Here is a 51,903-nt window from a genome sequence, read left to right as displayed (position 1 = left end):
TTGTATTAACGTGTGATGATGGTCCACAGCCAAAGCTTAGTAAACAATGAAAACAGTTGAACAAACCAACACTATTTGTGACTTTTAACAGCTGTGAATGAATTTAAAGCTGCAGTAAGTGATATTTTCCTATTAAAATAAGAGTTAAAGAGCTCTGTGTTCCAGTGTTTGGTTAGTAAGCCATGTATATCCTCTTACTGTTCATGCAGTAAAAGAGAAAAGTCATTTTCTGGTATCCCTGTCTACTTTATCCAATCAGGACAGAGAACGTCATAAAGAGGCGGTCCAGTCTGCTCGTGAACACACAGAGAGCAGGATCCTCCTGTTTACTGGCCATGACAGCACAGGGAAAGCTTCTGGTGACAGGTTATACTGCCAAATATGTCAAGCGAAGAAAAGTAAGAGGCAGAGGAGTCGTGTGCGGTGACGTAGAGAGGAGGGAGGGGAACGCTAACTGCAAAACGGACAGGAAGTTAGCTAAAGTGACGACAATGCTTACCGCAGTTTTAATACATTTTCTGGTAAGAAAAAGAAAAAAGAAAAAAAGCACAGGACAGGCTCTACTTCCTACAGAAACTTAATAAAGCCAAATTCTGGTTGGTTTAACAGAGGAGAAATAGAAAATATCCTGACCGGAAACATCACAAACTGGCATGGTCCATCACGGCCCAGGACAAGAAGGCTCACTGGTACCATCTACAGAGCATCAGTGACATCGGTGAAGTGAGATTTCTGCACAGAGCCCAAAGATACTAAAAGACAATCCAGCCACAGTCTGTTCACCCTGCTGCCATCTGACAAAAGATACAGAAGTATCCGCTGCCGTACCACCAGACTACACAGCAGCTTCAGTCCTCAAGCTGAGAGACTCCTGAACTCATCATCGACACTCAATTTTCTAAAATGGATGTAGCAGGACACTTTTTTTTAAATCCTTGTGATTTAAAAAATGACAATATATTTACAGAAGTATCCACTGCTGTACCTCCAGACTGCTGAGCAGCTTCACTCCCTCGGCTGTGAGACTCCTCAATTCATCATCAACACTCAATTTTCCAAAACAGATGTAGCAGCACTCAAAGCACTCAAACATTGTTTCGTTTTTTAAAAAATCCTTGTGATTTCAAAAATGACATTACATTGACTTTGTAGCTTGTAATAGATGCAGACGTATCTGCTGCCAGACTACAGAGCAGCTTCACTCCCTCGGCTGTGAGTCTCCTCAATTCATCATCGACATCCACCATGAAAGTATTTGATCTTTTGTTGCATGAAGGGACTACAACTTGCATTTCATTTGTCAACCCTGGCGTTGTAAATGTACGATTAAATGAACCTGTGAAACCTTTTTTAATTGTATACAAACTATATATTTAATTTCAAAGTCCTCAGTTTAGTCTAAAAACACATGATAACAAAAGGCTTTTATAAAGTCTGTCTGGCACTATGTCTTTGTTTCCCCACAGACACATTTCCATGCTCCAGTTGATTTGATAGAGTAGGTTTGAAGGTTTCCACTTCCACTTAACCGCTGAATAAACGTGACATTATAGCTTTTGACATTGATTTGACAGAAATGAATGATCCATCACAACTGCAACAACTGAACATACATTTAAATTTAATCACATCTAAACACTAAAACTCACACTGGACTGTACGTTGTCAGCTTCATCTGAAAAGTTGTTTTAAAGTGCACTGTGGTGAACAAATAAAAAAAAATCTTAATTTTGCATTTCTAAATGAATCTAATGATCCGGATCGTCCTCTGAGTGCAGCAGCTGTGTGTGCCTCCAGAGGAAACGAGCATGGGATCTACATTAAAAAATGCCTTTGCATCTTTACGTGCCATGCGTGTGTACTCCACACCCTGACTCTCAGCAAAACAGAGGCAAGGGAGGACTGAGCGATGTTGGACGCGTTATTATTGCAACCGACGGGACGGTGAAACAAATTGGAAGACGCGAGAGCTGACGTATTGACTCCTAAGGTAAAAAAAACAAAACTCTTTATGTTTCTTTTTTGCATTGCGGTTGAAATAAGAGCGGATGGTTGATGGTGATGAGGACGCGGAGCGGCGGATGCTCCCAGCCTGGCTTTTTTTCCTGTGTCTGTCAGCCAGCAGAGGTGGCTCAGATTAGACATTTTGGGTAGTGGCTGCGCATTTCTTAATGTGGGTGTCAGCCCGACCTGCAGAAATGACGACGTAACGCTGAACTTTGCGGTGCCAGCCGGTGAGCCTGGCTGCAGGAGGCTGACGGCCACATGCAATCCAAGAGGGGGCTGGAAATTACATTTCCCCAATCTTTTGTTGTCAGGATGGAAGCAGAGTGCTCATTTTAGCAGAAGCAGGTGTTCATTATTGCATTGTTCCCAGCCAGGATGTCTCCACCTCAGTGTTCTCATAATGAAATGCTGCTCAGTAACATCCCTGCTGCTGCTGCTGCTGCTGATGATGATGATGCTGATGCTTCCCTGTAAAGCAGAGCTGTGACCAGGCCCATGGCTGCTGTCTGGCAGGGAACACCTTCAGCTGACTTGGGGCAGGACAGATAAAGACCCAGCAGCTGCACAGAGACGAGCCTCCTTCAGCTGAAATCAGTCAGATTTGAATTCTGTGAAAACCTGCAGAAAATAATGCAATGAGAAGTTGTTGTCTGCCTGTAGTGAATTCAAATGACCTCATGCTGCCTGGTGGTGTTTCATCACCGGGGCTGGGATATTTCATCACTTGATACCTCAAAGCATCCTTCAAAAGCCCTTCGAACATGTATTCATACGCATTTGTGCTTTAATGACTCCTATTCGGGCCCTTCTTATCTCTCGAACAAGATGGCTCTGAGGTGAGGAGACAATCCAACCTGTGATTTTCTCCTCCAGTGTCAGTGTGAGTTCACCCCCTCGGTTCCTCGGCTGTGTTGCTCCGTCCCCCCGGCAGCCTTAATCAGTCCAATGATTGCTGCTTTATACTTTCTCTGCCAGTTTTCTCTGTGATCTGCATTTGCATAGACTGCTGCTGTAACAGGAAATGTGGTGTCTCCATGGAAACTGAGGCTGTCAAATGAGGATGACAAAGTGATGTTAATATTTGAAAGGCCGCCTGTTAATCCTCTAAACTGTGAGCATCACGCCATTAAAAGCTCATTACAGCATGCATCTAATTTTAATGTTTTAAAATCCCCACAGTCTCTCGGAGAGAGATTTATATCTGTGAGGAGCACAGATATCACACTTTCCAGAAGAGAAGAAGAGGGTGCTTAAACTGTGAAGGATGAGGCAGATAGACCTGCTCTGAACTGGTAATTCAGTCTTTGTGCTCCTTAATATCAAAGAATGGCTCAGATGCACATCCACTGCACTTTAAACCAACATGATTGTGTTGTAAGTTCCCCCTCTTCTTTCTTTGAAACTTGCCTCAGAGATGATTAAAATGTGAAATTAGATAGCAGGAGGAGGGAAGGTAACAGCAGGGAGAAAGAAATCTGCGATACAACACGCAGACAAACTCAGTGAGTCTCAGCTGAGGGAAGTGATTGTGAAAGTCAACCTATATCTCATTTTTGCTGGAGTCCCTGAAAGCCCCTCAAGGTGCTCTGAAGGTCTCTGAGATCCCAGTGAGGGACACAGTGGCCTAGATTTCCCTCTTTCATATGATTTGCCTTTGTAAAACGTCTTACTATAACATGTCAACACACTGAGGCATCTTTAACATTTAAAATACAAGAAAGTATAGTGAAAGGGGTTTTAAATTAATACTGTGAGCGCAAAAGGACGAAATAATGTGGCAAAAGACTACAGACTGTATGACATACTACATCATCATCAATTTGCAATTTGTTTGATTTATATTAAATTACAATAAAGATGTGATGTGTGTTTACAGGGCAGTTCTACTGCGTATGAGGAAAAAGTAGTGTCTATACTACTAGCCTCCATATAATCTGATAAAGTGCCTCCAGTGATGTCACTCAGTGGCTAAGTTGCATTGTGGGTAATGAAGATGCCAGACTTTAAAAGCAGTTCACTGGTTCACTAGCATTGCACTCCTGTAACACTGTTAGACTCATTATGGTCAGTTTAAAAACAATTAAACAAAATCAATACAGCAGAACCAAAGATATCAACTTTTTTATTCCACATATTCTTCTTCCTTTTCAAAACTTGCTCCTACATTACCCACAATGCACTGTAGCCACTGAGTGACATCACTGGAGGTAATTTATTAGATTACATGACGCTGCCAATGGAGCCACAAAATACTTTTTCACATATGCAGTCATACTCCACAAGACCTGTAAACATATCAATGTGGGAAATTGGGAGTGACAATATAAATGTTTATAGCAACATACTAATTTACAAGTAGACAGAAGAAAAGAAAAACAAAACAGGAGATTCAAATACAATACAGGTATAAAAATACATAACTGTAAAGGTTCAGATGTGTCTGTGCAGGTGTATTAGGTGTACACAGTGCGTATATATAAATGACAATATACTGATATTTGAATTAAAAAGGAAAAAAATACAAGAAATAGTAAACCTTTATTTAAAAACATGTCAATAAACATCTTTCAGCAGCCAGATAAAAGGTGCATTCATCATTCTACATTATATAAAACATATGATTAGTCAAATATGTAGAGCCAATATTGAGTAATAGCTACAAAGAAAGAAATTTAACAATTACCAAATTAAAAATAAGTTAATTTTTATTTCTGTGTCAGTACAATATCTGGCCCGTCCCCACATAGGATTACAAGACACCATTGTAGTACAGAAGGTATGACATCTTCCAGTTTTACAAATATCAGCAAAACAATATATATTTAATAAATATATAAAATAAATTATAGTACAACATACTGCACCACCTATTTTCTAAATATATAAAGATCCCGCAACCAAGAAAAACAAACAAAGAAAAACAACTGCAGCACATGTATGTCTACATAAAGGACTTAAGGAAGAGCCATTACAAACAAACAACAACAACAACAACAAAAACAAACAAAAACAAAGAGATAAATATAAATATAGACCAAAAACACAACCAGGCAGAAGTTTCAGGAAAAAGATCCTGCAACCATAAAACTAATGAGCATTTCCATGTGACGTCATCGCCCAACTGGACCAATGAAATCGCTCCTGGGTGGTTTTGCCGCGAGGAGCGGAGTTGAGCTGAGGTGAGGGGTGTGTTTGTGTGTTTGTGTGTTTACTGGACAAGATGACCTGTGACCGGATAAACACAGATATGAATTAATACTTCATTAACTTACTAACTTATCGGTTAAGATACTCGGCTCCGGCTGCGTGTCGAGGTTTGTCCGGAGCACTTTGACTCCTCAGCGGGCAGAAACTCCGGGCTTTGTTGTGGGGCGGAGCATTAGCTTGTAGCCTTTAACTTTAGCTAGCTCTCTAGCACCTTGGCTAGCTTCAGGTGACCGGCTGCACACTCACATGCCTGCCTTCCTTGTGTTTCCTGCCGCTTGGCTAGCTAACAGCGGCTCGTCTCCTGCCCTCGGCCTGACCTCATGGATCCCCGCGGAAGTGAACTGGACTCCAGCCTGCCTCAGCCCGAGAACCCGTGTCTGATCGTGGAGGACTCCCAGCCGGACAGCGTCGCTCTGGAAGACGATCCCGAGAGCAGCTACCGAGCTCTGCTGGCCCGTCGCCTGTCCAGCCTGCAGCCCACCGCCCGCAGCCCGGTTCTGGTAGGCTGCACACCGATCTTACATCTGCTCTTACCAACATCCAGGGCTGCTTTACAGCTTCTGCTGCCGATGATGATGATGATGAAGGTTGAGACTGTTTAACGTGCTTTATGTAGGACACACAACAAAACAAGTCACTGTGCTAACTGCTGCTGGTCATCAGTGGTGGATGAAGCATCCAGATCCTTCCTGACAAAAACACCAGTACAAGTAAAACTCCTGCAGCCAAGTTAGTCATCAGGGAAAGTACAGAAGTATTAACAGCAGCATGTTCTTAACGAAAGTAAAAGTACATTGTGCAGACAAAATAGCCCTTATTGTTGTTATTATACTATTATATAATGAGGTTCTCCATACTGATGTGTTATTGTCTAAACAGCTTTCACTGGCTGTTAGACTGGAGATAATTTTAGCTCTTGTTTGTTTTTTCTTCTTCCTCTGAATGCATCATATGAGATAACATAATATAATTGTTATAAGCTAAATTAATTTTCTTTTTTATCTGGAAATGCATCAAATAACTATTGCTGTCAAAAACAAGTAAGATTTTCTTCTGAAATGTAGCATAAAGCAGAAATAGTATCTAATTAAATCAGAAGAATCATGGGCTCTGCACAGTGAACGACATCCTCTGTCCTCAGACCGTCGATTCAAGTGAGGAAAAACCTCCCATACTGAAGAAAAAACAGCTTAACAGGGCACAAGAGATGGAAGAAACCTCAGGAAGAGCCACAGAGGAGGGATCCCTCTCCCAGGTCAGACAGACATGCATTAGATGTCGTATGTACAGAACACAACAACATCTGATACGAGTAAATCATATAAAATATAAGTGAAGAATGTGGATCCAGGAGGAGCAGGCTAAAATACACTTTAACTTTACAGAAGCACAGATATAAGGAGGTAGAGAAACAGAAGAGATTGATGATCCATGGGGGTAAGGACAGTACATCTGACTACTTCATTTCTAGCCACAATTGTCAGCCACACACTTTTCCACAAATGTATTTTGGCTTTTTCCTCCCCATCTTGCACACAGTCTGTCCACAGATGGCCCCATCCATCCATCCATTATTCAGAGTCACTTGATGAGATTGGACGAGAGGCGAAGAGACAGCAGACATTTGGGACAAATTGCCAGACATCTTGATGTTTTTTATTCTGGATGACAGCAGAGCCTGACAGAAATATTGGTTGGCGAATATTATCAGCCAGAACTTGCCTTTCATATCAGAATCAGCATATATGTTGTCCACTATGTGCCAATATGAAAACCTTTCTTTCAGAGATGATAATGCAGAAAAAGATGATTGAGATCATTTTTTGCCTTTAATAGAGAAGTTTCCTGTTTCAGCGAACAGGCCGGAGACCGTCTCATATTCTGTACTCTCAGTATGAGCTCTTACCATTAAGCAGGAGAAACAGATCACAGATCAGTTAAGAATCCCTTTGTGCTTATCAGTTGGAGTTTTAACAGCCTAAAATCAGCAGAGGTTATAGAGACTGTACTGCAGCATGAAACAACAAACTGACTGATGCCTCAGGGTGTGTTGTTGTATTATCTGTGCTGTATTTCTTATATTCTTGTGTGATTTTTTTTTTTTTTTTAAATATCGTCTTTGTGCTGATGTTTTGTGCCCCCAAGTGTTGAACCGGTGTAGCTTCGTAGAGTCCAAGTCAAATTTATCACAAGATAAGGTTTGTTGTTTAAGTCCAAAAACTGTTTTGTATACTGCCGATACATGTCAGCCCCGTAATGAACTGGTGATTTGTCCAGGGTGGCCGCTCGTCCAATGTCAGCTGAGATCTGCTCCAGCCACCCGCGACCCTCTTATCATTTCCCTGTGGTATTACTGTTGGTAACATGGCTGCTGCTGGCATGCTGGCTACTGTCCAAATCAAAAAACAACCGCAAGAATTCCAATTTGACCTACAAACCCTCATCTCAGTGCTAAACGCCCTGTTGTATTAATACGGAGGTGGATTTTATTACTTACTGAACAGCAGTGACACAACACAGAAGCGCTCTCCATCGAGTGAATGCTGTCCGTTCACTCTGGTTTCACCTCGGTTTCTACCACTCTAGAGTTTCCACAGTTATTCCAGTTGTTCCGTCGTTACCTGGGGATGGTGACCGGGGAGAACGATGCCTCTCCCTGTTTTGGTTGCACAGTCGCAGATGCGCCTCCTTTGTGCCCTAATTCAACCTTTATTTTTCATTGTATTGTGGAAGCGAGGTTTGGGAAGCAGCACGTACGCAGACGGCATCATTTTTCTACAGCCTGTACACTTTGGATTCAGTATTTACTTCAGAATTATAAGTTAAAGCAAACAAGTTGTCTGTTGACAGTTTAATTAACTTTTAGGTTTGATGGTATTTTCTGTCACCGTGACAATTTTTTTATTGTAGTGACGGAGACAAAGCATCCACACACCCCTTTTAAATCGATGTGTACCGCTGTCATTCTTTATCAGCTGTAGCTGCTTTAATAAGCTTGTTTGGTACCTAAATCAGAATATTTCCTCTTTCGCCTCACCGGTACAATAAAGGTACTCTGAATTGCTGCTCCCTTCAAAACTAGAGTTATTCTTTTATGTCACTACGTCACTCTGTGAAAGTAGTTACAGTTTCGTTCTCCCTTTTTCAGGAGCTGATTTCCTCCCCACTTGGAAGCCGAAACTCTCAGACTGACAGCCAATCAGAGAGCTCCCAGAGTAACAACCAGGCCGACCCCGGCATTCTCATGGCTGCCGACCCCAGTTCAGCATTCCAGGAGGAGAGTCAGGTTCTGAACATCTGCCCTCCCCCGAACAAGAAGAAGTACGTGTGGACCTGACGGTTCTGCTGAGCGATGACGGACAACGATGACGTGTTTTTACTCTTGTGTTCTTGTTCTTTCAGGTGTGCGCCAGAGGACACGGACATGGAGTCTGGAGCTGACTCTACAACACACTGCATTCAGTCTGAGGGTAGGAGCTCTTCTCACGTCCAGCTCCAGTAGAGAACCTTTTAAGAAGGAAATATTCCCACGTCTATTACTAAGTGTAGTGACATCTGTGTGTCTGTGTTTCAGAGGGAAGCTCTCAGTTTGGTTTTGGTTTGGAGCTTTCTCAGAGTCAGGATCTGCGTGGTGAAGTGGTGAACAGTCGGGAAGAAGAAGACACCGTACCTCAGCCAGACAGCGAGAGACGCAGCAAATTAGGTATAAAGGCTTTTATTTATAGATGCTCTTTGTAGTTGATTCTTTTGCAGACCTCTAATCTGCTCTGAATCGATACAGAGAACATGACCTGAACATCTTGAATTTCCACTGTTAAAAGGCTGCAGTCAGGCCTCGTACCTGGGTAATATAATGAATTCAATTGAAATCTATTGGCGAGTGACAAATAAAAGGAAAATGCTGAATAAATGAGTGTAACATACAGGGAGCCTTCAGGTCACTGAACAGTTTGATGAGTGTAAAAATGATGTGAGTCATGTAATGTAGCCTTCAGAGTCACCAGATCTCACCTGAACACTTTCGGGAGACTTTTGACAGACATGTAAGACGATGCTCTTCACCATCATCATCAGATCTCCGAAAGAGGGAACATCTTTTAGGAAAATGTTTTTTTTTATCCCTCCATTAAAGCTGAGAGACATGAAGAAATTGTGACGAGGAGCTGAAGATGTTCTAGAAGTTAAAAACACCTTAATAAGTCACTTCATGTCGGTATTACCTTTTAAATTTGTCACTCGTCAGTGGCTCCAGTTCATCTTTTTAGCTCTCTGGTAACTATTTAACAGCTCAAGATGCATAGATTAACTTATAAAGAGGGTTTAAACACATTTCTACCTGCTCCAGGGGAACCACTCATAGCTTGTCTTGTACTGTGTTGCTGCTGATGAAATGCATACATGTACACTGTGTGTGGGTTTAATCTAATGATGGCATGACAGCTGGGTGTAACAGTTCATTATTCAGCACCTGATCAAAGCATTCATACCGACAGTAAATGGTTTAAAGAGTCAGTCTAACTTATACCTACTTTTCATCAGCAGCGGAGCAGAACATCAGCCCCAGGACTTCAGAGAGTCGGGACAACAAAGCAGTGAGGTACAGCTCCATGTGGTGTCATAAATTCAACGTTCAGTGGAGATCACACGCTGGTTTGATACGAGCACTGTTTGTTCTGTCACCCTCCAGATCGGAGGTGAGCTCCAGCAGCTCGCTGGAGTCTCCGGGTCAGTCGGGCAGGCAGCTGAGCGTTCAGGCTCTGCTGCACTCGCAAGGCCTCCAGGCCTCCTCCGAGCAGGACCAGCAGGACTGTGAGATCCCGTCCTCACAGGAGGACATGTTTGACACTGACAAGACGGGTAAGCACACACAGATGTGGGTACTTACAGGAACTCCATGCTGTTTTTTGTTTTTTTGCACTGCACACATAATCACACAGATTCTTGTCGACCTCCAGCTTAACAAAACCTTTACTCCTTCCACACTGGACAAAACGGTCGAACATCCTTCAGTCGCTGCTGAGTCTGACAGAGAGACTGATGTAAAGATATGAAAAAGTAACCACTGTTTCATTGTCAGTGGCTTCAATGTCACTAGATGAGCCATGTCAGCTTTAACAGAGATGAGAAAAAAGCAAGACGTGTCACTCCTTAGCCACTTCCATCATTAGCTCTGGAAAAAACCCACGTCTAAATCAGAATATTTAGATATTATATCTATTTATATAAAAGTGTAACATCTTCGAGATGCAGTTTGATGAGTTTTATGATCTGCTGCTTTCCTGTTTCCTGTTTTTCCAGCGTGTTTGTGATGGTGAATGTGACACAAAAAAAGAAAAGAAAAGCAAACTCATTTAAAAACCTTCACGCTGATTTTTGTTTGAAAGTTGTAGTAGTGTAGAAACCATCTCGTTTTGGTCCTTGAGCTCAGCAGTCCGTCGTAAAGAACACTGACAATCTTTTAATAATTCTAATTCTTAAACCAAACTCAAAACAAAATCTCCAAGTTTTAGATTTACATATGTGCTATCAACACTTTCTCCTGTACAGCCAGCTTACAGTGGTGTCTTTTTTTTCCTTTATCTCATTTTTCTATCTCTCAGGTGCTGCAGTCGACAGCACTGTGTCTGAGCCGGAGCAGCAGGGTCACCCCACATCGACACCGGCCAACACTCTGCGACTGCTGCACCTGTCTGGACAGGGAACACTGGTGCAGGAGAGTCTGTCACAGTGAGTCACAAGTCGGCACCTTTATAATGAGTTATCTTGTCCACACACAAGCTAGAAAACCTTGAAAATGAGCTGATATTCTGCTCTCTTTTCCTTTTTCTCCAGGAGCTCTGTTGACTACGTCGCCCCCACCCCTGACAACTTCACCCACACCCCTTTAATTGTTCCCAGCTCACCAACCGAAGCGGAGAATGAACACGGTAAATGACTTCGCCGACCTTAACGAGTGACTATAAATTGAGAGAGGAGGTCAGCTGTTTAATAGAGGTAAAATGAATTTCCTTGCTCAGGTGCTGATGAGCCGATGGATACTTCAGTGCCCCCTGAAGACCGAGCAGGGGAAAAGGAAGAACCGATGGACACGGAGGCCGCCTCTAAGCCACAACCATCTGCCTCTACTCCCGTTTCCCAGAATTCCCCTGGTTTTGTGTTGGAGCGAACTCTCTCGATACCGTCCCAGCCAGAATTCTCCCATGTATGTATCAGCCTATTCATTTACATAGTTGTTTTCTAATTAAGACTTTTTACTTCTACTGAGGGAAATATACCTTTTACTCCACTATGTTTATATGACTGCTGTGGTTACTTTCCAGATTCAGATGATTAATAGAAGATCTGAGTCACAAATGAATCGTGATATTAATATAGCCGAAGCTTCCCAGCATGTATGAATCTGATAAAAAAGATAGCCGAGTCATCCGGGAAAATGAAAGTTAACTGGCCACCCATCACTTACATCGTCTAATTGATTAAATAAACTTTTTTTCCAGTGTTGTTATTATTTTCAGCTCTGACGAAAACAGAAATGATTCAGTAGTCTATGAAGTTGCCCTTTAAAGTGACGTTTACACATACATGAATCAATAATAACAATCAGACAATGTGATATATATGATTCTGTGACGGGCCATTCTGCATAAAGATGAGTACTTTTACTTTTGGTACTTGAAGTATATTTTTATTCTCATACTTTTGTACTGAAGAATGCAGGGCTTTTACTTGTAACAGAGTATTTCCACACTGGTATTGCTACGTTCACTTATGTAAGAGATCTGAGTACTTCATCAACCACTGCTGATGAATCAGTTAATTATGAATGAACCTTCAAGAGGTCCATCTATAATGACATCATCTCTCATCCTGCAGCTCTGGTTCATGATATTCTGTTTCTGTGTTTTTTCTTTCTTCTCAGGACGTGTTCGTCCCCACGCAGAGCCAGGAGGCACCACAACAGTCAGAAAAGAAGACGGAGACACAGTCTCAGCGTCTCGAGTCGGCTCCTTTCACTTTGCCTTTGCAGCTCTCTGTGAACACTGAGAGCAACAGTCCAGCTCAGCAGACCTCCCAACAGCAGGAGGAGGACAGCCAGGCCACGCAGATAGAGGAACTGGAGGAGCCGCCCGGCGCCGACACCAGCGACTCTGTGACTTCACGCTGCGATCAGAGGAGCAAGAGCAACGGTGTCGCTTCAGAGTCTCAAACTGCCACCAGTTCCAAAGCTTCCACCTCTGCTGAAACACCAAAGCCTCGCAGCGAATGTGCCAAGGACGAGCAGTCCAAGACCAACCTGTCGCAGAAGTCTGACGTGCACAAAAAGACTTCTTTGAATGTACAAAATGTGAATGTAAAAGACAGAAAAGAGGCGAGCTCTGCTGACGTTGTATCCTGCTCTCAACCAAAGTTCGATTCCTCTGATCTGACTGTGAACAGCTGTGTGCAGGAGACTCCTTCAGACACGACGCCCTGCAGTTTGCCCTCTCAGTCCATGATCTCTCAGACATCTGCTGTGGATGTGGTGAAGAGTTCTGTAGACTCAAGAGCAAAGACTCAGTCTGTAGAGTCGTCCTCACAAAGGTGTGGAGCTGTTGGCAACAGTCAAAGAGCGAAAGACATGATGGATGAGCGTGAGCAGGGTGAAGCAGAAGAGGAGGAGGAGGAGGTGATGGAGGAGGAGGAGAGCACAGTGGGAGGCAGGAATTCAGGAATGGCTCTGGTTCTCTCCCAGAGCCAGCTGTTGTCTCCTGAGCCCATGGAGGAGAACAGTGAGGACAGAGGAGAGGACAGTGTCATCGTTGTCACAGACAGCGAGAGAGACTCCCAGATCCTTCAGAAGGACGTGACGCCGCAGTCAAAGACCAACAGTTCCCAGCCGATCAGAGACAAAGTGTCCGCCTCCACTAACGGCCACGAGTCCCAGGCTCAGGCGAAGAAGGTGCACGTGGATTCTGATAGGCTCTCTCAGACTGAGAAGGTGGGACCTGAACCAGAGGGGCTCAAAGATAAGAGCCTGAGTGACAGCTCGGGGGGTAAGCTGGACATCGAAAGCATGAGTGTGATATCCACTACTTCGTTAGAAGCAGTGGTTCCTGACCTGGGGGGTTTGGATTACGTCGTTAGATCGTTTGGTCTTTAAAATGTCAAAAACTTGAAATGAAAAATGTTTATAAGAGACCAAAGTGATATTTAAACAGCTTCTTTTGTCCAACCAGTAAGTAAGACTCTTCATTCACTGTCATAAAGGACAAAGAAAAGGCAGCAAATCCTCACATTTAAGAAGACAGAACCAGATGATGTTTGACATTTTTGCTTGAAAAATTATTTAACTGATGAATGATTCTGATTTCCTACTACAGAGATTTCCTTCCACTTCACACTTCCTAAAGAAGGCGAGCTGATTGGTCCTGTCGTCGGTGCCACGCCCCCTCTGATCAACCAGCTGAAGCAGACGCTGAGACACAGCACTCCCATTGGTGGGTTCTCGTGCCGGACGAACTGGAGCTCGTTTCTCTACTAAATGTCAGTGTGACATGATCTGATGCCAAGCTTCTTCTTTTCTCAGAGATCACTTCCTTCACTGATAAGTCAAATGTGACGAGTGACGTGTCTGCAGACGTGGCGATGGCGGCCAGCGCCATCACGTCGGGCGACAGCGGGGAGGACACGGTGGAGAAGGGAGACGGGAAGCTGAGTCTGAGGATGAAGCTGGTGACTCCGGTGGAAGAGGGCAGCTCGGAGCGCTTCAGCCTGCAGAGTAAGTGCTCTCACACTCTCATGCTCGACCCTGGAAGTGTGCATGTGCTTGAAGACGGTATCCATGGAGACTCTTCATGCGCTCATCACCCTCTCAGTAATACATTTCTTTCCACAGAGCCAGCTCTATCAGAGGAGGTTGGATCTGGGGTCAAGGTTACCACTGTTGCAAAGGCTGTAACCAGGTAACCTGACACTCTCTCTCTGAGCACTTCCTTCTTCTTATGTGTTGCTGGTTTCCTCTTCAGCTTCATACAATATTACACTGATTCTTTAAGTGTCTTGTGAGCTGATTCAGCATTCAGAGTTATGGATAATTAAAGTCCTCCTGATGAAAAACATTCCTGAACTAGTGCTGAGAACCCACCTGATACATCAGTGTGACGGATATGACGGCTGTTGTAGCTCATCACAGCTGTATCAGTTTTGGTGTGTGTGTTTTTGGCTGAGTAACAAGAAAGGCTGGAAAAATGTACAGTTTCTCTGTTCAGACTTGATCTTGTGAGACTCCAGCTTCTCCACCACAAGAGTGAATCTTTTAGTGCTCTTGATTAAAAGCTATTCTTCATCCTCAGCCCACAATCAAACACATGATGGGCTATTTTTTCTGCATACTACTACATACAACTTTAAACATAACTTTTAAAATGACTGCCTTTTTTGTCAATACTGTAAAAACTCTCCCTCCCTGAAGAACCGGAGCTGACAAAGTTTTGCTTATTGGGTAATAAACAATTTAAAAAATCTGGATTTACTCATTTTAAACCTGGTTTGACTAAACTCTGATAAAACCTAATCTCTATTTAAGCAGCCTAGCCTCAGCTTTAACTTTGTTGACTCTCTCAGCTGCATCTCAAGCTTTTCTTTCACTTCTTTGGCTCCTGACACACAAGTTAATGGCCGATCAATTATTTATTTAAATGCTTTGGAAACAGTTTCAGTGCTGGTTGAAGTGTAACGCTGGTGTTTCGTGTCCCAGCAGCCCGTCAGTGTTCAGCCGTGTCAGGCAGGTGCACAGACAGCAGGATGCAGAGGAGGACAGCACACCTGTCAGGTGAGCACACTCACTGTGACACTGCAGGAGTGCATCTACTTGTGAATTGCCCTGTTTAAGGTTGGGATGTGACGCTATAAAGACGTCTGTCCTTTCATATTAAGCTCTATCGTTTCTTTCATCGTGTTTGTAGGCGAACTGCAAGATAGCTGTTATTACACCTTGTTTAACCAAACCGCTCAGTATTATAAACATGCAAAAAACACACCAACCCTTTTGGAAAATATCTTTTTATTCAATAACAAATAACAATAGAAACAACAATACTGTACAACAATACAACTACGCCCTTCTTCCCCAACTGAAGCTTCGAATATTCACTGTTGATAACTTCGAAGCTCCCGAGTCTCCAAAAAATGGTATTCAGGACTGCTCTAAGTGGAATATGAGATAATGGTCATGTCGACCAGCCCTAATGTAAAACCACCATCACAACACAACCTGAAGAAAAACTGTGGTTGTGAAAACCAGAATGTTACTGACGAATCTCCACCGCCAAACTTTCACTCCAGCTCTCCTGCAGTTTCTCATTTGAATCGTGCCTGCATTAACATGGCATCGTAGTGGAGCAGACTTCTCAGGCAAATTTCAAACAAATGTTGTACCAAGGTACCAGGGGAAGAACCCGTCAGTGTTGCTCCATTGATTTGTAACACCGCCATGTGCAGGATTTGAAAAAGCCATTCAGAATTCACAAGGAGGGTTTGTTCTTCCCAGTAGTTTGTAGTTTACATGTTTTGCTGAGATCGCCACAGTCTGACCTGCTCGAGCTTCACACGTCCGTTTGACCCTGGAAAGTATGAATAGCTTTCCCCTGTTGTATTTTAGCAGACAGAAATAGGACTTTGGCTACTGCTGTGTGTGTAAGGAAGAGAGAGAGACCTACTTTTTGAGCCTGGCGGTTGGATGGATGGTTATTTTTTGCAGTGCACGTCCTCTCGGGACACGAGGAGCAGCGAGGTGGAGTTTTGTCCTCCTCCTGCGACACAGTGAGGTCATTTTACAAAACATGTCCTGCAGTGGAGTTTCATCCACTTGTGTCTTCACTTAATCATTGACCCTCACAATAAATAAAAATGTTAAAAATCTAAGGTGTGTCCTGATGGTGGAGCCAGATGAGAGGCCATAGGGTTATTTAATTAAAACATGGCTCCTGGTACTGAATTTAAGTTGAGGTGAGATATTTTTGTCTGCCGTCTGTCAGACGTCCCACAGCGTCACATTTATACATTTATACATTTCAACATCTTTGCAGAGGGGATCTTTTCGCCTCGCCACAGAGGAGCTCCCAGGCGTCCTCGCTGGGATGCAACAGCCTTCCGAACAGCCAATCAGAGCCGTCGCAACAGGAAGCGCTGGCTGCATCGCAGGAGAACCCCAAGGATCCTCCGGGCCCTGCAGAGCAGCCGCAGGATGGGCGAGGACCACCTGAAGCTCCAGAGCAGCCCAACGCAGTCAGGACAGATGCCAGGCAGAGGGTCTCCCAGCAGATCTTTGACAACAGCATCAGCTCCAGTCCGTCCAAGGTCAGTCAGCTGTTTCACACACGGCACAGAGGGTCAGTAAAGGTCGACGTGGAGATGAATGGTTTTGAGTTTTTGCTGATTTGTTCATACTGGAGGGATTCTGAACATTATTATTGTGGTTTGTAGTTTTTTGTCAGAATTCAAATTTAAAGTTCAAACAGAAAATTTAAAGAGAGATAACTGAAAAGTTACTACACTGCTGGGAATATCCACAAATAATCAAAAGGTCAAACGCCAAGTGGTAAAGCTTTTTGGTTTTGATGGGTTTTTTTGTCTTTTCCCTTTTTTCTTTTGCCATTTTCAGTTTCGTTTTTATGATTTAAGATTTAATTTTCAGCATTTCCATTCAAGCATTTTAAATTTAACTTTTTCATTGTTACTTGACATTTAAAATTTTCATTTTCAATTTCCTTTTTTTATTATTTTTTTAAAGTTTAGTTGAAGTTTATGGCCCCATTATTTCTAGTATTGTGGTAAAATAATCATTTTAATTTGGGGGACCAAAATTAATTTTTAATTTGGACTTTTTTATTTGGAATTATGACCTGAAATATCCCCCACAGCAGTGACCTCTCTATCTCTACAGCATTACATTGAATTTTATTGTTCCAACTAAATTATGAACGCAGGTAACAACAATAAAATTACACTTAAAACTTGAATTGAAGAAATTGTTAACACCATTGTTGTAAACACAAAACACCAGGTCTGTAACAGTTTGTCAGACCTGTAGGTGCTAACTACAAACAAAACTCATTACGTCATGACAGTGTTATGTGTTAAAAACTTGTATGTTGAAGTAAACGTGTGTAACGCTGTGATCCGACCCTCTCACTAAACATAGAGCAGAAACTGCTGTTATTTTGAGGTTAAAAAGTTACATAATGTTGCTTTAATGTTGAATTTTAAATGTTCACCATTAAAACAGCCTTAAAACTCTCAGACTAGTGGAAGTGCATCCTACTCAAACAACCTAACATCCGCTAACAACGGCGCTCAGGTGTTTGTTTTGGGCGTAAGTGCCGGCACAGGGTGTGGAGGTGACTGCAGACATGTGGAGGTGGTGTTGATCACTCTGTCCTGTGTGTCTCAGCTCCGTCAGCGGACAGTCTCCCAGCAGACCAGCTTCGATGCTCCGGGGCTGCGCTCCCCAGCTGGCAGGGTACGCAGATTGTACAGGCGTTTATAGAGACGGTATATTATGCTCGTGTCTGTGAATATTGTCCAGGTGACACGACTGCATTCTGTCTTAAAGGGTGAGCGAGAGTCTCCGTCCTATAGAAGAACCACAGGCCCCTCCCACCGCAGACACGTGCGCACCATCCAGGAAGTAAGGACCACCACCACACGGATCATCACAGACGTGTATTACGAGGACGGCAAAGAGGTGGACCGCAAAGTCGTGGAGGTAACAAACACATGATTCATTCCTCTGGTGTTTGAGTAGCACAGTTATTAAACGTATCAAAGGGGATCTTATTTTCTACAGTGTTACAGTTTTGGATGTTCATATTAAACGTGGCCAAAGCTTCAAATAATAAAGCTCAGCTCTCAGACTGCTCTAGTACTAAGTTTCCAATGGTTTCTTCTGCTGTCGCGATGACCTGATGACACGTTTGTCAGCTCACTGATTGGTCGTCTTCTTTACTTTCTGGAGAAAATGTTTTCTGGCTCTTTTCTGGTTTTCTCCGCTCGTCGTTCAGCTGCTCTGCCTCAACTCTCTGATTTTTATTATAGACAGATAGCTACACTTGTTGCTAGAAGTAACCTCTGTAGAAGCTTCTGTTAGCTAGTTAGCCCAGTTAGTTGTGCAGTTAGTGGTCCTGTCACGACTTTGGCTTGAATACCACCTCCCCCTGGCAGTCCAAAGCTCTTTTACTACGGGTGTAAACACTTCTCAAAGTCCGAGTCAGCTAGCTGTTACGGCTGCTAGCTGCAGCAGCTACATGAGCTAACTAGCTGCACGACTAACTGAGCCAACTAGTTAAGCAACAATTTTAAAAGCTACATATTTAACTTTAAACTTTTTTTTTTTACTTGTCTCACTCCTCTTTTGTCATGTTACCAGGAGAGCGAGGAGCCAGTGGTGGACTGCCAGGTGTTGGACAGCGACATCTCTCCGTGCCGCACAGGCAGCAGCTCCGTGACCTCCGGTGATCTGGCTGACATCAGCTCTCTGTCGTCCAAAGCCTCCAGCATGCAGCACAGCTCCGGAGGAACCAGCGGCAGCATGAGCCTCAGCAGGCCGGACTTCATCATGCCGCCCAGCCGAGGGGCCAGATCCCTCAGGTACTGCCTCCAACTCCACGCAGACCAATCACATTCTCGCTTTCTCCTCAGTCCTGTCAGTGAAGTCTCTCCGCTTTATCTGTCTGTACTAGCCGCATGCTGTTTCCTGTGTCACTCCTTCACCTTCTTTGACTTTCTAACACCATAATTTCTCAGTGATTCACTGATCCCTGCCTGCTTCAGGTTCAGGTTGCTCACAGGCACGAGTCTGGGGTCACCGGTCACCCCTCATCCAGTGGGGTGTCTTTGGTTTCGAGAGTGGCCTCAGATCAGTGCCTGTGCAACCTGACCGGCTCCGTTCGTCCCCTCTGTGTGTCTGCAGTCCCAGGAGGGGAGGCGGGCATCAACAGAGGGGTCACAGGGGTCACAGGGCAGGGTCAGTGTTCGCAATGGACAGAGGCTACGGCACCCCGGGGTCCCGGGCCTTCGTCCCACTGAGCCCCAGAGGAAGGGCCAGAAGGGGCCGGCCCCCGTCCCGCTCCCCCTTCTCCAGGTGAGTCCTCTCTGAGGCTTGCCCCGCAGTCACAGAAACCCCGGACCAGCATCAGTAACAACAGGCAGACTGCATGAACCAACACTGCCTACACTGTCTCTAATAACACTTCTAACCTTCTGCTACGTAATCTTCACTCAGAGCTGCAACTAACCATTAATGTCAGTAGTGATTTGTTTTTCTCAATTAATCCATGAATTGTTCTGTTTTAGTTTTGTCTGACCAACAGTCCAGATAATCAGTTTATACTCGTGTAAAAATTCTAACATTTGGGAAGAGAATATTTGTATCCTGATAAATAACCTGAGAAATGATCAGTAATCAAATGAAACCTTTACAGCAAGTACTTTTATCTAGGACGAGTTAGCATACAAAGATAACTTGGGTACTTTTTGTTACTTTGTTTACATCACCTGTCTGCAGGTCACCTGCTTTTCCATGATCAGTATTAGCACGCAGAGTTGAGCCGTGCCCTGGATGGACCCTCCCCAGAGTGGGTTAGGGGTTGTTTGATAAAAGTTTAAACTTGTCAGGAAATCAGGAAGAAAGATAAAATGAAAACTGTGGGACAGAATTGTTTAAATGATAGAAAAAGATGAAAATAAGCAGAATCTGCTCATTGTCAGAGTTTAAAGTAGCAGCTTTAATCTTTTACAGTCTTCAAAATGTCTCGATAAAAGTAAGTAAGTAAAGTCAAAATACATTTCAAACATGTTTTCTACCAGCCCTCCTGTGATGTTTTGTAAGGCTGACTGCCAACACTTAATTCAAATGGACCTGCTGAGTGGAGACAGATGCTGCAAACTGACCTGATTGAACATCTTAAACAATTAAGTAGTAAAAGCAGACGATCAAAACATTTTCCAGTGAAGACACATCTTCTGTCTTTATCTCGACGTTGATTAAAAAGTGAACTCTCAGAACAGGAACCTTTTAATTCCTCGTCTGATGTTGCCTCTCACAGACTCTCTGTTTGTCCCTCTAAGGAGAGGTGGAGGTGGTGGTGGCTCACTGCAGAGGCTCGGCGGGGGTCCGCCACATTACTCCTCGGAGGACGAGCCCTTCACCCGCATGCTCCCCCCACGCCTCCCCATCAGCCCCACAGACGCCGAGCTGCCCAGCCACTCCGACTTCCTCAGGTCATCGTCGGAGGAGACGAGCTCGGCCGGGAGCAGCTTCGTCGGCCTGCGGGTGGTGGCCAAGTGGTCGTCCAATGGCTACTTCTACTCGGGCCGCATCATCAAAGACGCCGGCGAGGGGAGATTCCGACTGCGGTTCGATGACGGCTACGAGTGTGAGGTGGCGGGGAAGGATATCCTGCTGTGTGATCCCATTCCCCTGGAGACGGAGGTCACGGCTCTGCTGGAGGACGAGTACTTCAGCATAGGTGAGGTTAAAACAATCTCTGCGCTCAGTGATGACCTCGGATACTTTTGTCTTCTCTAATATTTTACAATTTGACAGTTTTGGTCTTTTTTTGTCAGCAAAAATATTCAGGATGTTCATGTGAGGAGACAGCTGAGCTTCTGCTGCACTGAGTCTCTCTCTCATCGGGTGATCGGCCTAATGTTTTATATTTTACAAATACAGAGTCAGAAAAACAATGAATCTAGTGGCGCCTTTTCTCCAGACTCTCTGTAGAGTTTCAATGAAAGAAGCCTTCGCTTGACACTCTGATGATTCCCTCACCTTCATTTACATAATAACAAAGAAATCAGCAGGACAACTCGGCAGAATTAAACAGTTTACTTCAACACAGAAAAGGCTCGTACAGAATATTTGTCTGATGTCTCAAACCGAACAAATCGCTGATCTTCTGTCTCTTGTGTGCGTCTGTGCAGGTGTCGTCCGGGGCCATAAAACTGAGGGGCAGGACTTGTTCTACAATGTGGAAAAGGACGGCCAGAAACAGTGGTACAACCGGACCGCGGTCATCCTGTCTCTGGAGCAGGGGAACAAGCTGCGGGAGCAGCACAGCCTCGGGCCCTACGAGCCCTCAACTCCCCTGGCCAAGGCCTCTGACATCAGCCTGGGTAAGACCGCCACAGCTGGACACAGACAGATGTTTTAAATTTCTGTTTCATCGAAAGCATTTTCTGAAATGTTAATTAAATGTTAATGTCCTTCTTAGATAACCTGGTGGAGGGGAAGAGGAGGCGCAGAGGAGGCCCCGGGGGTGAGAACACTCCCAACCGCAGCTCCTCCAGCAGCCCGCGAACCCCCGGCACCTCCGGCAAGAGGAAACTGATGAGCTCCGAGGACGACAGGACGCCGGCCAAGAGAGGCCGCAGGGGCGCGGGCGCCAGAGCCGGTACAGAGCCACGCTCGCCGAAACCATGACTGCATCTGAACCGGGGGAGGGGGGGTCTGTTTTTATATCAGGGTTTTATGGTTTGCAGTATTTTAACTTAACGATTTTTATTTTTAAATCATGAATTGATGTCTTGATTTTGTTTTTCCTTCTTCTTTACCTGGAAAACTCAAAAATTAAGCCTTGAGATTAATTTTCTTACTTGATTTTTATTTTTTATTTTTTAGATTTTAAACATAATATATTAATGTTGTGTGAATGTACTTTAATATAACGTATTTAAGGTTTTAATTCATCATCAGTGGTTGTTAGTTTACACTTGTTAGAGACCGATTGGTATTCGATATGTTTGTCCGATGCTGATATTAGGGAGTAAAACAAACACTATCAATATATCGGCTGATATTCTGTTAGAAAACGACATTTTTTAAAAATGATTCGTCAAAGGTAGTTTTACGTTATTTTAAGCATCTTTTTCTCCATTACATCACGACTGATACTTTAGTGAAAACTATTCTCACACACATTTTTTACGTGACGGAGGCAGGATATTTTATAGTGTAACAAATGTTATCGTCTAAAATGACATCAGTGTACTTTATTATGTTTTATAAAGAAAAAATCCCAAAATATATCAGTCAGGCTCGACACTTTGCAGATGCAATGTACAAATGCACATTTTAATGTTTTTTAGAATCTGCTGTTGTAACATGTTTACATAACTTCCACCATACATGGTTTTAAATCTTTTTTTTTTTTTTTATGTCTTGATGCACTGATGAAGTGATAGTAGTCAGTAATATGTGATTTTTGTGCGAACATAACTAAGACATTTGGACCTGCATGTGGTCTGTGTCTGTCCGTCCTGCCTGCCGCCTGCTGCTGCTGCTGCTGCTGAGGCTGACTTGGTAATTAATAACATGCACCTGTATCACCATGGTGTTGGTCCACAGGTGGAGGGAAGATACAGTGTGTGCTTCTTTAGAGTCACGGGTGTGTTTGGTCTTGAATCTGTTTAATTCAGCCAGAATCGATATTTGATGCTAAAAATGTCGGTTGAGCCAAATGACAGATTTCCAGAAACGGTTTCTCTGCATCATCTCACAGACCAGTCAGAAGCTTTAATAGAAACAATTCAGTAATCTCAAAACCTCAGCAGGTAAAACTAAAACAGTCTGCTGTCATTTGGGTGAACGGACCTTTTTAGCCCATCTGTGATTTAATCTGACTCCTACAGTTTGTAACACATCGTTCTGTCCTCAGCTCAGCGGGTCGGTGTGTGTAACACCTCCGGCAGCGGCACAGACCTCCCCGGTCGGTCTTGTGACGTGGCAGAGACTCACGGGCCGCTGCCCCAGAACACGTCTCTCTTCATGGGCTTTGCCTTCATGCTGACCGCCTCGTCCGAGTGCGACCGGCTGACCAACAAGCTCAGCAGCGACGAGGAGGATGAGGGTGAGGGTGAGTCGTACAATGACAAAATGACAATAATCATTCAAACCAAACCATTTCCTTTAATCGTTATAGATAGATCATTATTTTACATATTTTCTTTCAACAGATTACGTGCAGACAGGTCCGTATAACAAAACATACACAGAGTCCCAGCTGCAGGCAGGTGGAGGCTTCATCCTGCCAGACTTCAATGAAGAACAGGTGAGAAAGCAACATGAATATGAAACTTTAAACTCCTGGTGGATAAAACAAGTTGGGATTAATGCCTAAAAATCTCATATACAATCGCTGCCGACAGTAATTTATAACCCTGAATTGTTCTGATCAGATGTTAATATTAAATTAATCGCCAACCTTTTAAAGAACAAAACAACAACAAAGTTTTGCCAGGATAATCTTTCTAAGTTCCTTAGTTTTTTCTTTCAGGTGTGACACTGAGTAGAAAAAAATCCTGAAACAGAGTTGGGGAAAAATTACGGAGAAGAACAAAGTATTCCCATGTGTGAAACAGTGAAAACAACATTATGGAGATTTTTTTTTTCCAGGTGTGACACCAACTAAAAAAATTTAAAAATTAGGATAATTTTTTCCCTCATGTGTGAAACAGTAAAAAACAATTTCAGGAACCTTTATCTTTTTTTCACAATGGAATTTTTTTTTAATGAAAGATTCACTTGGTTTCAACATGAGAAACCTTCTGGTTTGAAACTGAGTGGAAAAAACATTTCAGAGAATTTTTTTTAAATGAAAACAAAACGATATTTATTTTTTTCAGGTGTGAAACTGTCTTTCATGCATGAAGATATTGTTTTGTTTTCTCCTGAAATTTGTTTTCAACTCGTTTCACATTGGGAATTTAAAAATCCAGGAGAATTTTTTTCCTTTTTTTAATTTTTTTTTTTTTAGGTGTGAAACTGAGTCAAAAAAAAAAATACATGGAACATTTTTTTCTCAGAGTAGAAAAAAAATTCATGAAAGAAAAACAAAATTCCCAGGTGTGAAACAGAAAAAAATCCTTGAAGAATTTACATTTTTTTCAGGTGTGACACCGAGTAAAAACATTTTTTAAAAAATCACATTTTTCCCCCCCTTTTTATGAAAGATTCACTCGGTTTCACACATGGGGAAAAAGATTTCAGGTATCATAAAAATAATATTTTCATGTTTTTTCCTCTTTGGGGAAAAAAAATCACTCTGTTTCATACAGGGAAAACTCTGTTCTCTGTTCACGCATGGAGATGAAAATGTTTTTCAACCCTTTTCACACATTGTGAAAAATTTCAGGAGACAAAAAAAGTCCAGGAGAATTTTTTTCCGATGTTTGACACAAAACAATCCTAGGATCATTTTTTCCCCTCGTGTGTGAAACCGTTGAAAACAATTTCAGAAGAAAAAAAATATTTTTTCATAAAGTGAAACAGTGAATTTCTTTCCACTCTGTTTCACAATGGATTTTTTTTCCTTCTGGGAAAAAAAAAAATCATACAAAATTTACTTGGTTTCACACATGGGAAAAAATATTTCTGAAACTGAGTGGAAAAAACATTTCATGGAGCAATTTTTTCCCCCATGTTTGAAACTGAGAAGGAAACTAAATGTTTCACGTGTGAAACCGAGTGAAAATGTTTTTCCTCCTTGGGGAAAAAACATAAAAATCACTCTTTTCACACATGGAAAAAAACAGGATTTTTTTTCCCCCTCAAAAATTCAAAATTCTTTTTTTTTTTCCAGGTGTGAAACTGAGTCAAAAAAATGTTTTCCCATGTAAAAAAAAAAACATTCTGGAGATTTTAATCACATCTAGAGTGACACCGAGTAGAGAGGAAAAAAATTCCCAGGATAATTTGGTGGAAAACAATTTCAGGAACAATTTTTTTCACAATGGATTTTTTTTTCCCTCCTGGGATTTTTTTTTACACCTGAATTATTTTTTTTTCCAATGTGTGAAACTGAGTGGGAAAAACATTTCATTTTTCCCCATATGTGAAAAAGTAGAAATTAAAAATGATAGTTTCGTGTGTTTTCCTCCTTAAAAAAAAATCACTCTGTTTCATACATAGGATTTTCTTTTTCAGGTGTGAAACTGAGTAAAAATTAAGGGGGGAACTCTGTTCTCTGTCACTGTTTCACTCATAATGATATCTTTTTTTTTTTCTCCTGAAATTTATTTTCTACTCGTTTTCACACATTGGGAAAAAAATTCAGGAGAAAAAAATATATATCGTTATGAGTTGGAATTTTTTTGTTTTTGAATTCAGGAGAATTTTTTCACCTGTGACAGGAAAAAAACATCCCATCAAAAAAAAGTTTTCATGAGTGAAACAGTAAAAAACATTGTGTGTGAAATTGATTTTTAAAAAAGAAAGAAAATCCAAAGTATGAAACTGAGTGGGGGAAAAAATTTAGGCAGGAAAAAAAAACTGTGGAAACTGATTTTTTTCCACTCCATTTCACACTGGAATTTTTTTTTCACCTGGGAAAAATCAACATTTTTTTGACACCGTGTGTCTTTCTTCCCTGTTTGTTCCTCCTTCAGTGTAAGGCAGCTTACCAGAGTCTGCTCATCGCAGACCAGCACTGTCGCACAAGAAAGTATTTGCTGTGTTTGGCCAGCGGTGTGCCGTGTGTGTCGCACATCTGGGTGAGAGACTGCTGCAGAGACAACAAGCTGCTCAACTACAGGAACTACCTGCTGCCTGCTGGTGTGGGGCCGGATGAAGCCATCGTAGAATGGTAAGATCAAGCGCCACCTCATGGTGCTTTACATTTTTATAGTGTCATTGTCTGGAGTAATCAGGGTTTTATAAGCATTTAAGTCAAAGAGCTAAATATTTGTTCTTCTGAATATCATTAATATATTATCCTCTCCGATCAGGCATCCCCGCTGCAGCCCGTTCAAGGCTCTGCGGGTCCTGCTGGTGTTTGAGAAGCCGGTGGAGCTGTGGGCGCAGCTGATCACACTGGGTGGAGGCTCGTCTGTCCGACAGTTCCAGGCCGACAAGGACAGTTCAGGTACAGACTGCACCACACGACGTCCACATCATTTGCGCTGGGACTTTGTTAATGACAGTTTGTTCTTCCCTCCATCTGCAGACATTCCTGCTGGCAAGTATGACGTCGTGGTGACAGACCGTGCCTGTCCACCATTGGTAGAGACAAATGTGACGTCACAGGAAGTCCCGCTGGTGTCTCCCGAGTGGCTTATCCAGAGTGTCATCCGCGGAGAGTGCCTGGGTTTCCACAGCAAGCCTCAGTATCGCCATGACTACTCGTCATAATCCGACTCCACACGTGCAAAATGCCTTCGACCATGTTAAATGTTCATTACGGAGCCCGCGTAGGGTCATAGTGCAGATTTTTTTAGGGCTACTTTTTTGTTCCCTCCAAATATGTTTTGTTCCTGAGCAGTAATTTTTCACTTCAGTTCTTTCTGAGCAACGTTATTATGGATCAAACACATCGACCTCTTCAGCCTCTCCCCCGGTCTTCTGCTGCTCTTCACCATCAGAGGGATTTAAAAGATACTTTGAAACATACAGTTAGGAAATGTCAGAAAGCTAAATCTTGTCTCTTTTGTGGAGGGATTGAACAGTAAATTCATTGTGGACCACGACTCCCTCCCTTGTGTGCGGGCGCCCCTGTAGTTGGTAGAGCGTGCGACCCATGTACAGAGAGAGGCCTCGTCCTGTTCTCCAACTTTCCTGTCAATAAAGCCATGGAGAGGCCAAGAAAATAAAAATAAAAAATAAAGTGAGAGACAAGTGTGCTATTTCCTAACTGTGGGTTCAGTGGTTGTCTGGTGTTTATAGGTTGTGCTTGTGATTTTCTCGGGGTTGGTTTGTAAAAAACAAGCCAGCGGCTGCAGTGTCTCTGGGCTCGTTAGCTACAGCAGACAGGCTGGGTGGGGGGGCAGCGGCAGCGAACAGCCAGCCTGTACGTTCTACCTAACGAGCCCAGAGACACTCTGACAGTGAAGAGCGGCTCGGAGGATGAGAGACCCTGACAGGAGCAGCAGAAGACGAGGGAGAGGCTGAAGAGGTCGATGTGTTTCATCCATAATGACGCAGCTCAGAAAGAACTGAACGAAAAAACATTGCGACGGAACAAAAAAAATATTGAGGTAACGCAAAAGTTGTCCTAAAAAAATTCTCACCATGACCCTCAGAGGTCTCCGTAGTTCAGCATTAGTTCTGTTGCATGCCTCTGCTGTATATACCTTTATCCTGTCTGTTTTTATGGGATAATAAACTGTGACCCTCGTTTCATTTTAAATGATTTATTTTCTCTACAGAAGACGGTTCATACAAGGTTTTAATATTTACACTTTATACAGTAACAGTGAGATACAGAAACATTTCCCCACTCAGCTGTCGTCTCTCAGCATGCAGACGTGTCAGGTGTACCTGCAGAGGGCTGAGAAGAGCTTCCAGCCAAACACACTGGAGTGAATAAATGTGTTTGTTATATTCTCAGAATTTAAAAATGTCTTTAAAAATTCAACAGCAATTAAATGTTTCATGTGCAGAGTTTTTATTTTCTGGTGATCCATTTTCTACATCTGATCCAAGTTGTTTTCTCTACTGTGTTCATGAATACACTTTTATTCTTTTTTACTTTCATGAACTGGTGGACACAAAAGGTTTGGCCAGGATAATCAAAGCTCCCCTTTTTTTCCCATCTTTTTCCCATTTTTTTTTTCTCGTTGTGAAACAGAATGAAAAAGATTTTTTCTTTTCAGGAGTACAAAGTAAATATGTGAAACTGGGCAAGAAAAAAAAAAAAAAAAGTTTGGCTTTTGTGGTCGAAATGAGCCTTACAAAAAAGGCCAAAACTTTTTTTACCACACATTGGGAAAAGAAAAAGTTCTGCTGAGGAAAAAAAAAACAGTTTCTCTCCTGAAGTTTATTTTACTGTTTCACAAGAAAAAAATTATTCTGAAAAATGAAAAAAAAAAAAAAAAAGTTCACTTGAGTTCCCACAGGGCACAGAAGGAAAAATCACCTGTGTCATGTGTAAAATAAATTTCCTTCCTGACTTTAAAAAAAAAAAAAACTGTTTCACAAGAAAATAAAATCCTGGTGGAAACAAAAACAGCATTTTCAGGTCATCTTGGCAGAACCTTTCTTCACCAGTTCTCAGGTCATAAACAGGAGAGAAAAGAATTTAGATCAGACTTAGAAAATGGATCACCAGAAAAAAAATCCTCACTTAACCCTCAGAGTTATAAAGCAAATGTAAGTAAGTTTGGCCAACTGTAGGTCACTATTGAAACTGATAGTTGAAAACTAATGAAGTACATTATAGAAATGGGTCGACATTTTAGGAGGTGCGTTAATTTGCTTTCTTGATGAGACTCAGATGAGAAGATTGACACCACTTGTGTCTGTACGTATGATGTGAAGTCAGGTAGCATAAAAACGTGGAACAGCTAGCCCAACAGGCTATATCCAATGGCTTTAATGCTGAGCTAAGCTCCTGGTTATGGGCCTGAGGACGACCACAAGCCAGAACGGGTTTTGTCAAACAGAAGTGTTTTGTTTTTTTATAGAACCATAGAAAATTTGGTTCTTGAGTCACTAAAGTCAGGTCATTTCGTTTGAACAAACAATTTGCCGTCATCATTTTTCTTTGCTGTCCGCTCCTCAAACGAAATCCCGTCCACCAAAAACTGTCTGCATTGCTGGATAACACCGGAGCTGAGGTCAGAAAATGACTGAACAATGTGGGTGAACTGACTCTTTCAAGGTATTTGCTACAGACATGCGACACTTGCAGTATTTTAGTTAAGGCAAAAGCAGGACGAGACCGATGGGAGTTTCTTCTGTTCAGTGTGAGAGTTCAGCAGAGATGGACACAGATCTGAATCCTTGGCGCTCGTCTTAAACACTGAAAAGAAAGAAAAATTAAATATGTGGATTAATGCTGAGCCTGTTTGATAGGAGCCGTCTACAAAAAGGTGCCGGGTACTGTGAATAATCTGCACCTGGACATTTTATCCTACCAAACATAACAGTCACAGAGGATCTCTAGATTCATTGTTAAAATAAGAAGACAATGGTTCAGTCTGTCCTACCTGCCCAGGGTGCCTCCAGCCTGTGTGTAGTACTTGTTGTAGTCCAGTCGCAGTAGCAGCTGAGCCAGATCAGAGTTTATCTGATGGTTCCTGACGCTCGAGAGGATTTTAAACAGTAAGGAGGACTGGCGTCGAAAGCCCTGGAATTTAAACGTGGTGGTTTTATAAAACATGTATTTACATTTTACGTCATTATACAAATGAGGAGATAAATTAAAAGTGACTCACCTTGACCAGGATGTCCAGCTGAGCAGTTCCCCTCTCGTCCAGCGACACCACCGTCTGACTGACCAGTGAGCAGAAGTTGTGACACAGCTCGAGGATCTCGTTCAGACAGTGAAACACCTGAAGGACAGAAGTGAACAAGAGATTATTCTTAGCAGTTGATGAAGTTGCAACATAGTTTGGCTGAGTGAGTTATACCGGCTTGAGGAGGATGAAGGACTGGGCGAGCAGGTTACTGAGGAAGTGGTCGTGGGCCAGACGGATGCTCTCGAAGTCTCTGGTGGAGTTGATCTGCTGGAGCAGCTGAGAGAACTGAGACTCGAGCACGTCCACCTGAGACACAACAGGAAAACAGCTCAGTTGATGCAGTCTGTGTAGTTCTTAGTCAATTGAGTGGTTATACAACTTTCATTTAAAGATACAAAAAAATAAAAAGTTTTTCTTTTTAAACTCTTTGACTGAAATTTAAAGAATTGTTTCATTTTCATTTTCTATTTCACTAAATCACTAGAAAGCAGAAATGAACAGAGGCTTGTTTTTTAAGAGATGTGGTCTCTTATAAGACAAGAGTGTCAAATGTCGGATTGTCAGTGTGCCAGATAACGTTGCCAACGGTTTCACTGAAATATATTTGGTGATGTCACGTTCAATAAGACTTTTCACTGAATCATGGTGTGACGGATTATTGCTGTGATGTGAGACTCTCATCCTTTTTGGCCGCTCCAAGCACTGGTACCATAACAGTGTGAAGAAATGTTCATCCGAGTAATGGTGGCTTTTCCAGGGTGAGATTTCTGTTGATGAGAGGGCTTGTTCTGCTGTGACTCAATCATAAGAAAATAATCCCATAGACACACTCGCCTGAGCTAAAACAAGACGGTCTGGCCCGCCGGCAATCCCAGTTTCTCTCTCTCTCCTTTAAAACAGCAGCAGTATTAAATCTGTGACTCTCCTGATGATGATATTTGAAGCAAACTGGAGCACGATTGCTCTTAAAAACCTCCTGTACTCTCCATCTGTTTTTATAAACACTGGTTTGTCTTTGGGAAATGCGCACTCATACATATTGTCTACACATGTGGTGCCTCCTTCACTTTTATCACCTGTAAGTAATACTGCAGGTTGTCGATCAAGAAGGCCATGTGGTTGCGTAGTCTCCACTTAACAGCATCTGTCTGGCTGGACTTGAGGTGTTTCCTCTGCATCTGTAGAGCCCAGCAGTGCTGCAGCTGCGACTGCACCCGCCGAACGCTCAGGAGGTACCTGAACACAACGTTGTACCTGAGCACAGAGGAGAGGAGGCTCAACAGCTGCACTCGACAAACAACTGAATAAATGCTGTAAATGTGAAACCGAATGAGACCGCACTTCTCCAGGACAGCAGGAGTGAAGAGGATGTGCAGCGGCCACTGAACCTTGTAGGTGAGGCCGAGAGCCGCCCAGCCTGTGGGCGGGACCTCGCGAGGGGAGGTCTCCTGTGGAGGAGTGGCTCCGTCTCTGGGGCCCGTCGACTCTGAAAAAATACATACATACAATAATGATGATTACTAAATTGGACAAAATTACAGAGATCAAGAGAAGGAAGACAGCAGAAAGTTAGTCTGATTCAGGTCAGGTGAAGTTTTGTAGTCCACAATCTCCGAAACAGCTGAAGTAGATGGGGACTTGATTTAAAATGTTTAAAAAACAAAACAAAAAAACAAACAGGGAAAAATAAAAATGTCTCCATACAGCTCGTCCAGCTCCGGCACTCTCTTTTAAACTATTAAACTGCCTTTATTGTTACGGCACGGTCAGGTTAGACCTTAAAATCAAACTCTCTTTGGAATGCTGCCAAGTTTCTTTTCAATTTCAACCCAATCCATAGAAAAATAAAAAATATGTGAGGTTTAGAAAACACAAAGAAACACTAAAATACTGAAAAATAACTCAGAGCACCAAACTTCAATAATTCATTACTCAAAAAGTATTTAGAGTAAAGCTGTGGGATTTAATAGAACTTCCAACGAGAAAAAGAAAATCCACGACATGAACGGGGAAAAGTTCTGAATTTTGGGTGAGTTGGCACGAAATGACCCAGCTGCTCTGTTTGTGGTGTAACTGTTTATAATTACATCATAAAGCCACTGGGTGGCGCCAAACACTAAATAAAAACTCCTAAATAAAGACTTGTCCTTCAGTCTCCTGAATTGTTTTAATATAATGAACGTATACAGTGAGCTGTGTGTGTGTGTGTGTGTGTGTGTGTGTGTGTGTGTGTGTGTCAGCAGCACACCTTTGCTGTCTTTGCCCTGGTAGTCGACCGTGAGGTGCAGCAGAGGCAGGAGGTTGTCGTCGTCCAGGAGCACCTTATGAGCCGCCTGCTGAAAGGCCACGTTCACGTCTGAGGAACAGAAAACACCAACAGCTCCTTCTTATGACCGCTGTCACTGCGGCTGCAACTAACGGCTACTTTCACTGTCAATCAATCAATCTGCTGATTACTTTAACGAATTATTATTTAGTCTATAAAATGTTGGAAATTTGGAGCAATGCTCCAAAACCCAAAGACTCTTCATTTACTGCCAGAAATGAAGAAAAGCAGCAAAACCTCACATTAAAGAAGCTGGAACCAGTAAATGCTTTGACATCAATGAGGAAACATCAACCTTCAAATGTAAACCTTTAGCTACTCATTACCAACACTGTTCTACAGTAATAATAATAAAAAACATCACTTTGTCTCTGACTTCATGTGTTTGACTTGTCTTTTACTCATATACTTTAAATAAAAATGTATCATTCATTTCATCATATCATTTATTTTGCACATCGCATGCTGATTGTTTTGGGGATGTTATATAATAACAGTTTAACAGTAAATCATTTATTTTGATAAAAGTCAAATGTAGCATAAAAGTCTCTCCTGATTGTAATAGTTTTTCCAGTGAAAATTCAAATTGTGATGCCAAAATGATCATTTCCACTAATCATGAATCATACTGCAATCACACTACCTGACAAAATATTACAATATGATTTTTTTTTCTACTATGTCATGCAGTCCTAACTATGATAATTCGTTATTTCTTTCAGTAATATAAATAAAAAAAACAAAACACATTTTTTTCCCTTAAAAAAGAACCAAAACCAGTGAAACAGTGAATCAGAGGCTGATATGAAGCCACCACTGTTCTCCCAGTAGTTTGTGCCTATTGCTCTGTTTTCACCTGACCAACATATTAGCATGAATAACATCCCCATATGCAGCGTGATGCCATTGGGTCAATATGACTCGACTGTTGTAGTTGCTGGTTGTCATCGGTGGGAAAATGGGAGCAGCAACAGCTACAGAATCATTCAGTATCAACTAAACATCTAAGCCTGTGACAAACTTCACAGATCTGAGTCAGGTCTAAACATTAAATTTTACCGTGCTCAGTGACGGCTGTTGGAGGCGTCTTCAGCATGTGCTGCGCAAGGTCAATAAAGACCTGGTAGAGCTCGCCACGACCCAGCAGGTAGAAGTCCTTAATAATCTGGAGGCAAATACAAACATTAATACTGTTTATTCCTCACTTCATGATTTGTGATCCAGAGCCAGCAGTGATTCATATGTACCTTGAGCTGTTCCAGCAGGTCTGACTCCTCCACCATCAGCGTCCACAGATGCTGCAAGTTAGACAGATTGTGACGTTTTCATTTAGTCACACTGAGCGTGGAAGCTTAACTATCTATTGCACAGTAGTATCTGAGCTCACCTCTGCCACTGTGCTCCTGATGTGATCAATCAAATTTTCAAAATCCACCAGGCTGAAGAGAGGCTGCTGTTTGAGTCTGTGCAGCTCTGAAGCGAACAGGTCCTCTTGGTGCTTCAGGATGGAGCCTACAATCAACAAAACAACCATGTGTTGGATTCGCTTGGTGAGATAAAGACAAAAACTAGACTTTGCTTAGATAATAGCACTGTCGACTACCAGCTCTAGATGGGCTGTGGTTGTGGTTTTCAAACATCTGGACTGATTCTCCAACAAACAGGATCTTCTCAGCCACTCTGATGGGAATGTAAGAAGGCAGCATCTCTGTTCGCAGTGAGAACTGCTGGAGAGACGGAGCCAACATGTTCTCCTCCTCGATCAGCCTCTGCACCGCAACAAACACAGAGATCATGAAGACTCCTCAACACAAACTCAGCTCCTGTTGAGTGTCTGGGTTTCAGCTCTCACCAGGTCCTGCAGTTCTCTGAGCTGCTTCCCGCTCAGGCCTCCCAGCCCCAGGTCCTCCTCCTCTTCCTCCTGGTTGGCAGCAGCTCCTCCTGCACTGGGCCCCTGCTTCACGAAAAACTCCTCGCTTTGGTCCAGCAGCAACCCGTGCAACATCCAGGCTGCTAGCTGCTTGTACATCACACCGTGGCACACAGCGAGAATCCTGCAGGATGTGTAAAAAAAACAAAAAAACAAAGACACACAAAAAATGTTTTTGTATCTTGGTGTGACATATTAAACTATCATCAGAGATAATGCGGATTACAGAGGACTTCATGACATTCATTGTAGAGTAAAACAACGGTTCAAAGTGAAAAGCAGGAATTAATCCTTTACTATTAACATACTGTCCAGAATAAGAATTGTTTAGTGAAGCGTTTCATTGACTCCACTATGGAATCAGATGTCAGTAATGACTTGTTTAAATCCTCAGAATGGAAACTATGTATAAAAATACATACAACTTGTTTTCTACTTGTTATTCTGTTCTTCACAGGCACATTTTTTTTTACCTTGTACGTTTGAGCTTTGAGTTTGGACCATGTCCCATCTGCTAACACTCCATGTTAGCAGATGGGCAGGGTTTATGACTTATACTGCAGCCAGCCACCAGGGGGCGATCGAGATGTTCTGGCTTCACTTTTGGGGAGCTGACATGTCGTCCATCTTTACAGAACAGTCTACAGCCTACTCCAACAACGTAAACACAACTTCAAATCTTGGATTAAAGTCTTTTCCAAAGTGAGCTGACTTACTTTTCTAAGGCCATGCGTACAGGAGGAAGCCCCCCACAGCTGTGCTTGTACACCGTCTCCAGGATCTGACAGCCGTGGATCTAAAGTAGCACACACAAGACAAAGTGTACACAGCTGTCAGCTCTGTAAACCCAGGTGTTACCTTTTGCACAGATCTAGTTTTCTAGTCATTTTCTTCAGGACGCTCCCACAGAGCTACCTCTGCTGGTCTGTCACTGCTGCTTCCCACCAAAGATTTTTTTTGCTCTCAATTTTTGACCAATAACTTTGGTCTCTTGGTGTGTTTTTCTTTATTTTTTGCAGCTCTCTGGTGAAGCCTGTCGTAATCAGTCAGTTGAGCAATTTCCCCTTTCCCAATTATGTTCATCCAGCAGCACTCTGCTCCAAACTGAATTTACATTTCCTGGTGAACTATTTCATAAACACTCCTTACCTTCTGTGATTTTATAGTCTCTACCACCACCATCACTGAAGGAAACAGCAACTGAAACTTTACAAATGGAAAAGTACTGTGTTAGACAAACAGATGTGTACACTGTGAAAGACTTTCCAATGCGAGAGTGTCTTTAGTATATTTTCAAGGGTAAAATCTTAAATCATCTCTTCAGAAATTTACCTGATCAAGCTTGTAATTGACATGAGATATTGTCAGATGTGGATCTCCAAGAAACTGAAACATACACACAAGTTAAATGAGCATCCTGTCACATGCGTCAACATTTACTCTTGCTAGCTGCGTTATCGTTTTACCTCTTGTTCAAGGTCCAGCAGGGCCTGTCTGTACGGCTGCAGCATGGAGTCCAGCCCTGTGCAGAAAGCCCGCAAGTAAATTCCATGAAGTCCCGTCTGGTTGGGCTGGTTTGTGTGATGTTCCTGAAGAACAAATTCAAAAAAAAGTTAAAATGCATTAATTTTATGAAAAACAAAAAAACCCTGTAGTAGATAGAAAAGGCAAGGAACGACTGTATATCTTCGTTGTAGAACGACAATACTACAAATGCAGCCAAACATTAACAGATAAGTTTAACTAAAAAGTTACATTGAATGAATAGTCAGGATTCCTAAAAAGATGTTCACACACTAAATATCTAATAAGGAATTCACTCACTTGTGGATGCACATGGCCTGTGTGTTGTTCTATGAACTCTGTAAAGCGTATGTAATCTGAGCCCAGTTTAGAGAGCCGGTTGAGGACACTGGTCTCACTGGGGTGAAGGAAGGGAAGGTCCTGTGACACCTGTGGGTCAAACAAAGTGGTTATGTTCAAACATAAAAACAATAAATATAAGAATAAATGAACAGCATGTGCCTCTGATATACAAAGATTTCTGTGGCGTACAAAACACCACAATGCTTTCTTTCCTCTGCCTATAGACTAGTCAAGTTCAAACTAGGGGTCCACTGATGTGGCTTTTTCAGGCCAACACCGATTATTAAAAATGAAGGAGACCAATAACCGATATTTGGAGCCAATATTCATTGGCAGCATAAATGAAAATCTTAGTGTCAACTTTTCTTTAACCAGTGACTGAATATTACTAAGTACAACGTACTTAACTGCTGTACAGTGTTATATCGTTATGATGGTGTCAGGGAAATCAGGGAAGAGGCTGTAGAAAGTTCACCAATAGTTGCCTGCTTGTTTATTTGTATGATACAGTCACCTCACTTTCAGTGTTCAAGGTCACATGTAGTTTTTGGGGAAAACATTTAGTAAGAAGAGAATTTTTTTTTTTTTTTTTGCCTAAACAAACTAAATAAACAAACTCTTTATTTTCATGACTGCATAAACTAAATAAACAAACTGACCTTAAAGAAACACAATTTCATACTGTTTTACTTTGTTTATATGTGGCGGACCCTGCCACCTTTCTAGCTTCAAACAGTGTTCTGGGACCTTATTTTCCTCCGAGAACAGCTCAGTTATTCACTCATGGAAAAGATAAATATTTCTGAGTTTGCATTAAGTTAGCAGGTTATGGTTACTGTAATTCACTATAGGCTCTCTTTTCTCTTCTGCAGGTAACTATAATAAAACCTAACTCAAATGTGTCCTCATTTCTAAATTACCCTGGTGTTTCTGAATAATTTGAGGCAGATAAATAGACAACAGCGCAGTTTGTAGTCTGGGACTATATACAGTATCTACATATATATCACTTGTAATAGCTGAATTTTACGCTAGCAAATCTAGCTAGAACAAATGTATAACTATAACGTTACTGTCATTAAACACAATGACATAATTTCAATATGTTCGGCTTGTATAACAGAAGCAGCAGGGTTTGACAAGTAGAAAACATCCTAGCTAACGTGCAACTTAACGTTAGCGTCGCATAGTCGGAGAGCTGCAGTCTTTCAGTTTTACCTGCAGTCCTGTTCGTTTGTTCCATGTGAAGATCGTCCCCGGGTAGCCGCTCAGCGCGAGTAACAGCTCGTGAATCATTATAATTCAACTTCAAATCACTAAAATTGACAATCATGCAGCGGCGAGCCTCATTCATCAACCAAAACAAACTGCCGCCCGAGCTGTCGCGGGTTGGTGACGTTGCGACGCAAAGCATCACGGGAGGTAGGCTGCTTGCTACTTCGCTCGCTTTTGCTTCTCGTTTACTTGAATTTTAAATTGTCACAAATATAATACGCGGCTATTAGTCGTCTGTATGATACTGGAGACGACACCAAGGGCTTAAATCAACTATGTGGGTAAACAAATGAGGCGAAAGTTAGCTCGGTAACCGGTAGCGGGCACTGCGCTTCTGGGAAATGTAGTCCATTCCGTGCAAACGTAGCGCCGTCAATCTTGCGTCATCACTCGGTCATGTAGCTAGCTAGCAACACCTCGCAACGGAGAGAGCTTGGTATGTCGTAGTTACCAGTCAAAATGATTACTTCACACATTATTCGTGCAAGATATGGATATTAACGCTACTCGCATCTATTTTAATGTTGTTATCTCGATGGTAAAATTATCAGTGTGGTTTTAAGTGGCGCTACTGAGCGTCGGCTAGCCGCTTGGCTTAAGTTAACGTTAGTTGCTAAAGTCAGTTTGTCAGTGGCACTCCTGAGAACAGTAAACGGTTAGCTTAACTGGGCTACTATCAGGCAAGTTAGCAACAAAACACCAGATCTAAACATGCTAATTAGTAGGTATTCAGCTATAGCAAGTCATCTACAGAGTTGCTTGGTTTAATTAGACCAGTTAGCCTGATTCAAGCTAGCTGTACTAACTTGCCACTTAAAGGAGTGAACAAGTGTGGGTTTTCTGTGCTTCTCGTTTGACGTTGCATTGTTATTGCAGGGATGGCGGGGGAGAGGAGCGGAGAGGACACAGTTTCAGATTACCTGGGCCAGAATCCGCAGCTGGCCCAATGGGTCGAGACTTTAAGGGGCTACTGTGAGACCAACAAACAGTGGGTGGCTCGTAGAGAGTTCATCCTGAGGAACATGGAGACTTTCCCCACTGTGGAGCCGGGAGTCCCCAGCAGCAGTCTGGACAGGCTGCTGTCTCTGTCCATGGTGTGGGCCAATCACGTTTTCCTGGGCTGCAAGTAAGAAACACTGACAGAGCAGATTGCAAAACTACAGAAAGCAAATATCAATGCGTGCAGACGATGATTGAACTTGTCCCTGTTCTCTTCATCCCTCAGCTATCCTCAGGCTGTGATGGACAAGATCAAGGAGATGGCTGAGGGGATAGTTGTCATAGATGCCCCAACTCACAGAACCACAATGGATGGAGTCATGGCCAAAGGAAAGAGGAGCGCCACAACTGGTAACACACTGCACAGTTTGAATAACGTAGACTGTGTTTACTTTCAGCGCTTTTGTGACAGTCTATAATTTTAGCTTGAAAATGACACTAAAGTAAGTATTATGGTTAACAGTGGTATTGTATTGTATTGTGTTTAAAGTTGTTGGTAAAGAGTGATTTGGCTCTTACAATCAGGAAACAAAATATAACAGAGTAAAAGTGAAAGTTGTATTTTTATTACCCCATTAGATGTTAAGTTTATTAAGTCGTTTGTCTTGTGGGTTTGTTATATTTTGTAATGGAGCTCTTACATGGAGTCTTGCCTAGTTCCACCCCCTTTTTTGTTTTTTCTCACATTGCCCCTTGACCTCTCCGACTGTATATGAGAGAAGGTTGTCAGAGCGCAGGTAGCCCAGGTAGAGCAGTAACACAGTCTCATTTGTTAACCTATCAGGGTTTTTTTTTCGAGGTCCCTTGTTTTTTTGTTACTGGCCAATGGGGCTTTTGTACAGAAACTTATTTGCTACTGTATAAGGAACAAACAAAATACATCAGTGTTAATCTCCCTCACCTATGTTTGATCGGCAGTTGGTAGGGCATCTAACTGCATACATGATACAGTACCTGGACACTCAAGGCGAGGCCAGTTGGTCCTGAGATTGCCTTCACACCAACATATATTTACATGTGGGTTGACAAAATAATAAAAGCACATCCTCAACATGGTGCCATCCAGCACCACCACAAACATTCTGCTTACGTCCAGGTTAATGCGACAGAACAATATTTTAGATGTGGTCTCAGGCTTTTGAACCTCACTGTACTGAACGTCAGCCAGAAGAAATGTAAGGATTCCAGTGACATGGTCACCTTAAATAGCCTTTATAAATGATGTGATTAGCTGTGAATAAGTTCAGTAGTGGAAAGTACTCTGTGTATACAAACAAACAGTCTGTAGCTTGTTATGGACCACCACCATGTGTCAGGGCTATTTTCTATTGCAGCAGGGTCCCAGTGTAATTACCTACATGCAGCTTTTTTTCTTTACACACCCACACCTGAGGCTGGAGGCTGGAGTCTGTTTCCTCATTAAAGCTGTTTCTCTGTGCCGTCATCACTGTCCTTCCTGTTGTGTTGTTTTCAGAGGCCGATGCTGACAGCTGTGTGAAGAAAGCCAAATGCGGGCCTAATGAGCTCGACAGTCGACCTGCTGGGAGGACAGCTACGCGGGCCGCGGGTCAAAAATCAGGACCTCCTCCTCAGGCTCCAGCAGAGCACCAGCCCTTCTTCAACCGCCTCTACAAGGCAGTGGCTTGGAAGTTGGTGTCGGCTGGGGGCTTCGGCCCCAACTTGGACCATTTTGAAATACTCCGGAGCTGCGTGGAGTCGTGTAAACAGACCCTGTCCTGTGTGTTTGTGCCACTGAAGGACATTGCCGGTCTCCCCGCAGGTCGCACGCAGAAGGAAGGCCACGTGTGTGAGATTCGCTGTCAGACTGTTTACATGGGGACAGGATATGGGCGTGATGAGTCAGCTGCCAAAGCCATGGCTTCCAAAGAGGCCCTAAAAGCTTTTCAGGGGCGAAAAGTGACTGTAAAGATCTGCAGACGGAGGTACAAAGGGAGAGATGTGGAGGATTTGATGTTGTTGGATGAACAGCCTCGGAGTCAGGGCTTTCCTCCTGCACTCAGCTACCCTTTTCAGGACGAGCAGCTGGAAGACGGCTCCTCATAGAGCAGACACTTCGTAACGTTTGCCCTGCTGTGATGCTTGTTTGAAGCCTGGAGAAGTGACAATTAATGGAGCTACTGAAAAAAATCATGATGGTGTCGGGACCAGACTGTTATGCAGCTGAACATCATCGTAGACTGATCACTGAGTAAATTTAACCACCACAATCTACTTTGGCATAGGTCATAGAGGTGACACACGAATATCGAATAACGAATATCTGGGATACATCTCCAAAACAACAAAACAAGAGTCTTTTACTGTATCGACCGCATTTTCAACCGCTTTTAGTTTTACAGAGTTTTATAGACGGTGAACAGTGTATTGAAGTGCTTTGGATTGTGTGCCATCATTAAACGTCAAACAGCCTCAAACAACCAGGAGTCAAAACAGTTCAAGTCCAAATAAAGGAACGTCAGAATGCCACCCTTGATATTGTAGGAGAATGTATCGCACTATATTGCTGTGATTATTTGTCGTGTATGTATTTTTCCCCTTTGTTCTTTCCTGTCGTGTCGGGTTTTATTCTGCTGTGTGTTCACGAGTGTAACCTGTGCAGTCACACCAACAGCTTCTTCCTTTCTAACCTCACGTTGTTGCTCTTTTGTTTGTGTAGATTTTCATTTACAAGGGAAACAACAGTCACGTGGACAAACCAATAACTTGTCTTTTTTTGTTTGTTTCCTCTGCCAGGGTACAAAACAAATAGAGTCACTGTGACTTTTCTAAGCATGATGACATTGGCTTTAGTGTTCATACAGGTTGAAAATGATGTTTTGTGTAAATCCAGGCATTAATTTGATATTTGAGTTTTTTAAACCATAAGTGACTTTTAGATGTCATGTCAGATATCAACATCTGTTTGTATTAACGGTACCCATTAACCCTGGCACTGTTTCTGTAACAGGTTGCATTTGTATTTCGACACGCACTTAAGCTGAGCAGGACTGGACCTCACTGAAGTTATTTGGACACCCGTGAAATCCTGATCTCAGTGTTATGAAATGCAGACTAAAACACACAGCAGCTTTTGTTATTTTCTTCACACCGGAGCGCTCTCCATCGAGCGAATGCCCGTCTGTTAACTCTTGTTTTATCTTGGTTTCTATCTCTCTTCCTCTTCACCTCCCACGGTTATTCCAGTTGTTCCACCGTTATCTGGGGATAGTGACCAGGAAAACAATGCCTCTTTCAGTTTTCAGTATTTTTGTTGTAGAGAAATGGCAGACGCGCTTCCTTTCTGTTGTAATTCGACCTTTTTCCTGGTAAAATCCAGGCCAATTGCAACCAATCTTTACGCGAATGGTGTCATTTTCGTACAGCCATTAAACTGTGCAAGCCGTATTTAATTCAGAATGATTAAAGTTATAGCAAAGAAGTTGTCTATTGCTAGTTTAAGTAGTAAAATGTCCTGAGTTCACATAAACTGCTCCAAATACTGTTGGTATTATGGTGACCAGAGGGCTCCAGTCAGTCCAGTTCTGAGTTCAGCTGTGATTTAAACAAAATGTTTTCTGCACTTGAAGAAATGCTACAAAGAATCGACTGTACTTTACAGTTCTTGTGTTCTTCTGTAATTCTTGGCCAACCACAGTAGCCGTTATACTTTACACAGAAGTAGTAAAGGCGATGATTTTATTTTGTTTCATTATTTAATCTCACTGGTTTAGAAAACACTGACCCACTGGCTTTGTTGAAAATATTGGGGTGTCATAATTAATAAAGTTCCTTTGAACACAGTTGGATACAGCGTGTACAGTTCTGATGTGTTTGAGGTAAAGTGCTGCTGTGATTGATTTTGTTTTGGTTGAGGGTGAACAGGGTTGCATTGACGTGTGCGTGACCACACTGTTCTGTGTTACTGTACGTTTACAGTGGTTCTGTTTCTATATATTTTTAAATAAACATAATTTAACCGAGTAAAACAGTAATTTGGTTTCTACCTGCAGAAAAAAACAACATTCAGCATTTTCATCACTGTGGAGATTTTGTGTCAAGCAGCCTTTTTGAAAGCAGACGGTAACACTTTCTATTACAGCTTAATGATCTCATCTCAGTTGGGGAAACTGACACTAAAGGAAAAAAACTATTCTTGGAATCGATACGTTGGATTGTGTCACATTCTGCCTCTCATTAGTGGTAATTGGCTATTTGGGACACTGAACTGGATGACCCAGTTCCTCATTAGAGATGGTTAAAGAGACGCCAGAAGTGATGATCAAATAATTATAAACTCTCAGCGATTTGAATGACATTCAGGCTTGACCTCCCACCCACAGTTGAAACTGAGCTTTTGTTTATATCAGCAGGATGCCCTCGGCCTCATCAACACAGCTGACCGGACTGCGTTCACATGAGTGCACCGAGATATTTTTCACTTCATTAGACAATCTGAACTCGTGCGCTGATATGATCTGTGTGCTTAAAATAAACCGCTTCACATACGGTGGTGGCAGGTTGACACGTCACATTTATTCAAGAGCAGCTCGGGCTGATTTTGCATCGATTTCAACATCCTGCAACCGGAAATTTGGAAAGTGAACAAAGCACGCTCCAAAGAAAAAGTTGATACACAGTTCTGCAGTGGTGGAGGAAGTCCTCCAACTAAAGTAGCAATACTGCCAGTAAAAATACTTTGTCACTCTGTGCTGCAGTCAAAGTCTTACCAAAGTAAAGGTAAAAAAGTACTACAGTCATTATGCACAATGGGCCATTTCAGAGAATTGTGTTTTCATATACAGTATATACCATGTCTATGTATATCAGTGAATGTTTGCATTCATCACTTCATGTTTTGGTTAACTTTTAATAATATATCATAATGTATTAGTTTATTTATATTTTGTATTGTTAATCTAAATCTGCACAATAACAAGTAACAAATACATGTAGAGGGCATTGAGTATGATAGTACGATAACACTAAGCGATATTTATCTGCCTCCAGTAGAAGTATGAACAAAGTAGCATCAAATGGAAATATTTAAGTAAAGAATAAGTACCTCAAAATTGTACTTAAATACATTATTTGAGTACTTTTCCACCACTGCTGCTATGTTATTTGTGTTTTCATAATATACTGTTTTTTTTATAGTTGGTCTCAGGTGTCACCACTAGAGGGCAGCACTGCTTATATGTGATTTTGATCTTAAAGAATGGACTGCCTTTGTGTGTGTGTGTGTGTGTGTGTGTGTGTGTGTGTGTGTGTGTGTGTGAGAGAGAGAGAGAGAGAGAGAATATGCTAAGTAATATATCCTCTATGCTGATGACCTCGTCCTGCTTCCCTCAAAAGAAGGTTTACAGAGTCACTTATTACAACCAGTGAAATACAGTCAAACCTGTTGAAACCCGACCGTCAGCCAACAGATACCAGTTTCACAACCAGAATAAACTTTGTTGAAGAAACAAATGCTACATCCACAGAGGTGACAGAAGTACCGACAAAAAAAATACTGTCAAACCACGAACATCAGACTTGTGTTGTACATCTTTTCCACTGAGTCACAATTCATTTTCCCCTGTCAGGAGCAGTGATAATCACACTCACAGCCATCACGTCACACGAGGTTTACGTTTGTTTGCACTGACACACAACATGAGCAGAGTAAACACAGGGAGAGCTCTGTGTGCCTGTCCACACATTAATCTGCATGTGTTATAAATCAACTTCACCGCCTGGAGCTTTTGTCTGGAGCTCGTATATTGAGCGGTTTACACCCAACAATGTAATTCTGAGAGAGCAATCTCTATTTCAGACTGTATCATTTGTCTCCCGCTCCGTCTCTCCATCCATCACGCTCTCAATCACCCTCTGCCTCTGTCGCTCCGTCTGTTTTTCGCGGCGTTTCCGTCAACATCTCTATCACTCATTCTTTGCCTCTCTGTCAAATTATCACACACAAACAAATGTTCCTCCCGATGGCCGATTGCTGCAGGTTCGAACTGTCTGAATGTGTGAAAGAAAAAGCCCTCACAGACACATGCAATCTCTCTATCGGAATTGGAGGTAATTCCCAGAGGAATCAATAACAAATCCCTCGCTGTCTGGAGAAAGTATTACTGTTCAGGTGCAAGATAAACAGTCTCTTTGTCGGCACGACCACCGAAAATGTTCCCGTCTGTCCAGTGGTTTTACAACGTGTGACAGAAAGGTTTTCTCTATCTATATTTTTTATTTCAATCCCTCTTAGTTGAATTTAAAATATGTAAAAATGGCCAAGATAGGAGTTGCTACATTTCAACAGCAAAAAGGTTTAGTAAGGATTTCTTCTTCTCACTTTGCAGACGACACATGACCGACTACAGGAAGAGGTGACAGGAAGACGTTTGTGTATGGTGTTGCAATGTTTAGCATGCTAACCAGCTAGCCCAAGCCCGTCCGGGTTTAAAGCTCCTGTTTTAGCAGCATAAACACAAACACTTCTCCGAGCTCTCAGCCCGTACCACTAGCTGCACGGCTAACTGAGCTAACTAGCTAACATCAGCTACAGTTGGCAGCAGTTAGCAGTTACTCTGGTGATATGCCACCCCCTATTTGTTGTGAGTACAAATTCAACAAGTGGACAAATCTAACATATTGCACCTTTAAAAGTCTTGAAGAAGGATTTTTCCTGTGTGGACAGGTTGTTTATCTGACGCAGCATGTCGAAAAAGTTTCAGACAGCTTGTTAGAAGTTTATATGCTTCTATTAAATGTACAGTATGTAACTTCTGCTGCGAGGGGCTCAATATCAAAACAGAACAAGAGACCAACACTGCTGAGCGGAGGGCCGGTTGGATCCGGCTGGAGAGTTTGTATTAGAGCCAGACCCTCTGGAGGAATAAACACCTGGAGTCACATCAGATTCTGCTCTAATCCGGAGGCGTATACTGACGGGAGGAGAGCTCAGAGATTACCTTTAAACTTCTGGGATTAAAAAGTGGATTTATCTTCACTCCTGTTTATCAACCTGACTGCAGCAGTGACCCGTCTTTGTCGGGTGTTGGACTTGTGTGTTCAAGTTTGCAGCTAATGTACAGCAAAACTATCTGATTGTTTCAGTCGTGCTCAAATGATCCTGCAGTCAAACTCACTCACTGGTGACGACCACACCATTAACAAACAGCACTGCTGATGAAAATCTATCCGATGACTCACACAGTGTTGTTGTTTCAAAGTTTTATTCATGGTAAGTTTAGTCTTGTTCGCTGACTTTAATTATAGTGATGGGTGACCACATGAAACACACCATTACTTTGAGTAAACTTGTTTATTTCTCTGGTTTGAACATTGTTGGAAACATTTGAGATAATGTGAGTACACAACTCAACAAAATATATAACAAAGATCTCGTTCTCTTCAAACATTTTAATGCAGAAATCTTTCATGTTTGATGATAGTTGATTTTCTCCAATTTTGAATTATTTGAAATTTGTGCACACAACATTCGGATCTTGTTCAAATAAAAAAAATTATCTTCTAGATAAACAATTTTTTTTTTTTTACACACACACCAGATACAAAATGAAAAAAACAAAACAAACGTAAACATGAATTCTTGTTGAAGATATAAGAGGTGAAAAGTAAATATTTTTATTTGGTCATTTCATTACTTTACTTTACTTTCCTTTCTTATGTTTCCCTTTTACATGAACTGGGGACTTTGACTTTTTGGGGACCCAGAAATGAAAACTCAGTGATTGTCTACATCCTCCTGAAGATGGAAACTCAGGTAAAGTTTCTTGTCCACAAAACATTTCTGGAGCTTCACAGCAAAACGGTCTCACAGCGTTCTCATAAACAACTGAAAAACTACAGCTTGTCCGGCATAATGCAAGTTTCTGAAAGCCCTGAGATCTGAAATTGATTTTAAAAAGATGTTATTTACAACCTCTATGTGCGTTTGAGCTCATGCACCCACTTCAGACGTCAGTGTGCCAACACTTTTAATGAAGCAGCTGCAGGGAAGATTTGAGCTTAAATAAGGGTGTAAATAAAGTCTTTTCAAATCGATATGGGATGTCGGGGCTTCCGGAGACTTGGATTACTCCGGATAAGCTGTATGGAGCCATTTTATGGTTTGTTTACTTCGTGTTTACAGAATGCTGCATCACTGTTTTGCTGTTTTGTGAACTTCACCTGATTTTGTGCCTGGGTGAGGAGATAATGACTGTTGACCTGTTCCTTTAAAGTTTGTTAGCGACGTGTGCGACATGCAAAAAATAGCTGTCAATTGTTTTCATTTCACGCCTAATCTGAATTCATATGCGTGCATGTGACGTCATCAGCGGCTCTATTGACAGTGAATGGGAGGCTGTTGGCACGGCGACAGATGTGACAGTCACTCTCTGCCTCGTAACTACTTCCTCTGCAGCTGGATTAGGTTTCATCTTAAGCACCCTCCACCCCCAGCCTGGCAGGTGTGGCGTCACAGATGGCCGTCACGTCCACGTCACTCACTAAATATTGACTGAACATTATCTTTTTTTAAAAAAAAATCAAAAGATGAGTGTTATGTAAGAGACGCCAGGCTCACTGGACCAGCTTTAAAAGAACAAGAGGCCACTCCACTGCTTTACAAAACAAGATGATCCACAGTTTATTATCTATTATTATTTATCATCATGACTCACACACAAACATTCATCTGAAACAAAAATAGTTCAAGTTCAAAACACAGGTTTTGGATTTGCCCAGACGAAGAATCACTATAATACTCCCATTATTCTGCAGTGCTGTGTGTGTGTGTGTGTGTGTGTGTGTGTGTGTGTGTGTGTGTGTGTGTGTGTGTGTGTGTGTGTGAGTTTACTGTGCATTGTGGGTTATTTCTCAGCTCCTATTACATCACAACAATGTTTTTTTGTGGTTTCACAGACATAAAGTGGATCTTGAATATTTACAGGAACTTCATGGTTCTTTGTGGTGTTCTCATCTCCTGTCCGTCACCATAATATCCTGCAGACTTACAGTTTTCTGTGATATAATATGCTTTAATACTTATCATGCAGGGCCGTAGCTACCATCGAGGACACTGAGGTCATCCGGGAACACTTTATAATATCTGTCCTATCATTAAAATAAACACATTTATAGTTAATCAAACTTTAGATAATAGTTATTTCACTGTTAACAAGCAATTCAATGCTTTATAAACTATTTAATCACAACTGTTTGTTGGAAAGTTGCAACTGATGTTCATTAAGTGGTTAATAAATACTGTGTAGTTCACAATAAACATTATTTAGACGCCATTAGAGAGTTGAAACTGATGTTTTTAACATTTAAAGTTGATTTATGAATCATTTCATTGACTCTTAACAGTGAAATTACTGAACTAAATCTCATAAACTTTACATTTACCATTTATTAACGATGGTTATTATAAAGTGTTACCCTTCGTTTTAGCAAAGAAATAAGTTTAATGCATTTAAGTCATTGTTACTTATCTTCTTCTGCTGCTGCTGAAATTTGAGTCCAGTTTCCATCAATGTGCTGCAGTGATATTATTTTCTAAGTGGTTATTGGTTCCAGTCAAAATGCAAAGAAATGCATCGATTTATACTACAGGTGGAGGTGGAGGTGGAGGTGAGGGGGGCATGACCTCAGTGTTTCTAAACTCCTGGCTACGGCCCTGCTCATACTGAACTACTATAGCAATCATTAGGGTCGGGCAGTCACCGCGCCTGCTCCTCAGCTGCATCATAAAAAATATAACAGTAATTACTGTGCAAAGGAATCAAGTGACAGTTTTTTTTTTTTTCTTCTTTTTTTCTCCCCGCATCAGCAGCGCTACATTCAGATCCGATCCGGCGAGGCTCATAAGCACTTCAGCAGGAAAAAGTTGCAGAAAGCTCCCCGGGGACAGTCGCACATCTTCCCGATCCGAGCGCCTTTCCTCACGGCGCACTGCTCCCCGACATCACACTGAGGGAGAAGCGACGCAGAGAGGGGGTTAGATGGACTCATGTCTCCCTGCTGACACATGCACCAATCAATACGGTGTGTATCTGTATAACATATATATATACCGTTGGGACTTGGCCGAATTTCTTCTCCCATAAAGGCAGTCGTTTAGCCTGCAGCTTTTCAAGAACTTCTTGGAGAGCTCCGAGCTGCGAGGGAACAAAATACAAAAAGACGCTAAATGAACGTGATTTCGTTAATTCAGAAAAGTGTTATCTGAGGAGCCAATTCACGAAAACACTGAAGGAATGATTAAATAAAATAAACACGTTTGCAATGTTATATAATTTATCATATAGTTTTATATAAGTGTTACAGGTTTTGTTTAAAATGACACAAATCGAACATATTATCTCATCAGAGCAGAAGTTATATTGCAAAATTCTTAAATGCATGGATTTTTGAATGGAGTTTGGTTGATATTTATGATATCACATTTTTAGTATTTATTCAACACAACATAACTGAATCTCAGAGTAACATGCAAAATATGTTAAAAAAGAATAAATCAAAAATAATTTACATGATGTGATGAAATAATGCAAATCATTTCTCTCTGGAAGTTGCACCGTCTTTTTTTTTTTTTTTTTTTTTGCATGCATGCAACGCAGATGTAAATCTTACCAGCTGCTTCTCGCTGGTCAGGTTCGGACCTTTTGGGTAAAAGTCCCGCAGCGCTCTGGGGCTCAGCTCCTCTTCCGACTCGGCGTCCACCACTTCGGCTGCAGCGACGCTGGAGAGCAGCAGCAGCAGCGCGCAGAGGAGCGCCCCGCTGAGCAGCCTGGAGCTCTGCATGGTCCCGGTGCGCGGCATCATGTGTCCCCTGTCCCCGTCTCAAATAGCTCGCTCCCCCGCGCCAAACACCTTTTTATCTGACTCCTGCCATCTGCTCGCTCCACCTTATCCTTTGATTTTTTCTTTTTGTCATGCGTAACAGCCGCCCTGGGTGAGTCATCCCGTAAAAGTTGCTGGGCAAAATATGCCTCAAAAAGTCAACAATAACAACAGCAGCGCTGCCAGGGGGGTCGTTACTGGCGAAGTAATGGATTACTCCTTACTTAGACGCTGATTGGAGGGTTTAAACTGATGAGGTCATCTATATGCGGTGTGCTGAGCATTAAGACAATCAGCTGGATGCAGTTTGATGTCTGGATCTGTCACTGTTGTCATTATGAGATTATAATTTTACTCATTACAAGCTCTTTGACTGCTAATCTCTGCTGGATTACAGCCTCAGGGATTCACTTCCACTTTCACTAACAGCAGTGATGCCTGAGCACATTGCTTTACTTAGTATTTCATGTAGCAGCAGCAGTAACTTGCACCATATTACTTTTTTCCCATTATTACCTCAGAATGACACTTGCAGCCTCTCCTGCATTTAAACTGTGACGCAGTTCAGTCCTCTCTGCTGTGAATGATGGAGGAAACCAAACAGCGCCGGTGTTAAAAACCCTCCTTCTTCTTTTCTTCCTTCAGTGATTTTACAGGTTCGTCACCTTGAAAGTAGTTTTGACTTTCAGAATTCACCTTTTGTCTGGTGTGCAGGGCTGAGCTGTGATTACCAGCTGCAATCAAGCGATCACTGAGAGGGGAAGGCTGATTTATCAAACTACTGAAATAATAAGTGCAGCAGGTGACCTCTAGCAACAACAGTGGCACTCAGTAGAGCGCATACCTCCACCAGGGCACAACAGTCCCCTTTAACTCAGTCAAACCTAATCCAACACCAGAGTCAACTGCCCTCGTATTCTCCACTGTTGTGGAAGAATAGAGAAGAGAAGAACTGATAAAGTCGAGCTGGAATGAAAAGATCACGTCCACGGTCACGTTGTGCACCGATTTAACATCGTATTTTATGGAGACAATGTAACAGCTAACAGTGGCTAACAGCTAACAGGGGATCCAGTACCGAGGTGGTTCACAGAGTTCAGCTGTTCGACAGTTACTGCTTGCTCATTTAATCATGCAGCTAACGTTAGCGTTCCTCCTATCAGTCATCACCAAACCGTTTAATAATGTCACGTGGTGCACTGTGGACCAAAAAGACTTTTGCCCAAAAAGCTAAAAATGCGAAAGACACGTGAGCATCTCAACCCAAAATGCAAAATGACTCGTTTCACTGTCGTAGTTTGGACAATTCGCTCCGATAACATTTGGAAAGTCTAGAGGTGCAATTCAAGTTAGCGGGGAGCTAAACTGGAGGTTAGCCGGCTCGGTCGGGGGAAGTCTGTCGTCTTCCCTGGAAGTCAAGTTTTTTTTTGGCTTCAAGCACCACTGAGCAACTTTTATAGGCATGAACAGGGCTCCATCTTTAATGCTGTATTCAGGTCACATAATGTGTCCATGGATGAGACCCATCCTCCATCCAAGTTTGATGGAAATACCTTCAGTAGTTTTTGAGTAATCCAGCTGACAAACCAACAGACACATGTGAAAACAGGACTCTCCCAGGCCAAGGTTTTGATAAAGGTCAAAATTGCTTGTTTTTTCTCATAGAATTAATATATAATGCTTCAAAACACAAAGTGTTGTGCTGAATGATCAAGAATCTAATTGTTAGTCTCTGTGCAGTAAATCTCTGATAGCATCATAATTAATAATGATAAGAAAATGAGTGAAATAATTACTTTGAGCTTGGTATCAGTGATAAATGATGTCAGGAAATAGAAGCTGTTGGAAGTGAGAATAACTCTGCAAAGCAAAACAAAAATATGATCAGCTGCACTGAACATGTTCTCCGCCCCTCGGCCACAATATGATATAATTTTACCTCTTATGCAACCACTGATCCCACTGTGGTAATGCAAAGGATGAATGTATACACACACACACACACACACACACACACACACACACACACACACACAACATGGACTGCTGTTGTTGCATGTATTGTGTATTTAATCCTGTGCCGGAGTTATCCGGGTTCACTGCATTGATCGCTGGTTTCGGGTTCGTCAGCAGAGACGGAGACGCAGGAGCAGGAAGCTTTGATTGTGCTCCAGGCTGCATGACTCATGTCTCTCTCTCTCTCAGCTTTTTAATGAGTGAGACACCAATTTAACATTTCATTCACAACAAGCAGGCGATTCCATTCACCGCCACTAGTTCATTAGTTTTTTTTCACAATATGCCTGACAGTCATCTGCTGAAGGCTCACAGTTCACGGAGACACTCGCCTCCTCTGATTTGTGTCTGGTTTCGCTGTTGTGTTGAGGACGTCAGGGGATTCTGGCTCAGTCTGCTCTCAGATTGTGCACCAAGCATGAATAACAACGGTGTAGCAGAACAAATTATATTTAGAGCTCGCTGACTCAACACTCAAATAAATGTAAGGTGTAATAAACCGAACGCCTCGGTCACAGAAACCTCGTTTATAAGCTGGTGGGACAAACAATCGGAGCATGTCCATGAAAAAGAGTTTGGAAACCTGTGACCACTGATTTTTTTGGCCACCTGGGGGCAGCACAGCAAGCCTCAACTGACATATCATCACCTTATAAAGTTGGGGTGGCAAGTGTGTCAGCAAGAGGAGCGTTCGCATTCATTTATCCCTGTTTCTGTTCGCCTGATGAATGTAAGGCCACTATTCACTTTCATTTTTAGCTCTGTTTTGGTCTCCTGAGAAAAATATCAGCTATTCTTTGCTCAGTTTGCAGTGGTATGATCTGTGTTCAGGTTCTGGATGTTGGTGCTTAAATATTTTTCCATCATTCAGTTGAAAAATCAGCTCCGAATCACGAAGCCCGGATGTCACAGAGAGATTAAAACTTCCAGCTTTGTGATCGACGGCAAGTCGCTAAAACAAATATTAATTTCATAACCTCTGATAGTTGAATTCAAATGTGTTAAGTTTGCCCACTTTTCTGTTTGTGTCAGTTGGCTGAAAGTTTGAAAGTGAGACTGAAGTAAAAGATGTAAAAAAGAAAAAAGTGGCAACAGTATCTTATCATGGGCGTCCACAACACACTCTCACCCTCAAGTTTGCAAATACAGCAGCTCCGTCACATCAAACTTTATGACTCTACCTTCCTCTCTAGCGTTAGCAATGATAAATATGCAACGTCCTGTTAGACTT

The 51,903-nt window shown here is 42.2% G+C and overlaps 4 protein-coding genes across 21 annotated transcripts; 2 read left to right on the top strand and 2 right to left on the bottom strand.

Annotated features, from left to right (window-relative positions):
- The first annotated feature begins 1,819 nt into the window (after nucleotides 1–1,819).
- tp53bp1 (tumor protein p53 binding protein, 1) lies at nucleotides 1,820–27,364 on the top strand. 16 transcript variants are annotated; one of them, XM_084375815.1, is made up of 29 exons: nucleotides 1,820–1,990; nucleotides 5,498–5,714; nucleotides 6,356–6,469; nucleotides 8,363–8,535; nucleotides 8,617–8,684; nucleotides 8,789–8,917; nucleotides 9,757–9,811; nucleotides 9,902–10,071; nucleotides 10,815–10,941; nucleotides 11,047–11,141; nucleotides 11,232–11,416; nucleotides 12,134–13,247; nucleotides 13,575–13,691; nucleotides 13,781–13,972; nucleotides 14,090–14,156; nucleotides 14,951–15,025; nucleotides 16,281–16,551; nucleotides 17,645–17,713; nucleotides 17,807–17,959; nucleotides 18,620–18,840; nucleotides 19,163–19,333; nucleotides 20,320–20,720; nucleotides 21,175–21,366; nucleotides 21,465–21,644; nucleotides 22,908–23,105; nucleotides 23,206–23,300; nucleotides 25,636–25,832; nucleotides 25,975–26,111; nucleotides 26,193–27,364. In XM_084375815.1, the coding sequence occupies exons 2-29, from the start codon at nucleotides 5,535–5,537 to the stop codon at nucleotides 26,375–26,377; spliced, it is 5,331 nt and encodes a 1,776-aa protein (XP_084231941.1). In that variant the 5' UTR covers nucleotides 1,820–1,990; nucleotides 5,498–5,534; the 3' UTR covers nucleotides 26,378–27,364. The 16 variants fall into 16 exon arrangements, with proteins under 16 accessions (XP_084231941.1, XP_084231943.1, XP_084231940.1 ...); XM_084375817.1 differs by having other exon boundaries at nucleotides 9,754–9,811; nucleotides 14,954–15,025; nucleotides 22,908–23,099; XM_084375814.1 differs by having other exon boundaries at nucleotides 9,754–9,811; nucleotides 14,954–15,025.
- Nucleotides 27,365–28,667: 1,303 nt separating this feature from the next.
- Nucleotides 28,668–36,951, bottom strand: tubgcp4 (tubulin gamma complex component 4). Its single transcript, XM_084379964.1, has 18 exons — nucleotides 36,765–36,951; nucleotides 35,505–35,633; nucleotides 35,147–35,269; nucleotides 35,013–35,066; nucleotides 34,830–34,886; nucleotides 34,397–34,476; nucleotides 33,603–33,804; nucleotides 33,354–33,519; nucleotides 33,138–33,262; nucleotides 32,998–33,048; nucleotides 32,810–32,915; nucleotides 31,673–31,780; nucleotides 30,766–30,910; nucleotides 30,501–30,678; nucleotides 29,596–29,730; nucleotides 29,401–29,517; nucleotides 29,173–29,312; nucleotides 28,668–28,985 (listed from the first exon to the last, which is right to left on the bottom strand). The coding sequence occupies exons 1-18, from the start codon at nucleotides 36,840–36,842 to the stop codon at nucleotides 28,979–28,981; spliced, it is 2,001 nt and encodes a 666-aa protein (XP_084236090.1). The 5' UTR covers nucleotides 36,843–36,951; the 3' UTR covers nucleotides 28,668–28,978.
- Nucleotides 36,952–37,019: 68 nt separating this feature from the next.
- Nucleotides 37,020–41,626, top strand: cdkn2aip (CDKN2A interacting protein). Of its 3 annotated transcripts, none has more exons than XM_084347991.1 (4): nucleotides 37,020–37,098; nucleotides 37,698–37,947; nucleotides 38,047–38,171; nucleotides 39,295–41,626. In XM_084347991.1, exons 2-4 carry the CDS (start codon nucleotides 37,700–37,702, stop codon nucleotides 39,882–39,884), a joined length of 963 nt encoding a protein of 320 aa, XP_084204117.1. In that variant the 5' UTR covers nucleotides 37,020–37,098; nucleotides 37,698–37,699; the 3' UTR covers nucleotides 39,885–41,626. The 3 variants fall into 3 exon arrangements, with proteins under 3 accessions (XP_084204117.1, XP_084204115.1, XP_084204116.1); XM_084347989.1 differs by lacking the exon at nucleotides 37,020–37,098 and adding an exon at nucleotides 37,126–37,257; XM_084347990.1 differs by lacking the exon at nucleotides 37,020–37,098 and adding an exon at nucleotides 37,279–37,501.
- Nucleotides 41,627–45,212: 3,586 nt separating this feature from the next.
- On the bottom strand, nucleotides 45,213–48,702 carry cart3 (cocaine- and amphetamine-regulated transcript 3). The gene is made up of 3 exons (XM_084348876.1): nucleotides 48,447–48,702; nucleotides 47,888–47,971; nucleotides 45,213–47,783 (listed from the first exon to the last, which is right to left on the bottom strand). Exons 1-3 carry the CDS (start codon nucleotides 48,636–48,638, stop codon nucleotides 47,676–47,678), a joined length of 384 nt encoding a protein of 127 aa, XP_084205002.1. The 5' UTR covers nucleotides 48,639–48,702; the 3' UTR covers nucleotides 45,213–47,675.
- Between the last annotated feature and the right edge of the window lie 3,201 nt (nucleotides 48,703–51,903).

This window comes from Pagrus pagrus, assembly GCF_965226575.1.
Source record: "Pagrus pagrus genome assembly, chromosome: 1".
Lineage (NCBI taxonomy): Eukaryota > Metazoa > Chordata > Actinopteri > Spariformes > Sparidae > Pagrus > Pagrus pagrus.
This window is presented reverse-complemented; position numbering and strand designations above follow the sequence as displayed.

Bases quoted from the DNA above. Each gene is read 5' to 3' on its own strand.
- cart3 (XM_084348876.1), bottom strand. From the start codon at position 48,638: ATGATGCCGCGCACCGGGACCATGCAGAGCTCCAGGCTGCTCAGCGGG. The intron at 47,972-48,446 runs GTAAGATTTACA...GTTCCCTCGCAG, and splicing joins TGACCAGCGAGAAGCAGCTG to CTCGGAGCTCTCCAAGAAGT. The intron at 47,784-47,887 runs GTATATATATAT...CTTCTCCCTCAG, and splicing joins AATTCGGCCAAGTCCCAACG to TGTGATGTCGGGGAGCAGTG.
- cdkn2aip (XM_084347991.1), top strand. From the start codon at position 37,700: ATGGCGGGGGAGAGGAGCGGAGAGGACACAGTTTCAGATTACCTGGGC. The intron at 37,948-38,046 runs GTAAGAAACACT...TTCATCCCTCAG, and splicing joins CACGTTTTCCTGGGCTGCAA to CTATCCTCAGGCTGTGATGG. The intron at 38,172-39,294 runs GTAACACACTGC...TGTTGTTTTCAG, and splicing joins AAAGAGGAGCGCCACAACTG to AGGCCGATGCTGACAGCTGT.
- tp53bp1 (XM_084375804.1), top strand. From the start codon at position 5,535: ATGGATCCCCGCGGAAGTGAACTGGACTCCAGCCTGCCTCAGCCCGAG. The intron at 13,248-13,574 runs GTAAGCTGGACA...TTCCTACTACAG, and splicing joins CCTGAGTGACAGCTCGGGGG to AGATTTCCTTCCACTTCACA. The intron at 15,026-16,280 runs GTGAGCACACTC...ACATCTTTGCAG, and splicing joins GAGGACAGCACACCTGTCAG to AGGGGATCTTTTCGCCTCGC.
- tubgcp4 (XM_084379964.1), bottom strand. From the start codon at position 36,842: ATGATTCACGAGCTGTTACTCGCGCTGAGCGGCTACCCGGGGACGATC. The intron at 34,477-34,829 runs GTAAGGAGTGTT...GTGCTACTTTAG, and splicing joins AGACTATAAAATCACAGAAG to ATCCACGGCTGTCAGATCCT. The intron at 33,049-33,137 runs GTGAGCTCAGAT...TCTAACTTGCAG, and splicing joins TCAGGAGCACAGTGGCAGAG to CATCTGTGGACGCTGATGGT.